A 72,089-nucleotide genomic window follows, 5' to 3' on the forward strand; every position below is an offset into this window, starting at 1 on the left:
AACTCATTTGACTTGTTTGTTCTTACAGTGAAGCTTTTTCAAGATTAGAACTACAGTAAGTTACCTATGTTCATATCGTAAAATACAAAATGGTGTCATCCATAAAAAGTTTTACGGACGAGCTATTTTTTTTCTGTCATATCATTAACTAAGTATAAAAATATGCTGGAGCCTGAAAAAAAAATCCTACGTCATTTTCATATCCTGACTTTTCTTTCCGGTCTCACAGGAAGTTTTAAGTTGATACGTGTGTTTCTCTTTTTATCTCATGCGGACAGGTGTTAATAGGTTGCGAGACATCTCTATCAAATGCTTTGCTGTAATCCATCACCAAACAATCCAATCTGCCTGTCGTTCTTAATCTAGGACTATTAGGCGTCATCAATAAATTCCATTTCCTGGTTGTCACAAAATAGTCTGATTAGTGGATTTAAGATAATATGTTGATCAGAATGATTAACATTGCGTTCCATAATTTTACAGGCAATACCGTGTTGGTTTATTTTCTTAAAAATTTATTAGCTAATGAGCGTATGCTGGTTACTTCTACAGTGGTGTATGACTCTTCAAATATGAATCTAGCATTAACAATTAGATATTTTTTTCTAGTAAGTTTTTTTTATTGGTAGTTTCACAGATGATATCGGATATGTTCCTTACGTCGTAACTACAATCCTCTTCTCTTTCATGAATGTAACCTACCGAATTTGACTATTTACCGGATTTTTTATAAAATAAGCAACACGACGGGTGCCACATGTGGAGCAGGATCTGTTTACCCCTCCGGAGCACCTTAGATCACCCCTAGTGTTTGGTGGGGTTCGTGTTGCTTATTTTTTAGTTTTTTTATGTTGTGTCATGTGTTCTATTGTTTGTCTGTTTGTCTTCTTTAATTTTTAGCCAGGCGTTGTCAGTTTATTTTCGATTTATGAGTTTGACTGTCCCTCTGGTATCTTTCGTCCCTCTTTTATTTCTCAAATTGTGGTTGGCTTTATGACTATATCCTCAAGTTGCAAATCAAGTCAGTGTGATCGACATTTAAGTCTTTTTTCAACATGTATTAAAATGAAGAGTTGCATTTTAATACAATATCATGACTGCCACTTTTTGTTACAAAAAAGGTTCATTAACTTGAAAAAACACATTAAATTTGTTTGAGTGGAAACTCATTTTGCAGGTTTGTTCTTAGGTTGTCACTTTTTCAAAGTGAATTTGAAATAATGTGTTTTTATTATATCAGTTTGTTCATCTTTAAGATTTTTTAACGAAGGTTTTGTATTGTAAATTAATTTGCCTGACTAGAAAACTATGTTATGTGTTATAGGTGAAGATGTTTTCTATGTGAAATTCATGGAATTGACAAGTTTAACCAATGGTTCGATACAAAAATAAACTATGACAGCGAGTTATTCAAATAATACAAAATGATTAAAGGTGGTCGATTTGCTTGAATGCTAGCTTACTTTAAACAAGAATGTGGCAAACAAAACTTTTCTGCAATAAATGAAGGTTTTAATGGTATTGAACTTAAATTTAGGGAAAATGTAATGGTTACAAACGTTATTATCCTGTTTTGTGACAAAACAATTAGAAGCTAACTCGATGATAAGCTACAGATAAAAATCAAGAAAATTCAGTTTTTATGTAATTTGTTTTTTATATACTGATAGTATAAAACATGTTAATATTACTGATGCTTCCGTATACGCTGGAAACATGATGCTGAAGGTCTTCAATGGCGTTGAACCGAATCGCTTCAACATAATCGTTTTGCTGTCCGATTTAGGTAATACATACTAGTATTGAATTTCATAGATTCGACGATTATAAATAATGCATATTTTGGTCCTGAAACTAACTGAAAACAAAACCTTAATAATTAGATCTATTTCCTGATTTATCCGGTACAGTCTCCTGTGTGGTCAGAATACAGGATATATAATCATAACAGGATTTAACTATTTCAAGTGGAACAGTGTATAATTATACATTGATGTTCAATGCTACAAAAGACTTTAATGTATTGCACTAAGTATATGTGGTCTACTCTGACACCCATAACCAATAATAATATTAGACAAGGATATCGGGTACATATTGAGTACACCTCGCCTGATACCTTACATCTCTTATTGACATAATATAGAAACCATTTATGACTTATTGACATAACATAGTATACAATTAATGACTTATTGACATATACCCTACATATACATTGACGTATAATATATAATTCAAAAAATGAAAATAAAGAAAAACAACAAATGAATGTCCGAGTGACCTCTTGGTGGGAGAATTTCTTTTATTATATAAATGATGTATTCTTGCCTTAATTAAATCTAAAACAAAACATACTATTTTATATTTGTTTAGCAACTACAAAAGATAACGTCTGGCATCTCTTATTAACATAAATACAATATACCATTAACGACTTACTTACGTATACCCTACATGTATCATTGACGCATTAGATCTAATTTAATAAAGCAAAAAAAAAAAAAAAAACAGCAAATGAATGTCCGATTGACCTCTTGGTGGAAGAATTTCTTTTACTGTGATGTATTCTTGTCTTAATTAAATCTAAAACAAAACATTCTATTCTATATTTGTTTAGCAACTACAAAAGATAACGTCTGACATCTCTTATTAACATAATACAATATACCATTAATGACTTACTTACGTATACCCTACATGTATCATTGACGTATTAGATCTAATTTGATAAAGAAAAAAAAAGAAAACAGCAAATGAATGTCCGAGTGACCTCTTTGTGGGATATTTTCTTTTACTATGCTACATTCTTGACTTTATTAAAACTAAATCAAAACATTATTCTTTATACTGGTTTAACAATCACACAGCAAAACGTCTGACATCACTCATTGACATATAAACAATTCAAGAAAATAGTTATCAAAGGTACCAGAATTATAATTAAGTACGCCAGACGCGCGTTTCGTCTTCATAAGACTCATCAGTGACGCTCATATCAAAATATTTAAAAAGCCAAACAAAGTACAAAGTACAAAGTTGAAGAGCATTGAGTATCCAAAATTCCCAAAACGTTGTGTCAAATACGGCTAAGGTAATCTTTGCCCGGGATAAGAAAATCCTTAGTTTTTCGAAGAATTCAAAGTTTTGTAAACAGGAAATTTATTTAAAAGGAGCACATTATTGATATTCATGTCAACACCGAAGTGTTGACTACTGGGATGGTGATACTATCGACGACGAAACGTCCACCAGCAGTGGCATCGACCAAGTCATGTAAATAGTTATCAAAGGTACCATGATTATAATTAAGTACGCCAGACGCGCGTTTTGTCTTCAGTGATGTAAAATAGAGCTCCTGTACGTCAGAGTGACCTATTGGGATATTATTCCTGACAATTATGTATTACTTAAATCGTAAACAAAAATTCTACTGTATTATGGTTTAGCATTCACACAATAAAACATCTGGATTCACTTATTGACATACATGTATATGCAATTTAGGTAAAACACAGCTCCAGCACGTCAGTAAGAGAAACCTCTTGTTGGGGAATTGATACTGAATACAATGTCTTTTTAGCATGATAAAATTTATAACAAAACGATTGACACTAATGTAATTTATATGATAAGGCTGCGTCAAAATGGTTTATTTTTAAAACATTCACACTATTAATCGTCATTAAAAAAAAAAAACTAAGAAATCCGTAAGAAACTTTATATATTCATAGGTATGACCAATAATATCTTAATTTGGGTTAAAATGCCAGATAAACATTGTGTCAGTTGATAAATTTAAAAACGCTACAAATTGAACGTACCTTCTACAATGCCCTGCACCAGTTGAAGAGGTAGTTAATGCTTCTTTACAAGTATGCAATACTTTTGCTGGTGATAATTGTGAAGTACATGTATTTGTGCAAATATTTGTTTTGGAAGAATGTTTTGAAGAGATACGAATGATACTAAAGTGATATTCAAACTCAAACTGGCAATGCCTTGGCAACTGAAAACGACAAAAAGATAAATAACAGTAAATATAAAAAAAAAACATCGACCACTAAAATCTGAGCAACATCAACCCAACCAAAATCCTTGGTTGCGCTAAGGTGCTCCAGAAGGGTGTGCAGATCCTTCTCCACATGTCGAACCCGTCATGTTGCTCATATGAATACCAATTTGGTGATACGTCTCGGTTACATTCAAGGCAAAGAGGACGACATTGTGGTTATGACAGTTGGGACTTACTCGTTGTCATCTTTGAAACTGATAACCATACTGGTCAGATAATTTGTGACTGCGTCCGTAAATTGTGAAAGGAATGGTTTCAACTTAACTTTAAACTCTTTCATTATAGCTACCTAGCTTGTAAAATTACTTTACGTTTCTTGTTTATCGCAGGTTTATTCTGAAAATTAGATTGGTTTAGATCTAATATCTACAAGAATAAAGTAAAAAAGTTAAAACAAGAAATAAAATTCAGTTGACTTCATTGTTCAAAAATTGGATTGAAATATATGTACATACTAGTATCATAATGACAATAAATGGCGGCGAAATTACTTTGCTGGAAAGCCCAAAAGTTTACTTGCTATCCAAAAATTACAAAATCGCCAGTATTGGTGAGGGTCTTGAAGGAGTTTACGCAAAGAATAATAGAAAAAATTCAGAAGTTGAAATAATGGGGTGCTTATCTATAAGGACAAGAGAAAAGGATAATAATAATTGAGAAAAAAGAAAAAAAGAGTTAAAAAAATATGAAATGCAGACCCATATCTTGTTCCCAATTTTCGACTGAACAATATATGTTTTGGATGTTTTCTGTTTTTCTGTTTTCTGTGTTTTTGTGTTTGATGGTCCTTCAATTATCTCAAATGATTGACGTTTACTAGTACTCTACATTTCTGATGTATATCTTACAATTCTCATTGGCGTATTATATGTATGAAGTTCTAAATTACATATTCGTTTCATAAGTGCTTCACTGTTTATGATGTCTTGTACTGTGTGTCGTTGATGCATGCAAGATGTTCGTTATTCTGTGGTTTGCATGGTTTGCTATCCAGTTTGATAGTATTTATTTGTGCGTTTCTCTGTAATAAGTGTTCTTGCTTGTGTTTATGCTGTATTTCTGTTACGTAATTTTAGTGATATTTTGTAACTTCCACATATAAGAAGGAGATTTTACTAGCCATAAAACAAATTTCAACCCACTATTTCCCCTTACAATGACTTGTACCAAGTCAGGATATGGTAGTTGTTATAAAATGGTTCGTTTCTATGTATGTAGATCTGTTTTTGTTGCATTTCAGTGTGTGTTTGTTCCTTTGTTTTCGTTTTAAAGTCTTATGTAGACGAATCGCGCGTCTGGCGTATGCTCGAGGGCGTATGTATGTTGGAAATTATCATTGCATGCAAAGATGCTTAATTGACTATTAAAATCTTTTTATATTCGATATAACAGTAAGTCATTTTGGGTGGGTGGTGGGGGTAGTAGGGTCAAAAATCCTTTCTAAATATTTGAATCATGTTATGAATGTTCATGTGTATTATTTATGTAGATAGGTAAGTCGATTCAATACCAAGACGTGCACATGTATATGTTTTGACTTTATGTTCTAAATGTCGTATCATTATGATTTGCAACTATGTTTGTACCCAAGACACAGTTGGTGTAGTTAATCAGATGATTCATCTAGAAAGTTATGCCGATAACAATCTAACCTGGAGGTATCTCTGTAAAACATGATAGTTGTATTATGCGTTTATTTTGTGGTGAGATAGCCGGGAGTTTATGTATCCTTGCTATATCTATTTTCCAGACAACTATTTACCAGATCTATTTTGGGAAGCTGAAATCATCTCTTTTGTCGTAAAGTTTTGTTTTCAACCGATCCTCATTGTCAATTTCTAGATATAAATCCTAATCAACAGTTGTGAAATATCGACCTGTAGAAACATCAAATAAGACCCATAATGTATAATACAAAATTGGTATTAGTAAATCAAAGATACTGGTAGTTTTCATGACAATAATGAGAATTGATTCCCATAATAAACTCTAAATGATTGATCTAACTCTGCATGCATGTTTTATCTATCCTAAATGTGCAAACTGTGTCGAGCATGCATTTGTACAAAGGTTGCACTTGTCATTCTACATTATTCTTCAAACATCGAAATCATGTATAGTTGAAAGGAATTTAACGAGGCAAAAACACGACCAAATCAATCCATTCTCATACAAGATGATTTTTTTTTGTATCCGGTAATTCTTTTTATTTTCTTTAGAGAGATTTTCATTTCGGTAAAAATATTTCATTATCACAGTGATTGATGGGAGGCAACATCCATGCTTGGAAATTTTAATCAAGTTGGACATTTATATGTAGAAATCATTGCCGATTCATTACTTTTTTGCTTTAAAATTTTATATCAATTGCGATTTCGTTATGGTCATCGATGGATATAAACATCAAGAAATCACTACAAGAAACGTCATCTCTTTATGAGGTATTGAGTATATTTCATGTATTTCTTTGTACCCTATTCAGAGGAGAATATCAAAATAATTTCTCCTATAAGATCACCATAGCCTTATTCCAATTACCTTGCAGCGTATAACATTATACTGATATATAATATTTGTATCATTTCCGTATCTTGTGGTGAGATTGAATGGAAGTTTATAACAGTAATTGTTAGATTTCTTTTCCTGAAATAGAACATAAGTTTTTGAAATTATGCAGCGCATTGATCTTCAATGCACAGAACAGCTAACAAAGAATTCTACTAAAACTGCTACTATGGGCAGTCTTAATAGAGAAAATTGTTGACGACCAACGTAATGTAAAGTTCTATAATCATTAAGAAGTATTCTTATAATTTCAATCTGTAGTGAGGTGCGAGCTATTTCTCCATGTTGAACGTCCAATTGTATTTCGTACATTCTCAAAGTGTATGGTTCCGTCAACAATTTCAATGGGACATTGACTTCCAAAAATTGGACATGTCTGTTGCAAACCTTTATCAGACCACTTGGCCACCAAAGCCCAACTCGCTTTCTATATTGTTGTATATGTAAGCATCAACCAAAGGTCATCAATCAGATGGTACCCTTCAGTAAAAGATATTCAAGCTAAAAACCTCAATCTGAACTACTTATATAGTTTGTAAGACTTTTTAAGTGGAAGAGTGTTTGGGTGATTCATTGTTAGATAATATCTGTATATTTATAAGTACAAATACAGACAATAGGCTTCTAAACCCATATGTTATATGCTTGATAATTAGAAACTGTAGTTGACACAGACCTGTTTACCCAGCATAATGTCTCTCAGTAGAATTGTCAGTAGTTTTGCAATGTTGTCAGTAATACTCTCGCTGAGTGCCGCGAAGCGGCACGAAACACCTAGGGGGATTTGGGGGCATGCCCCCCCCCAAATTTTTTTTGAAAAATTAGATGCAATTTCCTGCATTCTGACAGTATCTGCAGTCTTATTCAGATATTTTTTGCAACAAAGATTATAACCTAAAATTTGCATGATTTGAAAAAAAGTTGAGCTTAAGTTAGCAGGTCTCGGGAATATTTCATTTCAAAACACTACAGTACAGGACCTCCTTCTACCTCCCTCTCCCACAAAAACTAAGTCCAACCCTAAAAAAAATTTCGGCAGCACCCCTCCTAGGATTTTAACATTTCATTACCTCCTCACTAAATGACCAGGCCAATAAAAATGGGTTTCGTAAGAAAGAAAATAAGAGACATGTGGGACAGATCCATTTATAAGATATGGATCATTCACATCTCCTGCCTACACATAGAAAATAGAATAAAAACTGACCTCCTGCGATTTTAGAATCGGGAAACATCAGTTTAAATGCTTTGTTGAATGTACCGGCAGATGACAGGGGTAGGTTTAGTTCTGCTATCAACTCGCACATCATAACCTCTACTTTAGTGGTGGCACGTTGCCGGTTCAGTTCAATAGTGTACAAGTCTTTGTACTTGACAATGGATAAAATGAAGCAGAGAGAGTATATCAGAATGGTCGAACCACAGAAAACAACAACAAAAACACATGAACACTATACAGAAGACTAAAGATTGAGCAACTCTCAACACAAAGTGGTGGTGAACTAAATTTCTCGGTAACGTTTAATAGTTCGAACACCACAAGTGACAACAGCTGGGTTTCTATTGTTAAAATATGTAGATGAGCAAATGATTAAATATCATACAACGGCGAATTGGTGGTTTGACTCTTGTCTCACTTTAAGGTTTATGTACCCTTCTGTAGCCATTTTTGTACGAATTTTTCAAACCTCAATTGTATCAAAACTAAAGATATAATAAATAATAGAGATAGGTTATTTAGTACATGTTCCAAGGGGAAACTTGATGCAAAGCATTATTTTTTACTGTTTCATTGCATTTGATAGAAAAAGAGGACTCTGTGGCAAATAAATCAAGATTTTTATAGAAAATCCACAGCCTTTAATACAGAGATTTTTGTTATAAAATTTGAAACATAAATTCCTCACTTGATTTTCTATGATGTGCTAGTGTTTATTTTTTACAAAAAGTTCTAAGTAACCTGTAAATTCCAAAACACCTCGTGCTGAGTCACTAAAGTCGAGCGAACCCTCAAAGGTGTACTTGATTTTGGCCATATTTATACTTGTCTTAACCAATAACTACATTTATAAACTTGTTTTAAGGAAATCAATGCTAGCACTGCATGCAATAATCCTATATCTATCAGTCATCAAATTGCCAAATATGAAAGTACAAAGATAAAGGCTGTGGATTTTCTATAAAAATCTTGATTTATTTGCCACAAAGTCCTCTTTTTCTATTAAATGCAATGGAACAGTAAAAAATAATGCTTTGCATCAAGTTTCCCCTTGGAATATGTACAAAATGGCCTATCTCTATTATTCATTATATCTGTAGTTTTGATACAATTGAAGTTTGAAAAGTTCGTACAAAAATGGCTACAGAAGGGTACATAAACCTTAAGAATTCATAAAATTTATAAAAAAAGAAAAAAATGCAATGGTTGTCGTGTGTTGGTGTGGTTCATCATGTTTATAGCCGTTTCATGTTTCTTGTTTTTCATATAGATTAAACCCTTGGTTTTATCTGTTTGAATTGCTTTACACTTGTAATTTTGGGTCGTCCATATCTGTTGTTCGGTGTGACCTAGGGCTTTGTGTTGAAGGTCATACTTTCAACTTTAATTGGTAACTTTTTATACATTGTGACTTAGATAGAGAGATGTATCATTGGCACTCATACCACATTTATATTGAGCAACTCCCAACACAAACTGGTGGTGTACTTAAATTCTCAGTAAGGTTTCGAGCTGCACTAGTGACAGAAGCCGAGTTTCTATTGTCAAAATATGTAAATGCAAACTATTTCACATCAATGGTGAATTGGTGGTTTGTCTCTTGTGAACCCAAATTCTAATGCAACAACGTTTGTAACGTTCATTTTGATTGGATAACGTCACTTTCTTACATGGCATCAATTGACAATTGATGCTATGGGACGTACGCGCAAGCGCAGACGGCATATGGCAGATTTTAAATACATGTTTTAACGTTATTTTCTGTCAGTTTCATTAGAATGGAGATAACAATATTGTATTTTAATCTCCGACGGCATCAATTGGGGATTTGATGGTCGTAAATACCCGTTTACTGTCTCCGCTAACGGGTCGTCAGTAAACTTAATTTGCGACCATCAAATCCCCAATTGATTCCGTTGGAGCTTAAAATACAATACAGTTATCTCCTAAGTAATCATTAAATTTATAAAAAAAGAAAACAATACAATGGAAATAATTTATTTTCAGTATTTGAAACATTTCAATACATGTAACAACATATAAATATATTTCATTTACTTACAAATAATAAACTTCATGAATAAATATAACTTATCACAATATTGTAAAAAAAGATTTTTGTCTCATGTCCTAGATTTGCTTCCTGTATTATAGATATAACTCTGAACCAGCAAAATCTATTTATTTACACTAATGAAAGGTAATAATACCACGAATACTGTCAATATTTTCACCATTTTTTTTAATCTGCTATCATCAGAACAAATGTTTAACCTTCATGATTAGTTTCTAGATTTTTGTTATAAACAAAAGTCCAGAGCACTTGAGACATATTGCACAACTCCATTGATATATCCTAAAACATATTCAATACTGTTATAAAATGAACATATATTGGATAAATGAATTATGATGTATATTTAAAAATAAATTTATCAATAAAAGCCTTACACATTTTTGTCTAAATGTTAGATTGTCAAAACAGTCATCTCCACTTTATAGAGCCTCTAATTCTGTTCTGTTTTGTAATGTATGCATCAACTTTTTGTTAGGCATAATGTGAAAAACAAAGTACAGTAGCTCCCTATTCCATTGTCAAAAATAAATTCATATTAAAGAGGATATTTTACTTGACAACTTTTGAAAACCTGATAGTAAATTGCTAGTTAAAACAATAAAATGTGTGATAGAACATGTAGAATGCATCAAGATTATGTTAACTATTGTTTGTTTGTTATTCAATGGTAACAAATTTTACAAATCTCCATGACTTCTATTAAATATTCATTGCCACATTTTCGATCACATTCATCATGGTTCAACTCCATTCTGTTTGGGACTTCTATCTTTACCGGAAGTGACCTCCTGATGTTTGCGACCACCATATAATCATTTACAATAGACCAATTTCGAGTTCCTTTTCTGAATAAGTTAACCCCAGGTAAATTGATGTAAATGGTTTCTTTCAATAATATCATTAGCATTGGGACATTGGAAATGTTCAAAAATGCATGATGGTAAAAGTTGTCTATGAAACAGACAAGAAACAATGGACTGTTTCAAAATGTTTAGTCCACTGCATCCATAATATCACATAAGTCTTCCATATCAGGTGAATCTCTGATTGGATGTTCCAATGAGTAAGCTTCTGACATGTCCTGTGGGAACAAAGGCTGCATGAACAGACTCTCAAAAAAGTTCTCGTTCATTTTTTTCATATTTTGTTCCCTATTACAATTTGAGCATTTAGTATTTGAAGACATTTCTCCCAGAGATTCACAAAAACGACACGATATTTTCTGTTCTTCAGTTTTTAAGTCTTCTAACAGATTAGACAATTGGTTTTGAACCACAGCTGATTGGTTCATTTCATTCAACCTGTTCAAATCATCTAAAAGAACATCTTTCCTTGTATTGTTTTTTAAAGTATACTCCATTGCTATTCTTTCATTCATATTAGCTTCTTTAATCCAGAAGCCTTTTTTGGAATGTTTAAATTGAGTTGGATTCTTAACAAAGAATTGATCAAATTGACGGGCCAGATTTTGAGTCTGGTTAACGTCATTCTCCGATTCCGAGTCCTTGTTTCCCTCCGATAACTTTGATGATTGTGTATCGGACTCTTTCATTGAACTTCCTTTATCATCAGTACTCCTAGAATCACTAGGCGTTAGATCACTGGACTTTGAGCTTTGTGACTCCATGTCAATAGAACTGTCATTATAACCAGACTTCTGCAGTGAATCACATTCTGACTCGCTCTTCTTTTCCTGCTCGTCCATTTCATCACCAACGAGAGAATTGCAAGTTTCTGAGAAACTTTTATCCTCACCTGACTTTGTAATTGTTTCGTCTGTGGTTTTAGAAACAGAAAATGAATTTAACGAGCACCTTAGTTTCTGACTGGCTACAATTTCTCGTGAATCACTGGAACTATCGTCTTTAAACAGATCAGGGTCAATCATAAACAGGTAGTCAGCTTCTTCATCCTAAATAAAATAAGAGACACTTTAGACACTTGTATCTTTACTAACAAAATCAATCCCCCCCTTTTTATCTTTATAACAGATCATTTCAATACTTGAATAAAGCCTATTATTAGGCATTAATTTCAAATTGTTTTATATTTATCAATCAAAAACTTATTTTTTCTCTTTACTTATTTATAAATTGCATGTGACCTTCAAGCATACTTATAGGTTGTTGGTTTTTCTGTAAAAATTGTTTTACACTAGTTGTTTTAAGGCCCTTAACAGCTTGCTGTTCGGTGCAGGCCAATGTTCCTTGAAGGTTGTACTTTGACCTATCATGGTTTACTTATAACTAATTGTGACATCTTCTTATATCTACGAATGTTCAATATAAGATGTCTATTGGTTATTTAAGTTGTTGGTTTGCTGTCTTATTGACATGTAAGCTACATCTTCTATTATTCCTAACATTAAACTTACTTCAGTTGGCTCCTGACTTTTTTCTATATTTTCTTTTAATTCGTCCATTTGTTTCAGTAACACATCAGATTGCTTCAATAGCTTTAATGCATCCCGGTCTTCTTTCATTATTCTGTTGAATTTCCGTCTAGGTACTGTGTATCTCATTTGTATCCCCTCTACCCAGAGAACTCCGAACAACCATGGAGGGTCTGAGTGCCTCTTTCTCTGAGTGGCTGTGGCTGTAGCTGAAGCTTTAGATTCTTTTGCTTTTGCAATCTGAACAAACATTAACAAATTAGCATACTCAATAAAAGAGCTAATAAAAATGCTGAAAATGTGTAAATTTCTCTAGATTTTGATTTTAACTGATCACAAAAAATAATGTATGTACCCTGAATAAAGTGTTAGGTTAGCATTTTTTGTAATAAATGATAGAATACTGTATTTAATGATTTTCTTCACATTTATAGCAATAAGGTAATTAGGTGAAAAGGCCTCTGTAAGTAATCCTTAATTTTTTTTAAATTCTTGTTTAAATTTTTTTCTTCCAGATATATATGCTTGCTTACCTCTTGGTTATTACTAAGCTCCAGTAGGTACATCAATGAAGAACTTGTGTTCTCTCCCGATGATGAGTCTGAGATTGATATTGCAGTGCTACCCTTGTCGCCAGCCTGGGTGAATATCGCCTAAAAATAGACATGTTTTACAATGATACAAAAATCTAATAAATTTGAGTCATTCATAGTTATTTTTATTACTTACATCGAATTGTATGATTAGAGAAATACAGAAATTATCAAAAACGAGTAAATATGTTTCTAAATTAATGGAATCTTTTGTTTCTAGAAGAAAAGTAAAAAAAAATATCAATTTATTAGTTATAGCAAAAGAAAATAACATTACTACCTTTTGAATGGTTCTTTAAAGAGAGTAAAAAATTAAGAATCTTACAGTAGAAAGAGTGAAAGACAGAGAAATCTTAAAAACCATTGGGTATTAAAAACCGCAATATATGACGGGACTGGTCTGTCGAGAGGTGATAGGAAATGTAACATGAGTAACAGTCATGTGTAATTAAGTTTGAATTGATTCAAAAGTTTCCCAGAAGAAGATTTGATTTTTTTAATGACAGACGGCAACAGATTGCAAAAGCTTTGCTTTTTTGTGATGAGGTGAAATATTTACCTTATGTCTGGTTGTGGCCACCCCTCTGGTATCTCCACCTGTCCATAAAGGCATGGGGTATGATAGAACAGTCATTGGCTGGTAAAATCCTCCCATCACTTGTGGGTAAAATGATAAACCTGAAATCAAACAATACATTTTTATTAAAAAGTATAATCATAATATACAGCATGAATAAGAGAAAATGGCAAACTGGTCAAATCTTTCTGAAACAATGTAATTGTCATGAAAAGAAATAAAAAAAGAAACATTTCCTTACCTATCAGTACCTGAGAAGCACATAATTATAAATTTTTTAGTTAACTTTTTTTGTCTTTTTTTTTTTTAACTTTTGCAAGTCATTTTGTTTTGCCAAGAAAGATAACTTTAGGGCAAAGCATATTTCATTCAGGGGGAGATAATTAGCAAGTTCAACCAAATTTTACATCTTATGAAAATGAAAATATTTATCTTTTCCATCTTATCTTTTATATATTTGTAAATTTATTGATCTAAATATCCAAAAATATGTCAATTTCTATCAATAAGTTTGAGTTTTATTTGTCAAATGAAATCCTCCTATATTATCAATATAGCACTTGTTAATTGAGCACCTTATATTCTGCAAGCAATAATGGCATTTGATACCAACCAATATAATTCAAAACATTTATTCAACTAACCTGATTGTGGATAGTACGGCCATTGTATGTTTCCTGGGTTGGCATTAGTGATTGGTGGTTGTTGTGACAACTGAACAACAGGCATGATTCCACCTTGATACATTGCCCCTGTACCCTGTGGTGTCAATCCAATTCCATACATATTAGAAAAGGCTATTTTGGGTGGTCCACCTGCTGGTTTCAATACAGGCCCGGTTGTAGTCATGGGAAAAGGTGGACACAACATACTGACATCCTCTGCTTTGAATGATTTAAATCTACGGGTTTCATCATGATCGGTGGAATGTCCCCGTTTTAACCCATGAGAAGATTCCTGTTGCACACTATATTTACTGGTCATGTTGAGTAAGACCAGATTGCTGTCGTGTTTTGCCTGTTCTAAGTACATTTTTTCCTGTTGTTTGGTATGTTCTTGAAGTGTCTCTTGTGTCAATGACATGAGAACATTAGGTTCTTGAATGGGTAAAAGTATAATCTGTGCTTCTCTACTGGTCTCTTCTCCAATTTCCTCTGCTTGACAAGATGGACTAGGGACCATATCTTCTTTCTCAGATACAAGTACCTGCAAGATACAAATTCTAATTTGACATAGGGACTAAAACTTAACTTCATTACTACTAACTTATGTGGACTTTTGTTACATAATTTAACAAAACTTATTGTGTGGGTTGGTTAAAAAAATAATCATCATTCATTGTAATGTAATACTGTAAATTCAGAAATTATTGCAAATAATGCAACTTGATGTGCATTGTGTTTGGTAGATTTACAACTTATTATAACCTAATTCGCCTTATATTGATTATGGCTTCTTAGATCCCTATTGATAATGTAGCTACTCATATTTTCAAGTACTTCTCCATTCTCTGCTTTCAAATTTTGGGGTCTGAGCTGTTCAGTCTTAATTTTATGACAATCATTGTATAACATGTATAAATGACATTTACACAAATCAAATTTGACTTTCAGAAAATCATTGTATAACATGTATAAATGACATTTACACAACTCAAATTTGATTTTCAGAAAATCATTGTATAAATGACATTTATACACATTTATTTTGATTTTCAAATGATCATTCTTCTATAAGTGATACTTGTGAATTCATGTTGTGAATTTCAAACAATGAATATAAAAGTGATACAAAAGTATTAAATTGTATGAACATTTAACTGGAACAATGTGGGGCAAATATTCACACAAATAGGACAAATTTATAGCTACAAAAAGATCTAAAATAGACTATGGGTGTGAAAAGAACAATCCAAAAAGGAAGAAGAATACATAATTTGTGACAATTAAGGTGTAAATTTCAGACGATTGTTTAAGTGATATTTTTTCAATTAATGTGTGTTATGAATAAATAAAACGGCCCTATTTACACATTTTGGACATACCACAAATGACAAATTTGAAAATACTTCCAAAATTTTTCTGTATTTAAAATATTTGCTTTATAGAAAGTAATTTGTAGGTTAAAGAGAGTAATTTGAATCTTCATGACTGCAAAAGTTTATTCTGAGGCTGTTCTATAAATAAAACATACCTTGGTGCTGCTACAAAAACTAGGTGGTTTTGGATATGGAATGTCGACTCCAAAATCAGGTACTTCGTCAGAATCTGTAAAGGTAATAAACAATTATTATGAAGATAATGACTTAATTGAGAGATGAAAAACAACAATAAAACATGTCAGCTTGTTAATTATCAAAGAGAATATCTTTTCAACGTAACTTACTAATTTAATTACTCCAACACATATTTTTCTACATTTTCTATAATTTGTGGAACGATGATTATTTAACCGTATAGGAAAATACTTCTGATCAACTAAACCACAGTTAATCATGACAAGATTTAACAATAGTTTTACAAAAAAAATCTTTCAGAATTCACCATTCCAAATTCAAATGCATTCTGGGAAATATTTTCAAAAGTGTACACCAAAACTTACAATTTGTAAAAAATGTCTTGTACATTGACATTTTCGACCAAAGACATTATTTTGATTTCATTTGGCGTTGAAACAATTCCTAAAATCATTTAGATTCTGAAATTGTGCAAACTTATTAAAATATTATTCGAAAATATAATATTTTTTTCTCAACAAAATGATGAATACTAACCAATGGCATTACTGTCATCTGTGTAACTGTCATTCCCGCTTCTCTTGTCTGATGATGATGAATAGGTTTTAGGTTGGCTCATCAAAAATCTAAAATAAAATAACAAATCTTATATTTCTAAAGTTTGGATAAAATTGTCTATACCATAAACTTCTTGTATTCATAGGAATGGAATAGGCCGTGTTTTAAAGCTGGGACATTTTCACATTTGTGGTGAAACTTTTGTGGGGTATTATTTCACAATTAGGCAAACACAAAATGCAATTTGTGATGTTGTTAACTATAAGAAAACATCCTTATTACACAAAATGAAACATTAGTTTTCTTCACTAATCTGAAAATCATCAAAGTCAAAATGAATCTTATTATTATAAAACTGTGCAGTGTGTACAAATTTGATAAGGATACATAAAAGAAAACTTGAGTTATCAAGTCCCCTCATTGGCACTTACACCACATCTTCCTATATCTATCTACATATGAATCAAAGCATTGGAGTACTATAAAGGCAGTTTCTATGTAATGTTTTTTTTTTTATGAATCCTAGTTTCTAATCCTTATGCAATAAAATGGCAACTGACTAGAGACTATATTGATCAATTTCAGGCTATTTTCATCATGTATTAACTTTTTATAAAAGGCTTGAACAATTAAAGTTTAGAAATTGAACTTTTTTTATTCAGAAACAAAGGAAAGGGATTACCACAATTCTTCATGGCATTACATCAACAAATAAACAGCTGTGCCCTTTAATATCACACACTTTACATTCCTGACATTTACAATGACAGTGCCTTGGCCAGACAATTAACACTTAGATAGGCGTGTCATACTTTCCTTTGAAATAAGTTACAGTAGAGACAAATGAAATTGTGAATATTTGACAACAATTTGACTCTGTGTCATAATTCACAGTTTGTTTACTTTTGTCTTTTGTCAAATCAAAGGAAAGTCATCATAGAGTTATGACTGATCTTTTGACAACAATGTTTGATGTTGTTTGTATATAACTAACCTTTTGATATTGTTTGTGTAGCTAAGTTGTTCATAGGTTCCTGATAAATTGTCGTCCAATATCTCATTACACTGTTCATTTCTTGTGGCAGACTGTAAACAGAAAGTCAGTTATGTCATAATTTATAATTTTACGTCATTGTTTATTAACTCAAATAAATAAATAAATATCAAATCATTTTGTTGATCATATTTATATCTAGGGGATCACAATCGAATATAAAATGATACATTCTGCTCACCTTTTTAGACAATTGACTTAAAATGTAGTTGTTGCACAAAGGTTAATAAATTCTGTTTCTCAATAAAACCCAGGTGATATTCTGCTAATTTATTTGACAATTAGCTGTAATAGTAACTTCTGTTCTGAACAAAACGCAGGTAATTTGGACAATTAAAATGCAGGTGAATTTCTGCTAAATTATTTTGACAAACAATCTTTTAATTAATAGTAACTTCTGTTCTGAATAAAACACAGGTGAAATTCTGCTAATTTAGTTAAACAATGCAGGTGAAATTCTGCTAATTTATATAAACAATCAACTAATTAAATCCTGTTTCTGAGTAAAATGCAGGTGAATTTCTGCTAATTTGTTTTGACAATCAATTGCATAAGTAACTTCTTTTTCTGAATGAAAGGCAGGTGAAATCCATCAACTTTATTAGTTGTGTCTATTTCTGTATAAAATGCAGGTGAAATTCAAATAATTTACTTTGACATCACGTTTAAACAATAATGGAATGCAACACTTTGTGATTTTAATGACTTACAACTACAAATTTCCACCACACCATTTAAAAAACTTAATTAGGAAGATTCAAATTAATCATAAATGATGAAAGACTAAGGATATATCTACGGGGTTCATCTTATTTTTTTAGTAGCAGAAAATCACTACATTTTTGTTTAACGACCAATCTGTCCAGCAAAATTGACAATTTCAACTTTTATTTATTGTGTTTGAATGTACCACTAGCTATTGTAAAAATCTTGCAGCTGTTTTATATCAAATATTGTATTTTTACCATGAAAATACTGCATGAGCATTTATTTTTTACAAATTTTACCTGTAATTTCTTCTTGGCTTCTTGGGTTCTGATTGAAGTCTCCTCTGTGTCACCATCTGAAATTAACAGTTTTAAAAATAAATCTTAGAACTTGCAAAAAAAAGAAAGAAATGCTGTTCAGCAAAATTTTTTCAATACCCCTTTTTATGTGAATGAAACTTGGTGTTTTTTATACTGATAAGAATAAAAGAAATGCAAGAGCTACTTATACAAATGAATTCCCCTTTTAGTAGCTTTGGCAAGAATCAATACTGTAGTTAAAATTGTTTTTCCCTTTGGTCACAAATATCTTTATTGTCTAAAATTAGTACTTTAGAAATTAAAATTGTCTAATGTATCTTAAGACTGATTTTGATTACAACCTTCTTTTGGTATTTATTAATGTATTGTTCTTTTGTAATGCTTAGATGGTAAATGTTGCTAGGAATGTTTCCCAATGTGTATCCATGTAACACTTTCCTTTAAAAGCTTGTTTGTAAATGGCCTAACCAGGAATTTGGCTAACAGATTGGAAAGGTTCCCCATATTTACCCTTTTCATGTATTATTTTCTGTTCAGTGTTTGATTTTAATTGCTCTTACCAGAACTTTGATTAACAGATCTAGATTGGAAAATTTCCCCACATGTACCCTCCCATGTATTGTTTTTTTGTACAGTGTTTGATAGTTATTGCTCTTACCAGGAGTTGGACTAACAGAAACATCTTCAGTCGGTTCTTCTACGATGTTTAGGGCAACGGTTCTAGCTTCATCTACTACAGGCTGAAAATACAAATTATTTCTATATAAAATAACAATTAGTGTTTGTTCATGTTGTTACTATAGTAAAGGCAGTTAATGTGGCAAGGGTTTTATTTTTTTTAATAATTTTATAAAGAAAAACATCACCTGGAATAAAATTTCTTCTCAAGAAAGATCAAGAACAAGAATGTGTCCTTAGTACACTGATGCCCCACTCACACTTTCATTTTCTATGTTCAGTGGATTGTGAAATTGGGGTCAAAACTTTAATTTGGTATTAATATTAGAAAAATTATATCACAGGAAAAATGTGTACTTAGTATTAAAATGGTTGGACTTCAACTTCAGGGCTATTCCAGAAAAAAATGTATGGGGGTTGGAAGGCACATTATATTAATAATACATTGGTGATGGGTATCAGAGCAACTTTTCACACTATAATGCACTATAAGTCTCAATTACAATTGTCTGGGTGGCGGGTGCTTGCAAAAAGTGCCTTCAAACCCCCCCGATACATTTTTTTCTGGAATAGCCCTCATCAAAAACTACCTTGACCAATATGATTTTTTGTCAAACATATGCCACTAAGTGGTGCGATAAACAAGACAAAGACCAACTCACAATAAATAGTACACAAAACACAACATACAAAGCATAAAACTCATACTGTTAGAAATAACTCACCTGTAGTAGCAATTTTCTGATTAATCTGAGATTTTTATGATATTGCTCCGGTTCCTCAGCAATACATTCTTGACGGGGTGGTGGTGAAAAAACATCTATGTTTTGTGGTCCCCTGTTAAAAAACATTGATAATTTCATCTTCATGTCCAGTCAGTAAGTTCACACGTGTAAAGAAATAGTTAAAGTAAAATATCAGTACAATAAAAATGAAAATGTTTTGAATATGGAAAAATCAAATGGGCGTCATCTAACTGTCATAACACGTGCAAAAGTTGTTAATTAGATCTTTCGTCCTATTGGTTCTTTTTCATATTATCACTTACGATTGTGACGTTTCAATACAATTTCCTGTATGCAAGTTTAATAAAAGCCTACGATCTTTGGTGGTAAGTGTCACCATGGTAATCATACCATATTCCCTCAAATTGCAAAATTGTATAAATAAAGTGTTAGTAAACAACGCAACAATTCATTAAAATTTATCAACAAGCTTACAAAAAACACATCTCCCAAGAAGAACTAGCTTCCTGAACGTGTTTACTTGAACCAAAGTTACATAAATAAACCTTGCAAAAATTGCTAATTTGTGAAAGTAAAAAATATGTTTGTTTGTTCGATTGAGGATGAAAGAATTATAAACTAAACCTGAGCTTTTACAACCAATACGAAAGGAGATCTCTTAGGCCACACTTAAAATAATTTAGTTTTCCCAAACCCTACTTAAACACTTTTTTTTTTTTCACCAAAGAGAAATTTAAGTGTCAGATTTTTTCAGGTCTTCATGTCTATCTGATTGAAAACACTTTTTCACATGAGGACATTACAAGATTTTGAATAGGCAGCTATTGTTTGGGGGTAAGTAGGGTGAGGGCAAACAAAAATATATTATTTTCTTATGCCTCATAAACTATTGCATATTAAGGGAAAGGTCAAAGTTTATGTACATTCCAATTATAAAATATATTCAAACTTACTTGATGACTGTATGCTGACCGATGATAAATTCCAATCTTTTGGACCAGGGGTTAATAAAACTGGACCATTCTGTCTTCACATAAATCCAGTCCCCATTGTGGGTCCTGAATCTAATCTTTGGACTACTAATGGTTGTGCCCTTTGAAGTAACCACTGCAAAAAAAATCATTCTAAAACTGTCATAGCTATAAACACTTTAGAAATTCTTTGGTTTAGAGGTTTAGCACTATAAAATCATGTTCAATCCACCATTTTCTACATAAAAAAGAATGCCTGTACCAAGTCATCAATAGATCAGTCCTTGTCCATTAGTTTGATGTGTTTTATCTTTTGATTTTGCCATTTGATTAGAGACTTTCCATTTTATATTTTTCTCTGAGTTCAGTATATTTTTGATTTGACTTTTTTAATTGTCTGGTAAAAATGTGTTTGCATTCAATACATTTATATATAAAAGAATATGTGCCATGAGGACATCATGGCATATTTATAATAAGAATCTGTTTCCAGATATAATCAGGCCACAAGCACTATATTTCAGTAAACAGGGATCATATCCATGATATATCAGATCTCATATCAGTAGCCAGAAGATATTTACACTAACCTTGTCTATAAATATTATAAAGCTGTTCAAATTCTTCAGGATGATAGAAGTCAAAGATGGACATTCCAACCATATCTTGTGGTAAATATCCCAATAATGGTATGGCACTGAAATAAACAAATCAAAATTAGTGTGATAATAATACAGCACTAAAATACACCTATTAAAATAATGTTACAATAATCCCCAACAGATATTAAAACAATATGGAATATGTTATCTTTGGATATATTTCTTTTTTAAATTACCAACAAAGATTTTGTCAGGTTAACGGTTTGAATCTAATAGTTTATTTCCTTTCAGATACACCACCTTGATTCATCAGCCATCTTATTTGCTATCCAGTTATAGCAGTTTACCCTGGTTGATACCCACTAATAAACAAACTATGATGACCATCATGCCACATCTTCTTTGTTTCATATGTAAAGTAAACTGATCATAAATTTGTGATTTATTTTAATTCATAATAGATAGTTTCTAGCACTAATCCATTTGAAGATTTCAATAATTAGGATAAATAGATAGACAAAAAATAAACAAAATCAACATTATATCAGTAATTTTCTGGCTGCTGTTTCAATTTCACCATGTTATTTTTTTAAAAATAAATAAAAAAATTGTGCAAAAAATTGAGCAATTAATTTTTTTTTTTTTTTTACAGTTGAAATCAAATATAGCCTTCAATAAAAGAATATGTGGTATGATTGCAAATGAGACATCTCTTATCAAGAGATCAAATGACATGGAATTAACAACTATAGGTCAGTGTACAACCATCAACAATGAGCAAAACCCATACTGAATAGTCAGCTATAACTTTGTTTATAGGTCCCTAAAGATTGTTTAATGAGCTATATTGGATATTTGTTGTTTCAGTCCATATTTGTATATCCATGCCTAACATACATCTAGAAATTATTGAAATGTTTACAACACAATTTTCACTGTAATTTTGCAATTATGTTTTACCATTCAAACTAAAGAAAATTAAAAGTATGGAAGAAACATGTTACATACATGTATGATGCAAACAGTAAGCTTGTTAAAAAGCTAGCAAAAATGGATGATTTAAAATTATGAGGGTCAATTAGAACTTTATTTATGAACCAGTGTTCTCCCCAGGATTTTTTGATAGCGCTGCGGTAAGCGCGCGATGACTGATTCATTCACCATTTTTACATAATGTTACATTTATATATAACTACCATGTTGTTGATATTATATTTCATATTCAAAAACATGCATTTTGTATACATATGCTTTCACTAAAATGGAAAAAAGTTACATTTTAAATATTATGTTTTAAAAATTAAAATAACTAGATAATTTATATGATTTGATTTCATTACCATCCTTCCAATTGTTTTGTGTGAGAGTAAATATGCACTTTTAGTTGTTTGACTTATAAACTAGTTATACATCCTTTACAACTTCATAAATTTACTGAAGTTTTCAATGACAATGATGACAAGATTAGTATTTTTTCATTAACTTTTATTAACATTTCTAGCAAATTACAACTTTTCAATAAAAATGAGTTAAGTATTTAAAAAGAAGAAATGAAATTGCCCTTTCAATAATATTCAAATGTTATCAAAGACTTGCTTAAAAAAGGCTAACATGTTCCAAAATGAATATGAAAGAAATCCTATGTAATTTTTTTTAGATTTTTATCTAATTTTTAACGTTGAATTACCAATCAAATAAATTATGTTTGCCAATTGAAACAATTATCACATTTAGAGGTAGTGTTTGAGATCATTTTATAAATATTTGAAGACTTGCCACCAGATAAGTTTGTCAAGATTTCCCTTCCCAAATTATCTCCCTTAATGGCTAACACAACTTCCTGTTTACATTTGTGGCTTAGGTAGCATGAAATGCCATTCCTTATCCAAGCCATCCTATGTTTATATTAAATTTAAAGCATTATCCAATTGATATATTTTGATGATTGGTTGACAATTATCGATATTTTCTACATATTTACACAAATTTTTCGTTTCGTTTTTTTCTCTGATCCATTTGGAAAAGAGTGATGGATGGACAACTTCGTAAAATGGACTTGTAATGAATCCCTTGATAACATGAATGCTTCCTTGAAGCAATACAGGTTCAACCGCGGTTGTATACGTAAAAATAATGAAATAATCGTAGATGGTTAACAAAAAATGATCGAGACCACGTTGTCAGAGAAGGGGTAAGACTTCCTTCAAATAACATTTAGATATGAACTTTTCAGCACCAGAGACATGTTTTATATGTCTCTGTTAGCACTGTTCATTACTTTTATGAAGTTTCTGCATCTTTTTAAAGTGAAAACTCGAGGAAGGAAATGTTTATTTGGCAGTAAAAGTTTTGCAAATGGCACCATTTTGTTCATTTATTGAACTGGCCCCTCCGATATTTGACTACATTGGGTTAATTTACGATCTCTCGGTTATTTCAACCAGTCGATCACGTGATCGGATTGTGTACAAAATAATACAGAAAGTTAGAAAATTCAAAAACAATAGCGCTGATTTTGATTGGATAGCGCTGCGGTCTGCCCAAATACCACAGCGGTAAATTAGGATGGCGCTGAACATCACGGTGCTAAAACTGCCTGGGGAGAACACTGTGAACTGTGTATTGCTTTCTAGATGTGTAAATTATACCTACTTTGGATGTATATATGTGTAAGAACAGAAGAGACTGTGTCTTGTGCCAAAGGTTTTCTTCTCTGTAGTCATTTCTGACAAATCTGTAAAATAAAATTAAATAACACAATAAGAAGCCGATTTATTTTCTCTGTAGTCATTTCTGACCAATCTGTAAAATAAAATTTATGTTGAACAGTTATATCATGTTATGGAGGGGTATTTGCGAAAAATACCAGTAAAGGGTCTGTATGATTCGGTCCCAAGACTGGTATTTTTTGCAAATACCCCTCCATAACATGATATATCGGTTTAATTACACCGAATAGATTTGTATTGAAACTTTCTGTACAGCTGAAGATATATTTTTTTTACTTGAAAGCATGATTTTGAGGATGAGAGGATATCATCATTAAACCGCAGGAATTATACATGTACTCAATACACGTAAGCTCACTTTTTTATGTAACGTTATATCCGAAATTTGTTGGCGGGAAGAAAAGGAATATCCAAAATGGCAAATACCATGGTATTTGAGGAAAATTCACCGGCAGTGGTGAAAAATAGGAAAATTCGTTTGAAATGAACAAAACATATAAGAATATGTGAAAAATACACTGCCTATCAACCAATCAAAATATGGCTTTCTTAAATATGGTGTAATTAAAAGGAAAATATAATGCTTTCTTTTTGGGAGTTGAAAGTTATTCTCTCTCTCCAAAAAAAAAATCAAGGATCATAAGTTTCTGAAAGTATACATTGGTAAAAGGAGATAGAAATATTGATATTTACAAGTATAAACCACATTATTTCAAAGTGTTACATTATTTTTACTTTGGACATGTTAAAACTTTCCCTAATTTCTCACACATATGTAATAAATACTTACTTCCATTATATGCAGAATTCAAAGGTTGACACTCCAATAATAAGAACTGCTTTGGTTTGATTTTGTCTGAATTAAATTTCTTCATAGAAACTGATGCTTGAAATGATGTATACTGATCTTTCTTCTCAAGGTTGAAACCACTTTTCAGTGATTTATAGTGCCTGAAATAAAATTAAAATACCTTAAAAAAATATTCTTTATTTGTGTGCATTAATTGATAAACAATGATGGCTTCTCTTCCCACATTGCTTGGACTAAAAAAGTATTTCAGAGCTTTGGTATCCAACGAAAAATAATGAATTCACAGTACGTATAAAATTGAGAATGGAAATTAATGGTGAATGTGTCAAAGCAACAGCAACCCGACCATAAAGCAGACAACCTTATTTGGTATTTCAGATTTTGATGAAAAGATTACTCACCTTAATCTACAGTATAAAACCTTCTTAGGTGGTTCTGATGTGGCATTGCCATCTTCATCAACTAAAATTAATAAAAACAAGTTGTAATAAAATAGGTGGCTTTGCCGTTATGAAAAAGCCTTGTTATTTTTAAAATCAGTCAATCTATATCTCAGTCAAATGGTCTTGTTACGCTGATCAGTCTATCTTTATGAAAGTCAGTTTTTTATCATTCTTAAATGAATTATGATCAGATGATCACAACTCAATTTAATGGTTATCCCAATATAAAGTTAAACAATATGTGGTGTGACTTCTAATGACACAACTCTCTACCCGAGACCAAATGACAAAAAAGTTAAAAGCTATAGGTCACTGTACAAAACCCATAATGAACAGTTAGCTATTAAATGTCAAAAAATGACAAATGGAAAACAAGAAAACTAATGGCCTGATTTATGTTCAAAACTAGGAACAGAAAACAAATAAGATATACATCAACAAACAACAACTACAGGCTCCTGACTTGTTAATCTTATAATGACAAAAATGAGTGTATTCGCCTTTATGTGAAGGCAATACTTTGATTCAAAAAATATTTCATCTTTCGTAGATGTCATGGATGTATAGTGTAATGAGGTCAAACAATGTCAGGGGACAACAAACAATTATTTATTTAAGATGTCAATCTCTAAGTTAACTAGTTTTGAAACATTAAATTTTACAGAGAATTGAGAATCTGCCATCAAGACAAATTTCCTTCATCATGTGTTAAATGAAAAAAAAAAAATGTAAAGTGACAAATAATGACAAGAAATTCTATTTTTTAGAATACTTGACCTTTCAAAACTGTTAATTATATGACCATCTATCCCCGTCTACACCTTGTGTGATCTTCATATTCAACAACTGTTAATTATATGACCATCAATACCAGTTAAATCACATTTATAAACATGTGAGAAAGAAAACTCAACCATGATGACCTAAGCTGATCGTTTATTATAATAAATTAATATATATTAATATATAGACACAATGGAAAAGTGATTGTTTTATTACGTCAATAGTTCTAGCGCGACAGACTATCACTTCAACCGAGACAGATTTTCAAATAGGGATTTAGAGTGCTTCACTTGTCTGAAATTAAGATAACACCTGCCTTGTTTTATAAGTAAATTACTGAATAACAACTGTTTGGTTTTAACTGTATTAAAAAGTATTTTTTCTAATAAAGAACATTTTGAATAAAAAAGTGATTGTTTTTTACGTCAATAGTTCTAGCGCGACAGACTATCACGTTAACCGAGACAGATTTTCAAATAGGGATTTAGAGTGCTTCACTTGTCTGAAATTTAGATAACACCTGCCTTGTTTTATAAGTAAATTACTGAATAACATCTGCTTGGTTTTAATTGTATTAAAAAGTATTTTTTCTAATAAAAAACATTTTGAATAAAAAAGTGATTGTTTTATTACGTCAATAGTTCTAGCGCGACAGACTGTCAACCGAGACAGATTTTCAATTAGGGATTTAGAGCGCTTCACTTGTCTGAAATTTAGATAACACCTGCCTTGTTTTATAAGTAAATTACTGAATAACATCTGCTTGGTTTTAACTGTATTAAAAAGTATTTTTTCTTATAAAGAACATTTTGAATAAATTATATTAAGCATATATTAAGCATTGCAAAAATAAAATTAAGCAAGTGAAAAGATAAAACACAAATAATGTCATCTTAATACATCTTTTCGGGCAACAGTTGTGTTTTATATCATTTTTAAGAACCCTAAAGTCAAAAAGTCATTATTTTTGGTAAACACTGCAAACTACTGTCATTTTATTACTGTTTAACCCACGAAAAGGTATATTTAACCAACAAAGCAATGTCAATCAAAAAACATAATTTAACATTTGATTTTGAAGTATGTTTGATTTGAGAGTCAATTTGGTCCCAAATCTTTACACATGCTCCTTTAGATAACAATATACTTACATTTAATTGAAAAATTTAAATTTGTATCAAATTTGTCCGCATCGTCCAGGACATAACTGCTATTTACAGTGACCACATCTTTCCTGTGTAAGAAACTGGTCAACTCTCGGCCAATCCAACTGCCCTGTTAATTAAAATGACACTTTATAAATATGGTATGTCTAAAGCAATTGTTTGGATTTACATTCACAAGGAGTGCTTAAACCAAGCATAAGATATAGATCCATAGATGTTTAAATTGATAAATATTTGAGTAGCTAAATGATAATCAAAGTGCTTGTAAGCATTGAAGGGTAAAGATTGCTTTATTTTTTTTCAGTGGGAAGTAAAATTAAACATTGCATTGTAAAATCATTGGTCGTAGTTGATCAACTGCAATTATACAAGGATAAAGGAAGATAACTCCAATTTTATAGATTACTTTAACAATGACGTCATTAATATTTGTAGAACAAATATTAGATTACTGCACCTTCCACAAGTTATGTAATTTTGTTGACAAGTATACCACAATTTTATAACTTGAATACCCAAGCATATGTGTCATTGATAATTTTTTGGAAATGTTCATGGATAGGAGGATTAAAATGTTATTATCAATGTACTATATTATGTATCTCAAAAGTAGTGATAAACTTTGGAAGATTTAGATATCAAGTCAGTACAACTGGGTTTTGGTTTACCCCAAAAATTACCTAAATCTACAAGCCAAAATCAATTTAGTGACACAAACCATATCTTATAAAACTTACCACAGGGTAACCTAGTATCTTCTTCAGACTTGGTGAGACCTGTACTATCTTCAGTCCTTTTGTACTAACTAAAATCTGTAAGTCATCCTAGAAAATATAATCATTTTTACATTGGATTTTTAACACATTCATAACAGAAAAAGAAAACAGTTCAAAGTCAATAAATAAATCCTTGTAAAACATCATTATTCTACTACACTTCTGTGAAATTTTATAAATGCTATGGTCCATTACTTATACTGTTTTACCTTAGATTATCAAAAGTAAAACTATCATTATCATGTGAATGCCTGGCCCTTACCCAGAAAAAAAAAAAGCAAAATCCAAATGTGTTAATTGATGATAATGTGTAATATGCCATGTTTGCTCGCATGATGCTTCAATTCATAATAAATGATTTTTCTACACTTAACAAAAAGAGGAGAGATGACATAAAAATTTCAAAGTGCTTGTAAGCACTGAAAGATAAAGATTGCTTTAATTTATCTGTGGGAAGTAAAATTATATATTACATTGTAGAAACTATTGGTTGTAGTTGATTAAAATGTTATTCTGGACAAAGGAAGATAATTCCAATTATTAAAGATGTCAACATATTTGCCCTTCCAAATATTGTGATTGAATGATTATTGGTAGCTTAATATCCATTGTCAAATATTGCATGCATGTTTAGGAAGATGTGTTTTCTGAATCTAAGTGATTGCTTTTAATAAATAAAAGTGTCCCGTTAAGAGTGAAAATAGTAGCGTACCACAGCCTTGAGTGACAAGATGTTCATTTCCACCTCACTTTCTGATGTACTACAGATACTGATACATCTCTCTGATGATACATTCTTCTCATCTGAAAATACAAACAATCGTCTAAAACTCTGATAAGGCCAAACCAATTATTATAGAGTTTCTTCATTTTCATAAATAGGGTCAATAGTTTTTTTGTTGTTGTTTTTACCTGAAGTATATGGAATTCACCTGCAAATTTGTAATGATTCACTACCAAATTAAAGATGTCAATAAAAACTTTTTAGGAAAGCTTTAACACAGGAATATTCTTATTTTGGCCTTAGGTAAATTTCATCAAGATGCATACCTGCATACAGAAAAGACTAAACGTATCCAAGTTCAAAAGAGAAAAGACAAAACTTAAAAGTAATGGGGACCATAAATCATGCCTGTTGCAATATTTTCTATATTATTAACCTCCAATATGTAGTCCCATACAAGAGATACTTTTGACCTTACACAACTATTTAAGCCTATGAATAGAGATACAACATACCTTCTTTATCATTTTGTTTATTCTTCTGTATTGAGTTGATGACATGTCTTAATGCCCCTAATGTTGACACATGGGCACCAATTTCTGCTGCAGGGTTAACTATCTGTTTTAATTGTCTCAGATACTGCTTTAGTCTTTCTTTCCTCTTATCCTTCTGAGTGGTACTATGGGCAAAATCACTACTGCTCAAGAAAAGAAAATCTATTGTAGAGGACTAGAGGCAGAATATGGAGACAGACTGAGAGTATACATATATATATAAATTCAAATTCTTTATTTCCTAATCACAGGGTCCTCACTGGCATTACTAATTACAATTCAACAAAATCATTCACACTTTCGTACCAATCATTCTCTCTCAACTCACTTTGATTAAGATACAGTACAAAAGAACATATATATAAAAGTCATCACATGATCATTTTAAATCATAGTTAGTGAATAAAGAGAGATAACTCTGACTGTTGAAATAAACATTTACAGAAAAAACATAATACTGATCATGATGATGCAAACAACATGAACAAAGCAATACTTGTTTACTGAGGGTTTATATTTAGTCTCAAATATTTAAACACACAATTTATTTTAACAGATACTAAGTATTCCTTTGGATATTCAATCTTGTCACATAGCTATTTATGTTAGTTTATCTTATAACACTTTACTGTTACAAACCTATATCCATTAGGGGGGATTGTTTCTCATGATACGTAAATGTAAGATACATCCATTATTTGAGATGGGCTCTCAAAGATGCTCATTTAAATATTGCATACCCACATTCACTGGTTGAGGGTGGCTCCTAAAAATACTTAAATATAACATACTTACATCCACTGGTTGAGGGTGGCTCCTGAAGATACTTAAATATAACATACTTACATCCACTGGTTGAGGGTGGTTCCTAAAGATACTTAAATATAACTTATCTACATCCACTGGTTGAGGGTGGCTCCTGAAGATATTCAAAAATAACTTACCTACATCCACTGGTTGAGGGTGGCTCCTAAAGATATTCAAAAATAACTTACCTACATCCACTGGTTGAGGGTGGCTCCTAAAGATACTTAAATATAACATACTTACATCCACTGGTTGAGGGTGGTTCCTAAAGATACTTAAATATTAAATACCTACATCCACTGGTTGAGGGTGGCTCCTAAAGATACTTAAATATAACTTATCTACATCCACTGGTTGAGGGTGGCTCCTGAAGATATTCAAAAATAACTTACCTACATCCACTGGTTGAGGGTGGCTCCTAAAGATACTTAAATATTAAATACCTAAATCCACTGGTTGAGGGTGGCTCCTAAAGATACTTGAATATAACATACTTACATCCACTGGTTGAGGGTGGCTCCTGAAGATATTCAAATATAACTTACCTACATCCACTGGTTGAGGGTGGCTCCTGAAGATATTCAAATATAACTAACCTACATCCACTGGTTGAGGGTGGCTCCTCTGGAAACTCACTTATATTAAATATAACTAATCTACATCCACTGGTTGAGGGTAGCTCCTCAGGAAACTCACTTATATTAAATATAACTTACCTACATCCACTGGTTGAGGGTGGCTCCTCTGGAAACTCACTTATATTAAATATAACTTACCTACATCCACTGGTTGAGGGTAGCTCCTCAGGAAACTCACTTATATTAAATATAACTTACCTACATCCACTGGTTGAGGGTGGCTCCTCGGGAAACTCACTATCACTAAGAGACATACTGTAAGAACTACTGTTACTGCTTATAAATCTGAAATCACATAAATAATCTAATTTCACAAAAGGAAAATCTTACAACTGTTTGTACTGTAGTATGGTAGTCTGCATACATCTTATTAAAATCACTTCTAGCCAGGAACCCTTGGGCTACTGCAGGTATTTATAAATGTTATTAAAATGGATTCAAATATTGACAATAAACATGATAAAGTCAATCCTTTTAAAAAACAACATATTATCAGGTCAACAGTATTAAAAAGTATCGACCCCCAATTTGAAAGGTAAACATTTTTTCTTCTTGAAAGAACAAGTATATTGTTTATTTACACAGTAACCTAAAAAAAATGTATCCCCCTAAGACCAACGGATCAGGATGTAAAATACAAACTGTTGACACAGAGAAATGTCTCACCTGTAATTTTGATGGAAAATGCATATGCAAATGTTGAAATTAAAAAAGCAGAATTTTAAAATGTAATTTGCAAAATATTCTTATTAAACATGTAAAAGATCAATGACTGCAAATATAGGTCCAAATAGTTTTCATTGAAATAAGATATTCAAATGCAAGTATAGGGCCAAATAGTTTTCATTGAAATAAGATATTCCAATGCAAATATAGGGCCAAATAGTTTTCATTGAAATAAGATATTCCAATGCAAATATAGGGCCAAATAGTTTTCATTGAAATAAGATATTCCAATGCAAATATAGGGCCAAATAGTTTTCATTGAAATAAGATATTCCAATGCAAATATAGGGCCAAATAGTTTTCATTGAAATAAGATATTCAAATGCAAGTATAGGGCCAAATAGTTTTCATTGAAATAAGATATTCAAATGCAAATATAGGTCCAATAGTTTTCATTGAAATAAGATATTCAGGGTTTCCGACCTTTGCGAAAAATTAATAATTGTGGCGATAAAAATTTGTCATTTGCGAAAGAATTTGGCGAAAGAAATAAAACTATTTATTTTCCTCCATCTTGTTCATTTACTTTTTTCGAGATTCTCAGACTTAACCGGATCAGACAAAACTCAGAATTCACCTTGACCTCATTTTAAAAGATTTGGACAGAAAATCAATAAACAGCTGATTGCTTTTTATCGCTATCAACAACAAAAAACTAATTAATAAAGGTGTTGATTGAATTCTTTGACAAAATGATATGGTTAAATGGCTTCCGCTAAATGTCACATACAGAATTTATTTACCACTTTGCGACGCACGTGTTTGAAGCAAACTTTTGACGTCTCCTCTACTTTTAAAGATTGTTTAGAGAAGAAAGCTGTTGTTGTGACGAAAAATGTTCAAAAGCAAGAAAAATCTCAGATTTAAAACTTTAATTATCCTTTGACTTCAATATAGGTAATTGATTAGGGAGACTACTTTAAAGTCGTTTGAGTGACACACGTGTTTCAAGCATAGTTTTACGTCTCAACTTTTTCATTTACGATGGTCAAGAAAAGAAAACTGTTGTTATGAAGAAATCTATCAAAAAGGTATGGAACAACCCCTTGAAAATGAGAGTAACCCTTCAATGGAATGACTACACATGAAATGAGGGATCAATTTCATGTGATAAAAGTTTTGTTTTGTTGTAAAAACCACTTCTTAGTACAAAAGGGCACATTATTACTTTTCTTTTAAAGAAACTTTGAATTCCCTACGAACTATACTGGTATTATATGATCAAAACATGTCTATCAATTTTGTTATATTTCAGGACTTATATCTTCTTTAATAATAAAAGTATAGTGGCCCACTCATTTAGAAAAGTTGTTTAAAATACAATGAAAATTTTTCCCTTTTAAGTTAAAAAAAAATCTGTTGTTTTAAAGTAAATGTTTAGTGAGACTTTAAAATAAGTTTGAAAGAATAAACATAGACACAATGGGGCAAAATCAGGGGGGGGGATGTAGAAAAAAAGGTAAATTTTAAACGAAAAATATATTTATGTTACTTGGCGAAAAAAATAATAAAGTGGCGAAAAATATATTGTTTTGGCGAGAGAGGTGGCGAAAAAAATAATTGACCCCGGGGAAACCCTGAAGATATTTAAATACAAACACCATTGACATATATGATTAAGTTTTCAGTAAATGTATAACAAGTTGAATTGGTGTACTTAAAAAATGTAGACCTCTAACTTGGTGATTAAAGACTGTGTTTTCCCCAAAATTTATCACCGATAAAAAAACTGACGTCACACTTATAACATCACATACATCATTGTACATGTGGTGAAGACACAATTGCGTTGTTTTTTCTTCCATTAGGTGCTAATGAATATGGAAAGAGACACATTTCTTTACATGTGTTGCTTAAGGTTTGGACTACCTTAAATTCAGTCATTTTTCTTGCTGAACCCTGAACATTGGGGCAAGTATAGACACAACATTCAAGCTTGATACAGCTCTGAATTTGGATAGTGATTGAATAGTTGACACAACACATACATGTTTCTGACACATAATGAATGTGGTCTAAGAACTTAAACTTAAAAACTTTAAATTTTAAATTGGACATTACCTATTATGGTCCAATATCCAAAATCCAAATACATGGTAAGATTCAGCATATCAAAGAACCCCAAGAATTCAATTTTTTATGAAATCAAATAAAGTAACATTATTCAATTTTTGATGTTCAAATTAAAACAAAGTTTAATTTTGGACCCTTTGGGCCCCTTATCCCTCAACTGTTGGGACCAAAAGTCCCAAAATCAATCCCAACCTTCCTTTTATGGTCATAAACCTTGTGTTCATATTTCATAGATTTCTATTTACTTATATACTTAAGTTATAGTGCGAAAACCAAGAATAATGCTTATTTGGGCCCTTTTTGGCCCCTAATTCCTAAACGACGACGCCAACATGATACCAATATTATACGACCAAAAATTTTTCAATTTTTGCGGTCCAAAATTTTTTCAATTTTTGCGGTCGAATAAAAATTCGAAATATGTTTAAAACAGGAAAATTCAAACAAATATTTTTTCTCTTTTTATTACTTTTTGTAAATCGAGAGTGAAAATTTTGACTTTGAGCTAAATTAATTTTGTACTTTCTTTAGAAAGTGATCATAATTGGCTTTAGTTTATGTTTCATCCTTTTAATGCATTAAAAACGCCATATTCATTCCTAATCTCTTGTCAAACATTGGTTTTTTTTCCGTATTTTTCATTGCTTTCGGCAGCCATTTAATATTTTAGTGTAAACTACTGATCAGAACCGGACCAGATATGACAAAAATCCGCATTTTACAATAATAACTACATATGCACAAATGACACAGTACACAGAAAACAATGATACCTAATGAGAAAACTAAGCACTAATGGACTATTTTATTTGCTAGATAACTTTGTTAAAAATATATATCACTTTGATAAAAAGAAACAACTGGGACTAATTCACTGAGTACCATGAACCAATATATTTCATAGACATGATAAAGAAAAAGTTTTTCAATTTCAATTTTATTGCTATATGATACTTTCTCTTCCCTTTTTTTTTTTTTATAAGAACCAGTGTTTTTTCCTACATATTTAGTGCAGTTGTATCTACAAAGGTTGCACTATGATAAACCATTCATTAATTTAGCTGGGTAGGAAGGGTAACTGGAACCACATATATATTTTTATTTGGCCTAAGAGGAAAAAAATTACTTCTATAACTATAAATGAATATAGAAAACATAAACTGAAAATACTGTTATCATGGTTATAGTTTAATTGTAATATGAATTCAACAATATAAACACAAAGAATAGGATGGAATAGAATAATTTATTCACCAAAAAAGGGCCTAAAGCATACAAACAATATAATACATTTTGTAATAAACAATAATGTATAACATAAAGGAAATCATGGAAATGGATCATTGCCAAGACGCGACAAATTACATTGAAAAAAATACAATTTTTTTTTTTGCCAAATATGATGCTATCCAAAATTTCTGGGGAGAACACTGAAAGAGAAACAACTCATGTAAAATTGCATCAATGGAGATTCATCTTTATCCCAACACCTTATTTTACTTGTATAAAAAAAGTATAAACTTTGCTAAATTGAATGAACATGTACCTGACAGTTCCTTTTGTATGTTTCCTCATCATCCTGACCAATGGATCCAGATGTATCAAAATTTATAAAACACTTTATCACCAATTTTTTTCAGTATTTTTCTACTCCTGAACACTTAGATGGATTTCTAACTTTGAAAAAATTTATCACCAATAAAAAAACTGACGTCACACTTATAACATCACATACCTCATGTACATGTACAAAAAGGTGCTAATCATTGCTAATGAATATGGAATAAGACACATTTCTTAACATGTGTTTCTTAAGGTTTGAACTTCCTTAAATTCAGTCATTTTCTTGCTGACACTTGAAAGAGAAGTGCTTGTTTGCTTGCTGTATAATATCATTATTTTAGTTTTTTACAATAATGTACATGATGTAGTGTGACATTTGTATGTTTCATCCAAAAATGTTTTACTTCGTGTCTGAAAATACCTTTACAATTGTTTCAGTCTATAGGTGTATGCTTTTGAAAATATTACCCAGAATGCAATTAGATTCTGAAATGAATGGGGAATTAATTAAGTTTTACTTACCCACTGAATGAGCCATAAGTTGAATCAATAAATTTTTGATTGTCCATGTTGCTAAATTATGTTCTAATGTCATACACTTTAGTAAACCTGAAAAGAAAAAAAGAAACTTTTAAATCAAAAATCATCACAGTAACATTAGCGATATATATATTTATCCCAGTGTCCGACCATATTAGCTATTGTAGCTTCCAAGCATCACTTAACATGTATAAAAGGGATAATTTCATTAAAATAATAAAATAAATATTAGATGTGTCTGGCTTGTACAAATTGTTTTTAAATTTGATCATGTTGATAGATAATGATGTAAATGTCAATGAATGTAGAAAATTAAAACACCAATGCTCATGATGCATTGACATGCTGGACATGTAATATATAAAAAGCATTCAAAGTCAACCATGACTCAAGTTACAGGGACTGAGGGCCAATTGATCTCCTTGGAAATGAAATATATATATATATCAATGGTTACGATCAGGATAAAATTTTATTTATGCATGTGGTCTAATACCATGCTTACCATTAATCTATAATAATCATGAGAATATGTTATATTTATAACATTTATTTTTAGTTTGTAAGAAAAATCAGGGTCATGCAGTGATGCAATACTTTATTCCATGTGAATTTAATAAAGTGCACATGTTTATATATCGTCATTGGACTTTACTGGTATTGGCCAGCTAATGGTGCTAATATTATTTAACAGTTGTAGAATGTCAAGATCGCACAGAGATGAAATGGTAATATAAATAGAACAATGTAACACGTTGTGCTCTTGTTTAATATAATGATGAATATTCACCTTTTTGTGAAATTAGTTGAATCAAATAACAAAAGGTACACAGAAGTAAAAATCAAATAACAAAAGGTACACAGAAGTGAACACTTCAACATCTTGAACATGTACAATATACATGATATAGGCATTATTTGGTAAATAAAATTGGTGGCCGTGGTTTGAGTCTATCTGGTAAAAGTTAATCCAGAAATAAACCAAATTTATAAAGGATGAGCACTGGGTTAATTACCAGTATATACCTTTAGATCTGGTGGTAGACTGTAAGTTGTTAGTATCTAACATGTCTAAGGGGAATAATCAGATAAATGAGTCATGCAGTGTATTGGTACTGACATGATTTATAGAATATGGATCTAAAATTTTCTGTTATATTAAACATTAAGATCATACTTAACATGATTAAGCAACAAAATTCCCAACTCATAACTCCATTAGGCAGGACTAAGATAATTCTATTTTTCAATTTAGAGATTTTTTGTCTAATAGATCATGTAGATGGGTCTGTCTAATTATCTGCCTTAGCATTGCATGTGTCTTCACAGGGTCATTGGTGTCCGGTTGCAATTAAGGTTGTGAAGTTTTGTAAACATTAGAGAAAGCACGCTATCTGGTCACAATGTCTGTATATCCCTAGACATTAAATTAGTATATTGTTGAAATGAAATGTAAAATCAATAACAGAAATGTTATTAAGACGTTAACTCATTAACTGCTAGAAACATGAGAAAACAAATTCAGTCTGAGAGAAAATTAGATTAATTGCAGTTAAATGCACAATGTATCTACATTTGTAATTCAATTATCTTAAATAATGAAATGGTCACAATGAAGATTTCTATATTCATCTTATAACCTTTACATAATACATGTTTATTATTGTTACGTACAGTGTAATAGAATCGTTATGCAACTTTGGACTCATCTGTTAATAAGAACAGCCATATATACATTTTTTGTAATCACGTTTATAAACATGTGGTGATTCCTTGGTTGAATTTGACAGAAGTGTATTAATTTATAGCTGTTGTATGTAATTGTTAGATGCATAAATGCTTTCATAACACCCACAGATATACCAGAACGTGCAGTTATTAATATTTTGTTAACGCTTTCTCTTTAAAAAAATCTCAATTAGATATTTTAGATGAATAACAAAAAACACGTGTTCATGAAATTGATTAACACGTTTATCAATAACTTGAATAAGCCGTCTGGCCAAGGCCACTGACAACTTACATGTATTATGATTGGGCTTAAAACAAGTATTGTAAGAGGATTACAATTCATATATTTGTATTACAATATCTATTAAACATATTAAACATTTGCCACGGTTACTGATAGCAAGTTTATCTTACATGTACTAATTAGTAAACTGCTGATACAAGATAATGCTCTCTAATACTCTAATATCAGCAGCTGTACTTCAGAGTAGATTTCATACAGTACATGTAATTAACATTGTAGGACATCTAGGATTAGACATGATCTTGTGCAATGTTAAAATTTGTTCAGAATGTCAATCATTGTAGAACACTAACTCTTTATTTGCTCTATTTCATATTTACACATGTACATATAAACATATTCCAGCTTCAAAATATTTCAAATTGCCCATTGAATTGTTGTCCAGTCATGCCAGTATTACCCAGTAAAACCCATTTCCCACGGGGCTGGGCAATGAATACAAAAGAAAACCTGAGGTTTTTGCCAACCCTGGCTTAAAGAATAGACCAACTTCTAACAAGTCTTTACTTAGTTGAGGTGGCAGTATTGAATTAATTACTTGAAAGTCTAAATAGACCTTTATGTTTATGAGTAAATTTAATCTGGTATCTGCATGTTTATGTAATCAGTACATAGTACCATGTGTACCAATTGCAAGAGCCTTTAGGTTTAGGAATCAATGGTTACTTTGATGTCTGCATGTTAACAAAATGTATGTACAATGAGCTCATACATTTAGGAATGGTAACTTTGTTATGTAAATTGGACAATGTCACAATATATGTACCCTGACTGAGCCTTTACGTTGAGGAATGGTCACTTTGGTATCTGCATGTTTATGTATATTGTACCATCATTGACTATGCATGTGTAACCTGAGCTTGTTTAAGAAATAAATTGGTACTAATTCTGAACCCATGTTAAAAGGAATGAACATGATGAATATAACAGTATTACTATTTAAAAAAAAATTAAATTGGAAAACTATCAACCAACTTCTTTTAAAATCAAAGTGCTGGATAGCTGAGCTCTGGAAAGTTTGCAACTGTAGCTGTGTATTATCCCAAAAAGGTTATAGACTTGTATTATTTCAAAAAAAATTTAATCACAGCTTGGATGTTTTAAACTAAACCATTGTCTTGTCAGTAATTATCAAAAATCACTTTTTTCATGTTTGTCATAAAAAGTTTTGATATTTTCTATTGCAACCTAAAACTGTAGATCTAAAATATTGAAATATACAGAAAGCTCTGATAATTTCTTTTTAAGTACCCATGGCATGTCAACATCAAGGGCCTGTGAATTAGTATTTTTCTTTTGGTTTAGATCCTTCATGTTTGTTTTTAGTAAATTAAAACATAAGTTTTTTTGTTTGAATTGCTCCACATGTTTCCTATCTGGGCCTTTTATAGCTTTCTGCATGTATATGGTACAGATATTTCTCATTATTGACAACCATATGGTGGCCTATAGTTATTAATACATTTTCCTCCTTTGAACTCTTTTGAATAGCATTGGTTCTTTGCAAAAAATACCACATCCTTTTTTTTATAAATAAGACAGTTACAGTAACTTAAATCATTACAACTGTAATGAAAGTGAATTTATATTAAAGACTTTTATCAAAAATAGGGAACGTGTCCATGGGACCCAAATGATCCCCCCGCTAGCATTAATGTTATAAAGGGTCACAACTCAAGAACTGTAAATGTGTGTGACACTACCAAAATGTGTACTTGATCTGAGTTATGGGGTAGTAAGCATTGTGTATACATTCTAATTACACAGTATTGCGCAATAGATTTGTTAGATCTTGACATTTGTTTTGTGTCAGAAACCTATATATTATGTCAAAAATTTGATCGCAATCAAAATTCAGAGCTATATCAAGCTTGAATGTTGTGTCCATACTTGCCCCAACTGTCCAGGGTTTCGACCTCTGTGGTCGTATAAAGATGTGCCCAGCGGAGCATCTGGTTCCATTTGTAACGAGGCACAACCATAAAGCAGTAAAAATTACTCCATCAAAATTCAAGATTGATCTTTGTTTTATTGTTAAAAGTATTAACACTGTATAAATTTCATAACATTTGGTTGAGCGAACTTAAGTAAATATTCAGCAATTTTTTACATATGTAAAGGGGCGTAACTCTAAAATGGTATAACTATCGCCACCAAAATTCAAACTTGATCAGTGTTTGTGGTAATGAGCATTGTGTATAAGATTCATAGCATTTGGACAAACTAAAGTTAGAGAACAGAAACTAAAATTTCCAGCAACTTTCCTATTTGTAAAGTAGCATAAAATGCTAGAATGGTAAAAGTGACGCAACTAAACTTCAAACTTACTTGTGAATTGTGGTTATAAGCATGTACATGGACGTACAAGTAAGGGAAGGACGTACATATTTACAGCAAAACAAGGATAAAACTCAATACGGTGGGAATATAACAACAGCAGTATGACCACAGGAATAAAAAGTTTATATAAACTAGATTCATAGAGGTGCTTATAACCTGTAACACATTTAGTTGCTGATGTGAAATTAAGCATTGTCTTGTGAGTTAAGAACATTTGAGAATTTTTGTTTTAAGCCATTCATTTGATATATTACGGTAATCATTGCCTCTGTGTTTGGGTGACAAAGCAATTGAAATCTATTTATATAGGGCATGGTATGCCTTAAAACTTTTTCCAGATGCACAGGCCCCAGTTTGTCTGTAATCTATCTTAATTTTGAGGTGAAAATGCAGCCATTTTAGCCAAAGGGTAAACATCATGAACCTTAATCATTTCTATAGAACTTGTCTTGATACCCTGAGCTATAATATTCGAAGAAGTAGATGCTGACTCGGCTGCTTTTAATACGGATGCTATATGATACGAATTTACAATAATACACCAGAAGTGGTATGATGTAAATTATTGGAAGAAGACTGAAGAAGAACTGACGTTGGGTCAATGTTTTTCTGCTGTCAGTTTGATCCACTTGAGCATGCTGAACGAGTAATTAAAGTTCCTTATATCCACATTGGAATGTGAAACAATTAGTATTTAAATAACGGAATTAAGGTTTTCAAATGATTTTTGGCATCAAAATCTTCCGATCGATGTTTAGACAAAAACAATGCATTTAAAAATTATTTTTTTTTATCAAAGCCCGTATTTACCTTTACTCGTCCTTGGCATGAGACATTAGACATATAATATAATTATCGAGTATTTTATATTCTTTCAACTGTGTTCTGTTTAAACAAACCATTATCACTTTTCAATTATCCGACGGCTTGGTCAAAATGTCAACTTGTTCTCGCATTTTACCATGTTTACGTACCTACATATAGGAAACAGGTAAAAGTAGAGCGGGGAAATGTTCATTCATGAAATATTCATGAATGAATGAAAGCGCAATCTCGCGTAGATTTCTTGTGATTTTCTCTACAGTGCATGGAAGATCCACGAAGTAGTGTTTGTAATACTCATTTTTAATCAGTGATGGAAATCACTCATGGAAAGATTAGAAGAGTAGTTTGAATAATTTCATATTAAGGTATGGTGGGGGAAATGAACATTAATAAAGCACTATTGCTGAAAATTGCATTAAAAGAAGGTCTTTAGAAGGAAAAGTGCTTTTCCAGTTTGAGGATAAAATGAGCTCAAATTAAATAATATGGGTCTGTTAATTTGCACAATTTTATTTAAACTGCAGTTTATAATGTTGTCTGTTCTGAACATGTTGCAAAAAAACAAAAAATTGCAAATCAAAAATTCTTCTACTACGTTAATGTTGCCAACTATCCTTGTATGAATTAAAATCTAGACCAACAGCATATAAGAACTTTACAGTGTCAACAAAAATAATCTAAAAATGTTGTTTTGGCGCATTTTTTAATTTGAAACATAGGTTATATGACATTGAAGATTAAAATTTGTAGAGTGCCTGTTTGGTCAATTTCAACACAGGGCATTGAAAATGTACCTTTTCAACGTAAAAAAATTAAAAAAAAAATTAGTTTATTGAAATTTGGGTTCTTTCTTGATTGCAAAAATATATATTCACTTCTAATAAAAATTCAAATGATTAAAATAGACACTATAGATGATTGATTGGGAATAAACTAATGAACAATGGTTTGTTATAATTAAAAGTTTTAAAATTTTAAAACTGTTTCAAGCAAAATCCTGATAAAAAAAATAAGTGAACTAATCTAAATTGATTATTGGAAATTTATTAAGTATATTATAGGCCTTACTTGAATACTATACCTTTTATATATTTATACTTATATTCATATTTCATTTTTGTTTTAAAGATCTTGTTAATCCATTAATCATTTATCTTTTAGACATAATTTACAGAATCATTTGATGTATTGTAGATCAAAAGAAATAGGCAATAAATAAATCTATCATCATTATATATATATCAAACTCAAACATCTAATATATACATTTGTGTATTCAATTATAAGGTCAAATATTTGTATATTGAATTGTATATTGATGGGTATGTATAGTTATATACAGTGGCGGATCCAGGGGGGGGGGGGGGGGGGTTCCGGGGGTGCGCACCCCCCCTTTATTTTTGCCGATCAATGCATTTGTATCGGGACATATGTTTTGCACCCCCCCTTTGCCCTGGGTTAGCACCCCCACTTTCGAAAATTCCTGCATCCGCCCCTGATATAAGACAGAGGTTGAAAGGTAATGTGGTCAATTTGATTGACAGTTTAGGAGGTGGGCATTGTAATTAAAGGTCTACCTTGTCTCTGATTGTTTGTTGAGAATCACAGTTGTCAATCATACTAGTATTGTATCAATACCCAATCACCTAATCAAAAAAGCCTGCACATCAACACACCTTAATGACATACATTCTTGAATGAACTGCTAAAAAAATATACCCATTTTGTCAGTGTATATGTGTATTATATGCACATGCATGAGAACTATAGGGAACTATATTTCAGTGTGAATACATTTAGTAATATTAGCAAACCTGTCATGTTGTTAGGGAGGCCAGTGCCTAAGTAAAGATTTAGAACAAGTTCTAATCTTTCCAAAAATGAAGTTAAATTCATCTGAATCGTCGGTGAATATTTATTTCTTTTTATTCAAGCTGTAATCTTTTCAGTCAACACAGTAGTTACTCAAAATTTTAAAAGAATCTTCCGAGAATCAGAACTCAAACAATAGTACTTCACTATCTCGGAGCAGAATATATTGCGATAATCTGTCAACCGGAAGTTTGAGGCCGACGCCTAAGGAAAGTAGCAATAGCAAGCTATAGGAAACTTTCCAAAAATTAATCATGACAAAAAAGATATCTGTTCTTCTTGCAATTACACATGTTACACATCTGCAATGAAAAAATAAGATTTGGAATGTAAAGAAAACATTGCAAAGTGCAACCAAGGTCAGATATGGTACACATTTTCTAACAAAACCTTGCAGGAAATGCCAAAACAGTTACATAAATTGCAAATAGGAGAGATATATATCTAAAACAGCATACCTGAATAAAGCTTTACTGACAATTCGGTAAAACATAAATCTCAAAAGTTCAACCCATGATTTAAATAAAGGTAGGGTGATAATTATACATTGTATTTATAACTAAACTATATCACTTATAGATGTTCTGTTTGAAGTAGAACAACTGTTTGAAATAGAAAAATCCGATGCAAAAGGTGTAAATGAACATGATGAATTGGTAAAGGTTACTATATGATAAAGAACACAATTGGTTTCGTGTGCGGTTTCTCTAATGGACATATGCATGCAGCTACAAATCGTACGTAACAGATGTACATGTATTTACACTTTGATATCTGCATAAATTAGTTTACAAAATATATGTACAATGTACATTGTACAATAATTACATTAGATGTATGTTTCATTATAATACTTTATTCTGATTGACTAACTGCACATCACATGTTATTCCGTAAGCAATTGCATCACTCAATAAAACTTTTCATTCATGATAAGTTTTTTTTGATAACACGTGGTCCCGCAATAAAGTGCACAGGTGAATTAAATAAAAACAATATAAAATTTGTGTTTTTTTGATAATGGCTAAAAAATGTAATTATAAGTATTGAATGCTTCTTTTTGTAACTTCATAGGGTTGTAAAAGCGTTGACCGTGCGTACATTTTTAGAATGAAGCGCTTCTGCGCTTCATACAAAATGTACTTCGGTCAACGCTTTTACACCCCAATAAATTTACAAAAAGAAGCATTCAATTCTTAAATGAGCTCATACATTTAGGAATGGTAACTTTGGTATCTGCATGTGTACCAAATGTATGTACATTGGACCATGTCACGATATATGTACCCTGACTGAGCCTTTACATTTAGGAATGGTCACTTTGGTATCTGCATGTTTATGCATATTGTACCATTATTGACTATGCATGTGTAACCTGAGTTTGTTTAAGAAATAAATTGGTACTAATTCTGAACCCATGTTAAAAGGAATGAATATTACAGTATTACTATTTGAAAACAAATTAAATTGGAAAACTATCAAACAACTTCTTTTGAAAAAATTAATCTGAATGACAAAAAAGATATCTGTTCTTCTTGCAATTACACATGTTACACATCCGCAATAAAATAAGATTTGGAATGTAAAGAAAACATTGCAAAGTGCAACCAAGGTCAGAAATCGTACACATTTTCTAACAAAACCTTGCAGGAAAAGCCAAAACAGTTACATAAATTGCAAATAGGAGAGATATATATCTAAAACACCTTACCTGAATAAAGCTTTACTGACAATTCGGTAAAACATAAATCTCAAAAGTTCAACCCATGATTTAAATAAAGGTAGGGTGATAATTATACATTGTATTTATAACTAAACTATATCACTTATAGATGTTCTGTTTGAAATAGAAAAACTGTTTGAAATAGAAAAATCTGATGCAAAAGGTGTAAATGAACATGATGAATTGGTAAAGATTACTATATGATATAGAACAAAATCGGTTTCTTGTGCGGTTTTTCTAATGGACATGCAGCTACAATGTACGTAATTACACAATGTAGGCATCTGGCTATCGTTTCTCAAAGAATCATACGATTTACGTTTACGATTAAACTTACTTTACGCGTAGATTTTACCTATGAGTGTTTCACAAAGGTGATCACAAACGTAACATAAACTTACGATTATAACAAAAAATGGGTGCTTTCTTTGACATCTGCATTCATATCCATGATATCTATAAAAAGAATCGTTCTCACAAAACCAGGAAGAAAATTTATACCATCGTATTTTGAAATAGTTTTCCGTTTTTTTGTAAGTATGGTAATTAGGTTTAGTGAGGTAATCATGGTAAGTGTCTAATCTAGTTTTAAGAATTTTTTTGCTTTGATTTTTAAAAAAAAAATTGACATGGCGGTGAGGTTTTTTTTCATGCATGGTCTGTTTTTTCTATTATTAAATAAATTCTTGTGGGTTATGCTTAATTTTTTTTATTTGTGTATATATAAAGGGCGAATCTTAAATCCCACTGGTGCACACCCCTTTGTCTCAATTTCTTCATGATTGCACTATGATCGTGAGTTCAGTACGTGTTACTCTAAAAAGAGATATATCAAGAACATAAGAGGGTTGTGGTGTGGTTTTCTTGTAATCTGTTTTATTTAATTTGTTAAATAATTTTGCTATAATCTTTATAAAATTTGCTCATCATTGGCTATCCTTATTATATTGGCCTCTTTTTCTCAGTTCTTTATTTTCTTATCCATTTTCTGTAATGTTAACCCCTTACAAGTATATATTCTCTATAAACTACATTCTGACCTTCATATTTTTTTTTAATTACAGGACAGTCAGCAATTTATTTCTTATCATTAATGTACAATTAATAAATCAATGCATTAACAAAAATCGGTTTATGCATATGTATCCATAGTGCACAAACCCCCGCTCACACTCTCTGTATTCATGTTAATTTTGCATATTTGTAATACAGTTCTCTGCATAATGGTCATGCGCACTACGTTTTATTTTGATGTGATCTCAAAATAACTTAATAATTATGATTATTTACTTTTGCAGTAAGGGATCAAAGCAAAAAAATATATTAGCCTATCACGACGTCATACCTATTTAGACTATTCAAATAAATCATCTTTCAGTTTGGATTCAAAAATAAAATTTGTGAATCTCTATATAACTTACTAAAAACATGTCAGACAATGTACAAAAATGTATACACTTAGTACATAAAATTGCAACTGGAAATGGGGAATGTGTCAGAGACAAAAACCCGACCATACATGTAGAGCAGACAACAGCAGACAACAGCCGAAGGCCACCAATGGGTTTTTACACATACATTTGTACCCTTGGAGGCGTGCTTCAGCTGGCCCCTAAATAAATATGTACTAGTTCAGTGGTAATGGGTGTCATACTTAGAATATCTAAACGAAACTAAAATTAATAAAAATCATACAAGACTTATAAAGGCCAGAGTCTCCTGACTTTGGACATTTGTTGGACAGGCGCAAAAATGTACATGTATAAGGCCTAAATTAAAATATTGTTTGTTTGCCCTTTTCCGACCCTATGTTTTGAAACAGGGTAGGTAGGTAGGTAAAATATTTTATTTTTTTCCTAATTAAAATAACTTGGCTCAGTATATTATTTGTCATGGGTAGGCAGGTAGGTATAATATTTTATTTCATAGATACAAAATCTGCAGAATGTCATTTTGGTCCGTTTTGTTTTTGCAAATAAGTATAAGTTTTCTGGGACTATTAGTTTTGAAAAAAAATATCACGTAGAATGTGAAGCTAATTCATATGCACTACTATTTTGTTTTCAAATATCAAAATATAGACCTGTGCCGCATATCTTCAACGTTTATATGCCTGGAACTTTGAAGAGTTTGAACTTGCGCTCACATTCTATACTACGTACCTTGTACGCTTATTTAAACGTTTTCTGTAAGAGATAACTTTGTACTGGTAAGATATGTCCGGGAAGTCATACATTACTAGTAGAAAAAGTCCATAGAGGGTTAAAAATTTCGAGTGTGCCTAAAAGTTGTTTCCAATAAAAATGCTACAAGACTTAAAACTCAATTGTCACGAATTTTACATCGCATTTATAAATGATCTGTATGGAAAACTTGGCGATTTTACTGCCAGATATTCTCCACTTTACAGGGTTTTGTCACTTTTGGTTCATGTCAGATATAAATAATATATCGGCATCGTTAACATCATCATCCTGATCTGCGGATCACAAAAGACAATCCCTACATAGAACACAACGTCCGTTTACAAATTAGTTTGTACACAAGTTGATAATTTTGTATCAAACGAATTTTTTTGTAACCGAACCCTGCTCTTTAAGTATAAAGGTACAGAGTAACGTACGTCATATCATGATTTCAGGAAGCGTTCAACATCGATTTCAAACAAATGCATTGAAACTTCAAATGCCAGTGCTCATGTCAAACGCTCAGGTGATACCAAACGGACCGGACCTTATACGTTAAAGATAAAACCCGAGGATTCCGGTAAAAATGTTTTGAGCCGGAAATACAAATATAAGATTTTAGGTAGGAAAGAAAAAATGAAATAAAATAAAATCTTGCTGGTAAATACAAATAAAAGATTTTCAGGCGGAACGAATTTATAGGGTCGGTCGGTAAAGGGCAAACAAACAATATTTTAATTTAAGCCTAAAACCTCAATTAGTCTATCTCACTATATCATATAGTATATATGTCAAATGGTGGATTATACCTGAATTGAGGTATAATCCACTAATTAATGGCTATTCCTGACCAGTTTAAAGGGGGTCTGATCCTAGATTCCGCTTATTTGTTAGTGAGAATCCCTTATCCCGCTGATAGTTGCCATAAAAGCGTATGTAATTTCTCATGTCCATCCAGACTTCGTTTCATGTTTTACCACTTAAAAAAAATTGGACCAATTATAGACCTCAATTAGACTTTATTTTAAACTTTAAATGTCATAATAAACGTATTTACACTTTTGGTATTTAGCTGAATCTGCTTCTGATTGACATTAGATCTACTCCGAATCACCTTTTGACGTCAAGCAACAATCACTTTTAAATTGTGACGTCAAATATTTTAAATTATGATGTCAAAATTTACGGGAACCTGCACGATTTTACGTAATGGCGGACAAATTTGCATACAAGTGTAAATACGTCTATTAATAAATTATTAGGACTGAAAATTTCCATTCCATATTATCCAAAATTTATAATTATAAAATGCACCCATCACATCACATACCTTCACAAGTTATTAACCGTCAAATCAAAATTATTTTTTTTTGTTAATGAATCAACGTGAATCAAGAAATCGTCTATCATGATCGATCGTTTCATATCATACAAATGTACATATCATGCATATGAATAACATTATAAATTTGATACTATTTGGGTTTATTTACACATTTTTACGAAGCATTATGCATACATGTATATTTTTACCCCTATATTGCATTTCGAACGATTGGTCATGTCTTTAGATCTCAGCTGTTTTCCAATCTCATGTTTTTTAAATGTTCCATTTCATCCATTAATGATTAGCCATTTTTGTTGTTGACAATATTTAATCAATCGATAAACAGGTAAGTGGTCGAGAAGTTCCGACTGTCACAAAGCCCGGATGTAACCACAAAATGTTTAATGAAGGGGCGCGTCTCAAAGGACTAAACTAACAACTTGCACCTTTTTTTCTTGTTATTTTCCTCTATTATAACAGACATGTCTCTGATTATAAGGACCTCCATTTTAATGTGAGAGTAAAAGATGAAAAATTGATAACAAACATACAAAATGTAGTCTACAAATATACATACATGAAACTATGTGCCCACACATTTTAATTACAGAACTTTTGAAACAAGAGGCTGTCACAACGACAGCAAACCGGATTTATTAATATTTATTTGTGTCCTGGCAATATCACAAGAACCATTACTGATGAATGGTGAAAGTGAAAATCGTCAATATCAAATTTGACCTCCATTTTGTCATCAGTATCAACATATTAAAATTTGAAAAGCTTAGATTGAATGGTTCATGAGTAAATGCAACAACGTGAATGGAAACACCATTTTACAATCTTTCAAGAACCATATCGCCTGAACGGTAAAAGTCAAAATCTTCATTATTGAACTTGACCTCTATTTTGTCATCAGTAACAACATATAAAAATTTCAAAAGCTTTGGTTGAATGGTTCATGAGAAAATGCACGGACACGACTGGAAACACCATTTTTCAATCTTTCAAGAACCATAACTCCTGAACGGTAAAAGTCAAAATCGTCATTATTTAACTTGACCTCTATTTTGTCATCAGTTACAACATATTAAAATTTGGGAAGCTTTGGTAGAACAGTTCATGCGTAAATGCACGGACACAACAGGAATCTCCATTTTTCAATCTTTCAAGAACCATAACTCCTGAACGGTAAAAGTAAAAATCGTCATTATTAAACTTGACTTCCATTTTGTCATCAGTAACAACATATTAAAATTTGGGAAGCTTTGGTAGAACAGTTCATGCGTAAATGCACGGACACGACTGAAAACTCCATTTTTCAATCTTTCAAGAACCATAACTCCTGAACGGTAAAAGTCAAAATCGCCATTATTGAATTTGACCTTCATTTAGTTGTCAGTAACAACATATTAAAATTTTAAAAGCTTTGGCTGAACGGTTCATGAGTTAATGCACGGACAACATTTGATTGCCGCCCGCCCGACCGCCCGGCCGCCCGACCGCCCGGCCACCCGCCGTACATCCCCAAATCAATAACCGACATTTTTGTCACAAAAATCCGGTTAAAAATCAAAAACAACTAATTATAATACAATTTATAATCAGAAACAGAATAGGGAATTTGTCAAAGAAACTGACAACCAAACCTTAGAGCAGAAAACATGTTAGCATGATTTTTTTTAAGTGGAAATGATAGTCGTTTCTTAATTTAATCAGCTAATTAAAGTTTTTTTTTTAATTTCAAATACATTTTGTACTTTTAACCTGTTGACATTTTAGAGCAACCCAACAGGTAACAGACCTGTTAAACAAATATGAGCCCTGTCTGTCCTGAAGGACTTTGATAGGAAACTATAACATAACATGTTTATAAACAAGAATAAGCAATTATTCACTTCACCAAAAACAATTAAAACGAGCGATTCCAAATAGGCTGAGACAACAAAATATTTTTATTTTCTGTTAATGAACAAATATTTTGTTTGTACAAGTCCAAATGTTACAAAGTCCAAAAAGGTAAAAAGGCTTAAAGAATTTTTTTAATTTTGGTAGTTTATCAAAAACATCTTTCTTATTTTTTAGACTTTATTATTTGGAGATTATGTATACAGCTTGGTCAAATGTTGTTAACTTCTAATATCAGTAATTATTACTAAGACTAGAAGATATGAAAGCTACATGTAGCTTCCAAGGAAACTTTGTAATTTCAGGCTAGCTGAGTGATTATACATGCCATTCAACAACAATAAGGGAAAAAAATAATTCTTCTTTAAGTTGAAACATGTCCTTATTTGTATGATCAAATGGTGAGCATTAATTTTGGATCTACAAATACTACAAATACATAGACATCAGGCAGGGGTTTTACACCCCCCCCCCCCTCCTTTTCAGTCATATATTGATTTAAGCAAAAATCTCTACCTATTCCTAAATATTTCCCTCCTCTCACATACACGAATTCTTTCGTTTTGAAAATCATGTGGGGGAATTGTTCCAACCATGTCCCCATTCAACTGCATTGATCATACAACAAAAAGGGGTTGGGTTCCAACCCCCCCCCCCCCCCCCCCCCCCCCAAAAAAAAACCACTCTGGATCCAACACTGAGGATAACTAAATGGGATCTTTAATTAAATTTATAAGATCAAAAGATAATAACACAGTTTATGGACATTCTACCAGAAAATGACCCCCTTGGTTCGAGCTAACCTTTAAATTAGGAAAAGACTCCAATTATTGACAGAATCCATTCCTATAGTCTTTTTTCTATTTGGAAAATATTTTTTTCTTGATCTTGTTTATATCAAATATATTCAATTCTTTATTATTACCCGCTAGAAGTTATTTTGTTTAGCAAACCCATTCAGATTTCCCATTGGCACATGTTCGCACACAGGTATTGTAAATCTTATGTGTTTTGAGACCAACCCTTTTTAAATTCATGTGGCCCGGCTCGTGACCACTGCATTGCCCTCCCCTACTGTTATTCTTTCAAATTCTTGAATTTGATTTAAAATTTAATAAATGTGCATGATTAATGCAAAGAGAAAATAAGATTTTACTTACATTTTGTTTTTCCTGTTTGGGATGACATTTGAGTACAATATTATAAATTTTAAATTATAAATTCCTTCCACAAATACCACGAAATATTAATGTTCAGTGTCTGATCGTAACCACGTTAAACAATAAACCTTTTCTTTAAATTAAATATCTCGTTGTTCTTTATGTATTATTCCAATTTATTGACAACTTCTAACACAACGTTTTAGCTACGGACATAGTACACAATGCCATGTGAAACGTGTTTACCAACGTGAATTGTTTTTGTTTACACGCTGTTAATAAATCTCGAGAAGTATAGAATGAAAATTAAAAACGCGGCAATTTTTAAAGGGCGAAAACAGTCGATTTATTTATTAAATTCGGAAGCAAGCAACATTAGGTAAAGTCTTTGTTCGAAATCGTACATAACATGACAAATAAAAATTATGTGACAATCCCGTCAATATTGCTGAACGCCAGTTAGGATGAAACTACACCATTAAGTCATTACCGGTCTCACTAATAGCGACAACAAGAATTTTAGCGACAAGAAGCGTCAACAAGCGACAAGAAGCGACAACAAGAATTATTTTAGCGACAAGAATCGACAAGAAACTATTTAGCGACAAGAAAACATAATTTTTTTAATTAAAATTAATTATTGCAATAAATATTAAAAGAATATGCAAAAAAAAATTATTTTAGCGACAAGAAAGTTAAAATTGATAGAAAAAAATGAAACATTATTTACATAATATTTTATCAGCTATTATGTATAACAGCCAGTATTACGTTTAATTATTGTATTATGAGATTACTTTTCCTTGTGTTTTAGAACATATTATTTATCTTATAATTTGTTTTTTAAAACTTTTTTCGTGCAATATATATTAAGCTCGCAAAATGAATTATTTGTGCATCATTGTCCTGAAAATATTGACACAAATTGTGAAATACAAAGAACTGAAATCAAACAAGAGGAAAAGAAAATTGAAATGTGAATGTTTTCATCTTTTTATTTGTTTATTGCCTCATTAAACGATATTTATCATGTTTTTGCATATTGATTGAAGATGACAGGAAATTAATGACAATCTTGAGTTTTCAACAGGTGTTCACTATTTACAATGATTGTATATTCTGGCGCGTGTACAAAGTTGAAGGTGTTAATTGGATGTTATTGTAGCAATAAAACGGGACACGCGCCTCGTTAATCTCATTTGATGTTCCACATTGTGTGTACTGTTATTACCTTAGGGTGAAGCCACATCTAATGTTGTTCCTATCAAGAACAATGAATTATACTGTTAAAAAGGAAATTATATTTCATGTTTTTGTTTCAATAAATCCTTCAAAGGAAAGTTGACCTTTTTTTGTTTTTGTTTCAATTTTATAGAGTGTGCATTTCCTTTGCTCTACCAAGCTTACTGAAGCCATTCAACTTTTATGTTTAGTATAAGCTCTATGGCGGATTAAATCGGAGAAAGAAAAGGCTTTTGCATTGCAAAAATTCTTGACTCATGGGAGAAAGTTAAACGCAATCCCAGAGTCCACCACTTCAACAGATGGTGGGCTGACAATCCCCAAAAACAAGTGCATGTGCACGGAAACCTTGCCAACGGAAACGTATTAAAAATGCTTAAACTACAACTTCAAAAAAGGCAAACATACAGTGAACCTTAGTGGTAAAAATCTACGGCTTATCAAAATGGGACCACCATGTACAAAATGTATAAATATTATGTTAGATAGGAATGTACATATTACTATATAAATAAATGACTAAAAATAATTAAAAAAATAAAATATGGACCCCAAGGTAGAACCACGTCCTCGTCGTGGGGTCTGGAATAAAATTGAGAATGGAAATGGGGAATGTGTCAAAGAGACAACAACCCGACCAAATAAAAAACAACAGCAGAGGGTCACCAACAGGTCTTCAATGTAGCGAGAAATTCCCGCACCCGAAGGCGTCCTTCAGCTGGCCCCTAAACAAATATATACTAGTCCAGTGATAATGAACGCCATACTAATTTCCAAATTGTACACAAGAAACTAAAATTAAAATAATACAAGACTAACAAAGGCCAGAGGCTCCTGACTTGGGACAGGCGCAAAAATGCGGCGGGGTTAAACATGTTTGTGAGATCTCAACCCTCCCCTATACCTCTAACCAATGTAGTAAAGTAAACGCATACCAATACGCACATTAAAATTCATTTCAAGAGAAATCCGAGTCTGATGTCAGAAGATGTAACCAAAGAAAATAAACAAAATGACAATAATACATAAATAACAACAGACTACTAGCAGTTAACTGACATGCCAGCTCCAGACTTCAATTAAACTGACTGAAAGATTATGATTTCATCATATGAACATCAGGCACAATCCTTCCCGTTAGAGGTTTAGTATCATACCATCATAACATAAATGAGAAGAACATAGCCCGTGTCATGCCAACAAACACGCTTAAATAATAAAGATGGCAAAGCGTGGCTGAGAGTTCTACAAATAAAGCATCGAATTGACACAACAAGAGTACACTTAGAGTATAGTATTAAGCAAATGAATCAAAATATTATATTCCATCTTCACAAATGTTTAATTTCTTCATCTACCAATATACTATAATATATTCAAAATCTCTTTCTTCCTCACACATGTTTCATTTCTTCGTCTATCTATATAATAAAACATTTTTATTAGACATATCTGCTCGTATATTTAAAAAAAAACCACATTAAATACAAATTTCTTTATATCTAATAAAATAAAAATGTTTTCTTGTCGCTAAATAGTCTTCTTGTCGCTAAAATAATTCTTGTTGTCGCTTGTTGTCGCTTCTTGACGCTTGTTGTCGCTAATTAAAGAGACCCGTCATTACTTAACTGCAATTGAATGTTACTTGTTTAATACAGCTTTAGATTAAGGTTTATGACCCCTTCTGTAGCCATTTTTGTACGAACTTTTCAAACTTCAATTGTATCAAAACTACAGATATAATGAATAATAGAGATAGGCTATTTTGTACATATTCCAAGGGGAAACTTGATGCAAAGCATTATTTTTTACTGTTCCATTGCATTTAATTAATTAATAGAAAAAGAGGACTTTGTGGCAAATAAATCAAGATTTTTATAGAAAATCCACAGCCTTTATCCTTGTACTCTCATATTTGGCAATTTGATGACTGATAGATATAGGATTATTGCATGCAGTGCAAGCATTTATTTCCTTAAAACAAGTTTATAAATGTAGTTATAGAACTTCCCCACAGATAATAATTGAAGTGAGCTGTATTGCTTGACATGGACATGAGATGGACAATAGATACCTGACAATAATTGGTTATTTAAACTGTGTACCTGAGTGGACCATATCAAGGTAAACTCAACTGTTTGTTAATTTTATCATCTTCTGCAGGGACGAAAAAAGTGTACGGCAAAATCCAGTTAAGTTGTGAATTTTCAAAATCATACAATGCATTTGAATTCTATTTACCTAGGGCATGCTATGCCTTAAATTTTTTCCAGATACACAGGTTTGCCTGTACGCAGAGTAAATTTTGAGGTGAAAATACGGCCATTTTAGCCATAGGGTCCACATGAACCTTAAGACAAGTATACATATGGCCAAAATCAAGTACACCTGTTAGGGTGCGCTCGACTTTAGTGACTCAGCACGAGGTGTTTTGGAATTTACAGGTTACTTAGAACTTTTTGTAAAAAATAAACGCTAGCACATCATAGAAAATCAAGTGGGTAATTTATGTTTCAAATTTTATAACAAAAATCTCTGTATTAAAGGCTGTGGATTTTCTATAAAAATCTTGATTTATTTGCCACAAAGTCCTCTTTTTCTATCAAATGCAATGAAACAGTAAAAAATAATGCTTTACATCAAGTTTCCTCTTGGAACATGTACTAAATGGCCTATCTCTATTATTTATTATATGTTTAGTTTTGATACAATTGAGGTTTGAAAAATTCGTACAAAAATGGCTACAGAAGGGTACATAAACCTTAAGGTTCATGTGGACCCTTTCATTAAACCAGAAGGTGCCAAAATAAACTAAGTTGGGAAACAGGTTTGAGAACTTCCCCACAGGTAATAATTGAAGTGAGCTGTATTGCTTGACATGGACATGGGATGGACAATAGATACCTGACAATAATTGGTTATTTAAACTGTGTACCTGAGTGGACCATATCAAGGTAAACTCAACTGTTTGTTAATTTTATCATCTTCTGCAGGGACGAAAAAAAGTGTACGGCTAAATCCAGTTAAGTCTTAACTGGATTTAGCCGTACACTTTTTTTCGTCCCTGCAGAAGATGATAAAATTAACAAGTGTACGGCTAAATCCAGTTAAGTCTTAACTGGATTTAGCCGTACACTTTTTTTCGTCCCTGCAGAAGATGATAAAATTAACAAACAGTTGAGTTAAAGTTATGAATTTTCTTAATCATACAATGCATTTGAATTCTATTTATCTAGGGCATGCTATGCCTTAAAACTTTTCCAGACGTACAGGTTTACCTGTACTCAGAGTAAATTTTGAGGTGAAAATACGGCCATTTTAGCCATAGGGTTCACATGAACCTTAACACATGTATACAATGATGTTTGGATTACAATGGAGAGCGAAGAGAGAGAGCGAGCTAAAACATAGTTAACAGTTCCGGACAATAGAGCCTATTATGGCGTTACCAGTTTTTCTTTTCTTTTCTCATATATCAAATTAAAGTTACTTTTAAGACTCTGCATAAATGTTACAAGAACAAACATATTAATTGTTGAAAAAAAACACACTTTCATGATCTTTCATAGGGTAGACTGCCCTCAAGTGATATCGAGGATTATTATGCCCCACTTATCATGCTTATACATAATAATAATCAAACAAATAATAGTAAAATTTGCTATTCCAACGCAAATTGTTTTTGTGCTAATGGTCCACACTAGTAATATTGGTACACAATGATTTGTCTCTCACTTAGATAGAACATAATTGTCTTGAAGAAATTTCGGAGGATGGCGTTCCCGTGTGGATTGTCGAATTACATCGGAGTTAACTTGATCATCAGGTTCGTGTTGTAATTCATTTTCGCCTATTGGTAAGCTTAAGTCACCTTGTTCGTTTTCGAAAAGTTCCGGTTCTAACTCCTGTAAATGAGGAATGGATATTACATTCGGAATGTCAGGATGCTTTGTATTTTCACTGTATTATCTTCCTCGTCTGAAGATGTAGAATTGTCGTGACTATAAGTATCCTGTTGGCGTAAAGTGTTTAATAGTGACGGGACTTTATAACAATTACTCCTTTTTACACGGTATGATGTATTGCGTAACTGAGAACCAACAAATTTTCTTATGTTGCACCAAGAATTGTCTGTAGAAACAACCAGGTATCGGTCATGAGCACAAGTTTTGTTTCGGTCGTTATATACGTAAACTAGATCACCAACTTCTAAATGCGGAGATTCGGGTAGGGCTCCAGAGGGAGCTTTAGAAATTTCGCTGTAACTGTGGTTCGACTTTCGTAACTCATGTTGACGCTGAATAAGACTCTGATCTGTCAAAGGTATTTGGTTGTTTGAGAATTGATCACGTTGAGTCCACATTTCTCTTGCGGATAACCCACGGTTACGAATGCGAGAATTTAAACGGGCAATAGCCAGAGTGAGCGACATGGGTGATATACATCGTGTATTCGGGTCTTGTCGCAAAATTTCTTCTTCTAACTCTTGAATTGCCTTGTCGGCTACAGGGTTTTGTTTTTGTTTTTGAAACGACCAACTTCTATGGTAATTCTATGTCGACGCAAAAGTTCATCGTTGACCAGAGCTTGGAATCCTGGTGCAGGGTCGGTACGAACAACGGCAAATGGTCCATCGAGTGGACATAGTTCAACACAAAGACACAATAAAGACTCGCGTAAAGTTTCTTGGCGCTCGTCTGTGATCAAGCGAGCGGCTGTGTATGACGTAACATATTCGCACACAACTAGGATAAGCTGTCGTTCACGCTTCATCACATCTGCAGCAAATGCAGACCCTATTGTCTCTGGTGGGTCACCTGTAGATTGTACATTTAACTTGTGAGGAATTTTTTGAAGAGCGGCACATTGATGACATCCATTACTGACAGTTTCAATTGCTTTATCCATATCAAGTGCGAAGAAGTAACGGTGTACGACATATTTAAGTTGATATGTTGAAGGATGGTCGAGTTTAATGTGTAACGATGTAAGTAGTCCATCTAAAACCTGACGAGGAACAACAATACATTCACGTGTAGGAGCCATCGGCTCGTTTCTCTTGACAACGAGTAAACCGTCTTTAGCAATACATGCATTGTTTAGATAGCGTTTTATGTTCTTTACATTAGTAAGTTTTTTTGACGGTCGGGTCCCTGTGAGCATGTGTTCGCCGTAAGTCCGAGCATTCTGTTTGGATTGATATCCAGGCGTTCCTGCTTGTAAACGGAAGTTTTTGAATCCCTTCAAGAATGTCTTTTGTTGAGATATGTCTAACAACTGAATTTTCAGTAAATTACACAAATGCACAGATTTGACAGGCTGAATCCTCACAGTCTGGTGCATTGCGACTTGCAAAATCGGACGGAAGTATAGCAGCTCCTGCTACATGTCTTACTGTTAGTTGATATCTACAGGCTGTTGAAAGAAATGTCGAAACACGTGGGCTTGCTGAAAATATCCTACACAGCTTCTCGAATGCCTGAACACAGGGTTTACTATCGGTCAATATGCAAGTGTTATGTTTTGATTGTATGATATACGGACTACAGTGCTTAATAGCTGAGGCAATAGACAGTGCTTCGATTTCACAAGGCAGCCACGTTAATTGGCGTTTTCGCAGTTTGCACTAAAAAATCCAGAAACATGTATTTTATCATCACGTGTTATGTAAAGGGTAGCGCCTAAGCCATGTTTTTTTCACAGAACCATCGGTAACAATCCATAGTTGATCATTTGGTTTAGGTAAAAATATTGAACGATTTGTTGAAAGAGCTTTCTGGGCCTGTGAGAATATATCAGTAAGTTCATACCATTTTATAGTTTCTTTAGATTCTCGACCGGCTACCATATCATCAAGTTTACCTAGTAATGAAGCGCAATCTGGTATTACTCGTGCGAGTACTTTATACGCTCCAATAAAAGACCGTAAACCACATACTTTGTCTGGTTGTGGACAAACTGATAAGGTAGAAATACGATGCGGGTTGGCTTTGATAGTTCTTATTGCCAAATCCATCCAAGAATAGTTGCAGTTTTGGGTGCGATAATCGTTTTAGTAGCAGACAAATTTAGACTGTTCTTTTGCAGAGCCTGGAGAACCCTTGTCCAGTTTTGTAGTAATTCGAGTTGGGTATTTCCACCGCAATAAAGATCATCAGCTATTTTAGCTACAACACCTTCTTCTACCAGATCACATAAAGCACGATACAATAGCTCCTAAAGTGCTGTTTCTGAGCCTGGCATGCCCATTGCAGAGCGCACATACACACGCACACCTTTAAAGGGGGTTACTACACCACAGTATTTCATTGAATCACTCGAAAGCGGAATTTGGTAGAACGATTTAGTAAGGTCTGTAGCTATTATGTATTTCCACTGTGCTATTTGTCGTAAGGTTGAATCAACATCTGGCATAAGTGACTGTTGGGGTTTGCTATATCGACCTACGTCTGCAAATGCGGTAACTAAACGGAAACTGCCATTTGGTTTCTTAACTAAAAAGGACGGGTTAACATACTCTACAGATACGCCAATATCTTCTGGGCGTTTGAAAACACCAATTGCTTCAAGTTAATAAACTTTTGTTGAAGTTCTACTAGTTGATTACGGGAATATTGCGGCACACGGCCTTTGCGTTGCGGTGGTTGGACTGGTCCCATGTTCACTCTAGCTTGAAATGGACCGGCGCCGCCATTGTATCCCTTGAAATATGGATAAAAAAACATCATCAAAGTTTTCACTATATCCCTGAATTTAACTTTTAACTCTTGAGATAACAAATTATCTGGATCAATTTTTACTGATTCTGAATGATTTGTCAATCTTGGGTGATTTATTTTATCACTGTTTTCAGTTGATTCGACGGCATCACTTTTACACTCTGGAACATATGTTGATCGTATTTGACAAAAGTGTTCGTTGCGTCTTAAACTATGGGGTTCCTGTGTCAAATTTGGGATACAAATTCTGCCGGCAACGCTTGTAATCAAATTTGGCGGGGGCCACACGTTTGAATCCTTTCCAGCATGCATTGATGAAAGATGCGACTCTTATCTTGGTTCAATGGCGAATGTATCATCAGTTGAGCAAATATCAGATGGTAATTGCATTTCAAGATAATCACCAGGCCAAATAGTTGTAAATTGAGCTGGAGCACGTAAAACCTGTGCCCGATGGACTGTATGATGTTCGGACGTGTTTTGAACGGAGCCATAAGTATAAACGGTATTGTTACCCAGTATTACTTGACGTTTAGCGGGACGGATAAAAATGTCATTTTTTTTCAATAAAAGGAATACCAGCCAAGATGTCTACATCCAAAGTTTCGACGACTAAACCCTCAAAATGTAGTTCACGTCCATCACGTGTGAAATTAGTGTGCACTTCCCCAATGACTTTGATGAGTGAAGATCCATCGGCCTGATGTGCAGATTGTGAGCTAGACTTTATTTCAATACCCATTCGTTTAGCTGTGGAAGCACGTAACATATTGCCGGTCGCACCACTATCAATAGTTAAACGCGTGTTATAATGTGTATGGAACACGTCAAGATACGGAGACTGGCGGACTTGGACTCGGTTTACTGAATGCATAGGTTTAGAAACAGTGTCGACTTCTACGTCTGACAATTCGTCATCTGAATTATCTAATATTCCGGCAATTTGTCGGGCTTTAACCATGTATTTTCTGTCACTGTTCGGTAAGAAAGAGCACTTGCTGAGGAAGTGGCGGTCGGTCTACCTGCTGCTTTACACAACGGACAACTTTTAATAGAACGTGGATAAGATAATTTGAGTTTTTCTTCATGAACAAACTTGGATTTTGCAGGAAAGTTAGAAGTAGCTGCTCGCATAACTTTTGCATCATCAGAATTACGGAGTTCCTCAAGTAATGAGTCAAGCGCTTGCGAAACTTCCGGTTTTATTGACGACAATGTTCGCGATCTCAATTCTGTTCCATATCTTTGTTTGACCAGTTTTGGTATGTCTGTATGTATTAGTCTTAACCATGTTAAAACGACAAAGTTTTCAAGTAAAGGTGTCATTTCTTCATCTTCCACGATTGCACTCCCGTGATGTGTTATTTGGGTATCGCGTCGGAGCAATTTGTCTTCAACAAAAGCCATTATTCGATTATAAAGGTCTTCTGGTCGTTCGTTCGGTTCAAAATGTATTGCTGCAAAGTCTATAAAATGAGCACCCGTTGATTGGAATCCATAATGTAAAGGGATGGTTTGCCATATATTTTCAATAGAAGTAGAATTTTTTACTATTGTGTTTCTGGATATAACTGGGCAATAATTGGCTATTTGACCAAGCATTAATTCTAACATGCTGACGTTTTGTTCACGTGTACGCCTATTTGCTTCGGCTACATCTTCACCATCATTCAAAAGCCACGGTTGGGACCAAACCTAGTTTTCTTTTCCCATTGTACGTTGTCTTCTAAGAATGGTGCAAAATGTGGGTCTAATGATAACGTGTATATTATGTTTTGTCTCCAGTTTTCAAATGAATTTACAGTTTCAATTTTAGTAAGGCACCACTGTGTAGGTGCTCTGTGAGTATTAGCCATTGTGTTAAATGCTCTTGCTTATTTATAATGCAAAATTTTATTGCCGTATAAGATGACAGTATTATAATAAAGTATAAGATTTATTTTATTATTATCGCACAATGTGGTTATACTTTTTCCAGTAATTTTGAACATTTTTAATACAAAAGTCTCTCTAATGCTGGAGTAACCTCTGCAGTGTAGCAGCATGTTCTGTTCATTTTCAATTTCGCCACTTTTACAGATTTCACAAATTCTTTGATCTCTGGGCATTTTTAAATATCTCCCTCTTTCAATGGCAAGGTTATGAGCACTAACTTTTAATTTACATAATGATGATCGATCTGATTTATTTTTTTAAAGCATCAACAAAACCTGCCCGTTCACTCATTTTGTAAACACTCTGGAAAAATGTTAATTTTGGAGATGCTGAAATATTTGCATGTTGTTCCTGAAAACCCTGGTCGATTAGTCTTTGTTTTATAAAACCAAAAAGGTGTTTAATAGTAAGGTTATCATTTGACAAATAAGATAAACCTAAGTTTGAATAATAATATTTAACCTTTTAACCCATGATGGGTTGCTTTTGTTTGTAGCATTATATATTTGGTGAACTAAACTTCCTTCTGAAGTGATTAAATGGTCCCAGAATTTAATGCTAGATAACATTATCCTATTTTTCAATGGCAGTCTTGCAAGTTCGGAACGACATTATATGCAACTTTTCATAGGCATCACTGTCTTTAAATGTCGAAATAATCCCCCCGATTGCGCTACAATAAAGGAGAATAGGGGCTACTAAGGAATCAAAAAGTGTTTCCAGAAGTTTACAAGGGTTATCCAATCCTATTGTTTTCTTTATTTTAAAATATGATTTCCTAGCTTTTTCCATAAGCGAAGTGATGGCGACATTAAAACTGTCATTATATCTAATATCAATTCCCAAGTAACGATTCCCAAGTAACAATAAGTATTGACTGTCTCTAAGATTCGCCATTATAATAAAATTCGTTCAGAAAAGACTTTCCGTTTGAATTAAAAACCATTACTTTTGATTTCTCTGTATTGACTTGCAATTTCCAAGAAGAACAATAATTACTTAATGTATTGAGACAATTTTGCAAACCGTCTTTGCTATCAGATAATAATACAATATCATCGGCATACAAAAGTGCATTTAATGAAACATCACCAACTACAACTGGATCTGCATTGATATTTTCCAAGTCTTCAAGTATGTCGTTTATAAAAAAATTAAAGAGAAGAGGACTCAATACATCTCCTTGTTTAACACCACAGTTTAATTCAAATGATGGGATAAGACCATTAGAAAATTTAATTCTACATGTTGTATTAGAGTACATTGAAAATATTATATTAAAAATATGTTTTGGTACATTACTTTGAAGTAGTTTATGAAATAATCCTATTCTCCAAATTGTATTAAACGCTTTTTCTAAGATCAATAAAAGCAGCAAATATTTTTTTGTTTTTGGATTTACAATTGCTGACAATAGATTTCAAGGAAAAGATGTGGTCTGCAGTTCGACTATCTTCTTTGAAGCCAATCTGTTATTACTAATTAATTTGTTTACATTTATATGAGCAAGTAATCGAGAGAGGATTATTTTATTAAACAATTTTCCCAGGTTCGAAGTAATGGATATCCCTCTGTAATTACCAGGGTCACCTTTACTTCCCTTTTTATGTAGAAGTATTAAACATGATTCATTCCAAACTTTTGTAAAACTTCCATTATTTAAAATAAAGTTAAATAGCTTTTGTAATGGTTTTGTTAAGACTGATATTCCATTTTCAACATTTCATTTGAAATCAGATCAGTAGCTGTGCTTTTCCCATTTTTAAGGGACTTTAAATTGCCTTTACGATTTCACTTGTTTTAATGTGTTCGTGAAAGTCATTTGTCCTGTTGTTGTTTTTGAAAATCATCAAATAATGTTTCAAAATTTTTGAGAATTTTTTCTTGAAATGGGTAAAAACTCTCGTCCGTTTTGTTTATTTTTTTTTTTAAAATAGTTGATAAATTCATCTTGTGCAAAATGTACAGAATCTTCATTATTACAAGATTTACTTAGTTTTTGTAAAAGATTCCAAAATGTTTTAGGGTCTTTATTAACATTTGCACTTATTTCAGAACATATTTTATTTTTGTATGATCTTTCTGCCTTTTTACAAGCTCTTCTATACTTAGAGCGGCAGGAGTAAAAAGATTTTCTGTAAGTGTTATTATATGGAAATTTGTTAACCAGTTTTCCATAGCTTTCAACTGTTTTGCGCAAATCATTACAAGAGTCTGAAAACCATGGCTTTCTTTAAGATTTTATTATTTTTCTATGGGGCATTTTGTATACTAATTTTGCTGATTTTTTTGCGCTTTCATATAAAATTGATATTAATGATTGTACAGCTGAATCACTGCTTTTAAAAGAGTTATTTGTAAATAATGCTAATTTAGTTTTATTTTCTTTACTGGTGATATCCTTCACATATGACTCTATGGCTCCAGGTGACCAAATAAATTTTCCTGGAAGGGGATCCAGTTGTGTTTGGTTAACAAAATTTGTGGAACGGAAAAAAGTTACCAATGTACAACTGATTGGACAATGGTTTGATAGTGACGTTAAGTCATGTATTTCAAAATAACCAACTTAGTAAATCAAAAGACACAAGTGTATAATCAACAAGACTGCATCCGTTATATGTTATGCATGATTGTTTACCGGCCAATCGTTCTACCATTCAATATTGTAAGGCTTGTTTCTTTACAAAGATCAAGCAAACATCTACCACTATTATTAATATGTTTGGGGTCAAGATTATTTCTTGGCATTATACTGTCTTCTACATAATAATTATCAACTACATATGGTTGTTTAGATTCATCAAATAACACATAGTCTGGTGAGGTATTTGTGTGGGCATTAAAATCACCTTGCACCATTATATCTCCTAGTTTACAATATTTTTCAATATCAGACAGTAAATGTGCATATACAGAGTTAAGATCCGGTACATTACAACTGGAGTTTTCAGGCGATACATAAACAGCAGCCAAATATATATCTCTTTTTTAAATTAAAGAATGTATGATCAAGTATAACCGAAGCTATATCAGAGTGCTCATTGTGGATTGATTTTACTCCATTATTTATAGATTTTTTTACAAATATGTTGATACCGCCAGAATAACGTCTGGCTTTTTTGTGTTTTTTCCTACTACTTGAAGATATCAAATTAAATTCTGGTAAACTTAATTTTGATCAGAATTACTCCAAGTTTCTACAAAACTGACTATATGAAACTCGGAAATAGTTTCCAGAAAGTATGGATCTTGTGATTTATCTGTGGTCAATCCTTCAATATTCCACATAGCTGTCTTGAGCGAATGATGAGATGAAAAATGATTTGAAATGATTGATGAATTGACAATGTTATTTATTTAGGGATGTTGGCACAGGCACTTGTCTCAGAAAAAAATTCCTATATATACCTTAATATTAAAAGAATATATATAAAAAGTAGTATGTAAAAAAGTGTATAAAGGAATAATACTTAGTACAATATTGTCTGATGTCCCAAAAAACCCCAACCTAAAATTGATTTTGAGAGTCATTTTGAGAGTATGCCACATTACGACCCCACTGGCCAAACGGGGGCCATTGCCATGGATTTTGCCAAGGCAGGAGCGGAGGTTGAAAATTTGAAGGTGGTAACCAAGGCATAAAGTTTTGTTGTGGGAATGAACTGGGTTGTCGATAATGTGAACTTCCTTGTATATAAGCAGGTGGTGTAATTGGATGAGGTTCCATTGTTTGATTAGATATTCTTTCTATATCCCAGTTGTTGGTGACATATGAGGCTGTTGAATTTTGCTGGTTTATGTTACGACCATAGTCATGATAGTCTTTGACTTCACGCCGATTGTTAACATGACGGCTTGTACTGCTTGTATGTCTCTGTGTTGGCCTAAAGCCACGGTTCTCAGTTGGTCGATAAATATTCATAGCCATTTTCAGGTGTTTTACCATGTTAGAAGACCTCTGTTATTGTTCAAGTGAACGTCATCATAGAACATGTCTTCAGATGGTTCAAAGGGGTCAATAAGACAGACATGCGGAAAGAAGTTACACGCAGATTGAAGTATTTTATTTGCTTCGTTGACATCTTCATTCGGAATATCTTTTCTTTTAACTATTGACAGGATGAAAATTTTGGAACTATTCCATGTTTTGGAAGCAATCTCTAATAAGTTTCGAAACTCCTCTTCTTTTACTCCTTCACTTTGTGAGTCCCTTGTTCCAATGTGAATGAGGATGTTTTTTGCATTGATAGTTGTACCATTTTTTTCAATAAAGCTGGTACATGTATTTGCGCCTCCTTTTATATACCGTTTCACGGTTTTTTGTTTTGGAGTAAATCGGTTTGGTTGAATCCTTCTTAATATTGAATCACTTAAAATAAGGTAATCACAATTTATTTTTGGAACATCGCGGTTGGGTTCCTCAGCATTTTGGCGATCAGAAATAATTTTGTGTTGGTCTTTATCTTTTGTTACAAAATTAATGCCAATTTGTGGTTTTGTCGGGGTTTCAGTTTCTAACTCTGTCGTGTTGTTAAGACTTGGATGTTGAAGTTGTTGATCATTCTGGGTATTACATTTACCCTCGGAGGTTTCGAGAGTTCTAATTGATCAACGCGGTCTTGGAGATTTATAACCAAAGAGGTTAAATTTGACAACAAGTTTTTGCTTTCATCGTGTGCTGTGTCCATTTTCTTCAGCTGAGAGTCTATTAAATTAGACTTTGTATGAAGAGAGTCTAAAGATTGGCTTGAATGTTTCATTTTTGTTTCAATAAGAACAAGATTTTCCATGATTTTCTTCTTGTTTGTTGACACAATCTCAGTTATCATGGATTGCATGTTATTAGGAACATGATCAGTAGAGTGCTTGAGATCTGATAACATATTTAGGAATGATTTAATGGAGTTATCAATGGTTGATAAAATTGTATGAATTTCAGTAAATCTTGAGTCTATTGACTTGCCGTGTTGTAAAACACGGTCTTTAGGAGTAGACAGATTATTGACAGACGATTTACTTTTTCTGGAGGGTGTTGATGTTTTGTTATCCTCTACTCGGTATCCACCTCGATGATTCCAGTAGAATTATTGTTAGAATCTATTGTTTCAATATCTAACTGTTTCAGTTTTGTTTGACTACAATCATTATCACTTATATCGTGTACGTCGACAGCTGTGTTGTCATGGTTGTTTATAAGCACCTCATTGTCAAAGTCAGCCTCAATTTTGGTTTTCAGTGTCGTAAAATATTGATCGAAAAATGCTGTACATTTAGCACCTTGGACTACCACTGAACCCGTAATAACAGTTTTTATCTGTATTGATGTCGCATGACACTTTAATTACTGAACCTTCTTTGAGTAGTGTGGTTTTAGATTGCCGAAAATGGCTTATAATTGTTTTTTTTCCATAAATCAATTCTTGAATGTTACATTGTTAGTTTTGCCGTCTCATTGTGGGTTGTCGACTGCAATTTCAATTTTTGAAAGATCATTTACAGGCTTGTCTTCGAACATTTTATCAAAATCGACACCCATTAAACAATCAGAAAATTTTGATGGAGGTTTTGATACGCGGCTAGACGAGCTTTCAGTCGCCGCCGCCATTACTATATATATTGTTTATCGTATATTTTCCACGTGTTGAATGTTGATTGTTGTTGTTATATAAAATACTGCTTTGATATGGAGCCAATGTGATGTGTATGAGATTATATCATACTTGTGTAACTAAAAAACACATTCCAACATCCTTAAATTTGGTAATTTTGAATAAAAACATTGAAGAGAAATTTTCACTGTTTACATCATCAACCAAGCATGAAGGAAAAAATTAAATGAGTTAATTTTTAATATTATATCAAACACAAATGTGTATATCTGTCTCTGATTGTATATAGTCAGTGTCTTTTAACATGTTTAATGACGATTTTACCTTTTGTTTGCGTTTTTGCCTATTTTCTTAAAAGGAATAATTGATAGACAGAAACTTTAAAAAGCAAAAATAATCAGCAAGACACGATCTTCAAATAAGTCAAGTATTGCCGAACTCGTCAAGTGAGGGGAGGAGACAATATGTTTTTATGTTAACCTGTTTTGGCCTTTTTCAAGGTGTTGTTATCTGTTAATCTGAGATAAATTTAAACTGTTAACTGTTTTCAACCCACTGTGTTAACTGTTATCAGCATTTTTGCATTTGTTGTTAACTGTTTTTGCCAAAATCGAGGTGTTGTAGAGAAGGTAATGCATAATGCATGCAATTAGGCTATACCGAAGTACAACAAATCAATAAGAACAACAAGCACTGGGAAATCGCTTTGGAATAAAAATATACCAGAAGCATCAAAGATTACTAAGGAAAACATGCCTTATGGAAAAAAGAGCGAGCACCAAAAGACAAAAATAATCCTCTAAAATCACAGCTAACAGCAGCCAAAAGGCTATTACGAAAGGCTCATAGACAAGCATATGCCTCTCAAAGAGAAAAATTGGCAAACCAGATAATGACAGCATCTTCCTCAGACAAAAAACTCTTTCACAAATTACTGAGAACGCAAAGATCAGATGGAAACCGATTTACAAAGACGCTACGCAGAGATAATCATATGGCTAAAACGAACGAGGACATTCTTCATATGTGGACAGACTATTTCTACGAGCTATCAAATCCAGACTATAAGTAAGATTTTGATTACGAAAAATATGAGATCTCATCTCTGCAAAATACAATAATCGAAAAGCTAAAATCGAACCAATATGAGAGGAGGAAATATACGATGCTGTAAGAAAACTTAAAAACTGAAAATCTTCAGATATCGATGGAATCTCAGCCGAACACTACAAAACACTGAGACTGAGCTTTTACCGCTCATATTGCATATCCCAAATACAGTAATAGAACAACTTGATATCCCACAGATGCTGAAAGGAGAAATAATGACACCAGTATCAAAGGAGCACTAGCTACGAGATATATAAAAAATCTAAAGTTTGATTTGTTTTTCAATCAATAATGAAAGTGAAATAGTAGGTAACAATTCGCTTTTTGCAGCCAAAAAGGTTCAATTTTGTCAAATTACGCTGAGAAACATTGATAATTAGTTATTCACTTGCAAGTGAATGAGTCGACCTCTTTGAATCCGTATTCATGTGAACTTCAATTTAACCCCCTAGCTAGAGATTGACACGCATGCATTGTACGTGTACTGGTTATTTAAAGAAAAAGAATGTCAACAATAAAAGTGAAACTACGGTAAATCATTTGATTACTAATTCGATGCACAAAAAATCATTCTTATACGGTTAAAAACAATGAGAAACATATATTTTTAATCTATAAAATAAAATCAAACAGACCTATAAAAATCCAATTGCACGTGTTGGTTTAATCTATTCATATCTTTATTTATGTTTACATTGCTTATATGGTCATCTGAGGTCAAATCGATAGTTAATTAGATGGTGTCTGGACTAAAATACACACGAAACGAACCTATATATTATCTACCCCACACAAAAAAAAATTATTACTAAGTAATTATATTTACTTGAATTAAGTATTCTTTTTTATTACTCATTACTAGAAATTACTTACCAATTACTCACTATTACTAGCAATTATTTATATTTTACCTGATATGAAAGTAGTTACTTGAAACAAGTAATTGTTTTACTGAAAAAGTGTGTCTATCAAAAAAATTACTTAAATTAAAACAAATACTAATAACAATTTTACTCACTTGAGTAAATGAATTACTTAATCCATATTTAGGTAATAACTTATCCGTACTGTTTTTAGTAGAAAGAAATAACTTAGATTAAGTCATATATTCAAGAGCTACACATGTTTTTTAATTTATACTGAAATGCTGTATGAAAGTTACTGGAATTACTTCTGATAACATGATATAAAACTTGTTATTACTAAGTAGGTTAAGGCACTACATCATGTTGTTTTCTTGCATAAGGCTTATTATATATAATAATAAATGCTTCCTATGAAAGAGACTCCATAATTTAACAATATCAACAATATGTAGGTTTAAGTCTGAAAATTGCATAATTTTGGATAACAATTTTCTTTAAACATGCAATTATTCCAACTTTGAAATATTTTTGATTATATGGAATTTGCATAATTTCCTGTGCTTGAAATTTTTTATAAGTTTCATGTATATTCTGTATTTTAATGTTTAGTGTGGCGCCCAACATTTTCTATTCCAAAGTAGATACATGTAACACATTTTCAATAGAATGTACTGTGCTGAGCACAACACTATCTATACAAAATACATTGTATGGAAAGTATTATGCAATGCTTAAAAATAATAATGTAGAATAAACATGGAATTTCAAGCACAAGAAATCATGCAAATTACATAATTAAAAATAATTCCAAATTGAAAAAATAGCCTGTTTTTTTTTATAATACTTTGAAATGCTTAAAAAAAATTGATCGGAATTACTTAGTATAAGAATTACTAGTCATTACTTAACCTATTTTCATATCAAAATATCTTCAAATTATTATAATCTATTTTTGATATAATTTTTATAATGTAAGATAACATGACTTAGTTTTACTAAAATTAAAAATTAACTATCTATTATAAATGTACAAAATTGTATAATATTTCCTGTATTTTTCATAAAGAAGTTTTTGATTTGAGACTGAAAAATTATTCGGCCAATCAGAATTAAGGTTTCATTTGACTTTGGTAAGCTATTTTTGAATTTGAACAAAAGTTTACAGAGTTTGTTGAAATACTTACACGAGTTACACACATGAAAGGAAAGGAGAACCTTAAAAAAAGGACACTTTCTGGCTACTCTTTGTGTACTAATTCAATTAAATGAAAATGTAACACAAAGAGTTGCTGGGAAGGTAGCCCATGTTAACTTACAACAAACAAGAGAAATGGATTATAACAAAGGATATAGTATATGATCATTCTTTAAAAAGGGATGTTACTATTTCAAATTATATGCATTTATATTAAAACAGTGTAGAATTTTTATTTCAATCTAAATATATTATAAATATATATATAATTTATATGTAAAAGAATTACTCAATAAATATTAAAAGAATTACTTACTTTTATTAATACAAATAATCAATATGTATTAAAAGAATTACTGACTATCATTAAAAGAAATACTTAACGTGTATTAAAAGAATTACTTACTTTAATCAAAAGAAATACTTACTTTTATTAGAAGAATAACTTACTTTTATTAAAATAATTACTTACTTTTATTAAATGAATTACTTACTATAATTAAAAGAAATACTTAAGGTGTATTGAATGAATTACTTACTGTAAAAAAAGAATTACTGAGTATATAGGAAAGAAATTACTTAAGTATTCATTAAAAGAATTACTTAAGATACATTGAAAAATTACTTTAATTTAATTACTAGGTAATTAATTACAATTACTTGGCATTACTAGGAATAACTCATTTTTGACAAACATTTTTACTTGTTTTTTTACTTAATTTGAGTAAATTAAATACTTGTTTTAAGTTAATTCAAGTAATTATTTGTTTTTAGTGCATGCTCTATAAACTGTTTATTTTAGACTTTGATAGTTTGGATAAATGTTTTACATTGTTATAAATCAAATATGAGAATTTGAGTGAAATCGGTGACCATGAATTTGACAGCTAGTGCCCCTTTAATGAAAAATAAGGACCGTGAAAACCCGGCAAACTATAGAGGAATAACAGTGACCAAAATCTTCACTAAAATCCTTCAGAGTGTACTCAAATCAAGAAGAGATATAAAGATCCACAAAATCCAAAATCAGCGACAACGAGTATTTACGGAAGCAATACCCATGAAATTTGCCGCATTCCTGGCATCAGAAGTTATAATACAATCTAGTGAAGACGACCAGGAAGTCCTATTACTAACCTTAGATGCAGAAAAGGCTTTTGACAAATTGGAACATGAGATTCTATTAAAAAAGGTCTACCACTATGGCATTGATGGTGACATGTGGATCCGACTCCGTAATATGTATAGAGGAATGAGCATTAGAATTAAATAGGACGATCTTGTTTCTCACAACATATCTGTCAACCAAGAAATTCAGCAAGGAGCAAAACTCTCGACTTCCTTATACAAATGCTATAATAATGCCATTATAGATAGTGTTACAGAAAGTGGATTAGGATGCCATATGGGGACAATAGACATTGCTACACCTACATGTGCAGATGACATTCTAGTACTAGCAAACTCTGAATGTGAACTACAAGGCATTATGGACATTTTATACTACCATACACCTGGTCAAAATCAAGCCGCAGAAATCGGATCTTGTATGCTATAATACTAAACAGGACAGAGTAGTAAACATTGGCTACTCTCAGACAGGTAGGAGTGAAACTGCAAAACACCTAGGTATAACCAGAAATGAAAAGAATACAATTGATATTGATGAAAAACTGAAAACAGGAAGGGCCACTATTTATGGTATGTTAGGAGGTGGTCTCCATATAAGGAAAGCTTTTTCTCCTCTTGTATCCCACAATTTGGGGAAGGTGTATTCTGTTCAAAAATGACATATGGGCTGGAGGTCATACCAATTAAGAAAAAAAGAAATGGACCAAATGGAAACAATGCAACGGAAAATCTTAAAGCAGCTACAGGGCCTTTCCAATCAGGTAGCCAACACAGCAGTCTACACATTAATTGGAGCAGTACCAATCCGTATGGTGATAGACAGAAATATGCTATCCTTGTTGATGAACATAATAAAAAACAATAACTCATTAGAATTTCAAATCCCGGAACGCCAAGTTGTAATGAAAAGTGAAAAAAGCAACATATTTATAAATAGAGTAGAGGAAGCTCTGACAAAGTACGGGATGGAACCGGTTGAGAATCTTATGAAACACCCAAAATCAAAGGAAAAATGGAAAAGGATAGTTAGATATCATCAAAATAAATACTGGCATGAAATATGCCTTGAAGACCAATCCAATAAAAAGAAATTGTCATATCTTCAAATACAGGAAAACCCATAATTTATGCCGCATAATATCTGGCAGTCTACAGGAAACAACCCTACAAATGTGAAAACAGGAGAAATAAAGAACAGA

The 72,089-nt window shown here is 32.1% G+C and overlaps 1 protein-coding gene across 3 annotated transcripts; it reads right to left on the reverse strand.

Moving 5' to 3' along the window:
* Positions 1-9,841: 9,841 nt before the first annotated feature.
* LOC139500630 (period circadian protein homolog 2-like) lies at positions 9,842-51,367 on the reverse strand. 3 transcript variants are annotated; one of them, XM_071289384.1, is made up of 23 exons: positions 51,081-51,367; positions 35,687-35,773; positions 31,001-31,087; positions 29,319-29,500; positions 28,792-28,883; positions 28,041-28,127; positions 27,289-27,412; positions 25,313-25,373; positions 24,891-25,051; positions 24,024-24,105; positions 21,360-21,466; positions 20,752-20,905; positions 19,778-19,889; positions 19,033-19,114; positions 18,354-18,409; positions 17,287-17,378; positions 16,272-16,360; positions 15,692-15,765; positions 14,143-14,704; positions 13,481-13,599; positions 12,862-12,981; positions 12,311-12,568; positions 9,842-11,848 (listed from the first exon to the last, which is right to left on the reverse strand). In XM_071289384.1, the coding sequence occupies exons 2-23, from the start codon at positions 35,731-35,733 to the stop codon at positions 10,928-10,930; spliced, it is 3,669 nt and encodes a 1,222-aa protein (XP_071145485.1). In that variant the 5' UTR covers positions 35,734-35,773; positions 51,081-51,367; the 3' UTR covers positions 9,842-10,927. The 3 variants fall into 3 exon arrangements, with proteins under 3 accessions (XP_071145485.1, XP_071145486.1, XP_071145487.1); XM_071289385.1 differs by lacking the exon at positions 51,081-51,367 and adding an exon at positions 48,219-48,406; XM_071289386.1 differs by lacking the exon at positions 51,081-51,367 and adding an exon at positions 48,205-48,378.
* Positions 51,368-72,089: the final 20,722 nt, after the last annotated feature.

The sequence above is a fragment of the Mytilus edulis genome, chromosome 13, assembly GCF_963676685.1.
Source record: "Mytilus edulis chromosome 13, xbMytEdul2.2, whole genome shotgun sequence".
NCBI classification, from domain to species: Eukaryota; Metazoa; Mollusca; class Bivalvia; order Mytilida; family Mytilidae; genus Mytilus; species Mytilus edulis.

Coding starts and splice junctions, on each gene's coding strand:
- LOC139500630 (XM_071289384.1), bottom strand. CDS start 35,733: ATGGACAATCAAAAATTTATTGATTCAACTTATGGCTCATTCAGTGG. Junction 27,413..28,040: donor AGATACTAGGTTACCCTGTG/GTAAGTTTTATA, acceptor TTTAATTAACAG/GGCAGTTGGATTGGCCGAGA. Junction 14,705..15,691: donor GTTTTTGTAGCAGCACCAAG/GTATGTTTTATT, acceptor TGTATCTTGCAG/GTACTTGTATCTGAGAAAGA.